General features: G+C 38.1%; 1 protein-coding gene across 1 annotated transcript; it reads right to left on the reverse strand.

Annotated features, from left to right (window-relative positions):
- Positions 1-11,337: 11,337 nt before the first annotated feature.
- On the reverse strand, positions 11,338-46,261 carry slc25a37 (solute carrier family 25 member 37). The gene is made up of 4 exons (XM_066714555.1): positions 45,953-46,261; positions 25,839-26,067; positions 18,028-18,084; positions 11,338-17,438 (listed from the first exon to the last, which is right to left on the reverse strand). Exons 1-4 carry the CDS (start codon positions 46,145-46,147, stop codon positions 16,906-16,908), a joined length of 1,014 nt encoding a protein of 337 aa, XP_066570652.1. The 5' UTR covers positions 46,148-46,261; the 3' UTR covers positions 11,338-16,905.
- Positions 46,262-60,948: the final 14,687 nt, after the last annotated feature.

Consider the following 60,948-nt stretch of genomic DNA (forward strand, 5'->3'; position numbering starts at 1 on the left):
TATGATTTTCACATATCACTAATTTAACACAAATTTCTATATAATTGTTCTAATTACTTTTGAATTGTAAATATTGATTTGTCTCTTATTTTCGCACAGGTGCAGCTGTACTGCAAGTTAAAGCTAGGGTATGCAATCCTGAGAAGCCAGCAGTTAGCAAGCTTCTTTTGAAAGCATAGAGCCTGCCCTCGCTTCAGAGGCGTCTCCAAAGCCACGCCCCCTCTATCACACATGCGCGCACACACACACAGAGCAGAGTCTCAGCGCCAGGAGAGACGTGTGGTTGGAATCGATCGCAACAGTTTCAGAACCGCATGTCTCATTCATAGGTTAGACATTACAATAATAATGAACGTAAACATCTTATTTACGGTTATTATGTTTTTAAAAATAGTAGCTGTGGCTCGCCTTCCATTCTCGCGCTCGCTCTGCACAGCATCAAGGTTCCCGCGCTGATTACGTGTGATTGTCTGCGCGAACAAGTTGCGCGGCGGTATGCAAATATAGATTGACAGACAGGAAGTACATCCTATCATTACATTCGGACCGAATGCAATGATTGGTCGATCCTTTTTTAGTCCTGTCCCTTCCGCAGAAGATATATATATTTACATTTAGACCACTTAAATTATTGATTTCTATCAGGATGTGAAGAGACTTTCAACCAGTATCACAAAAAATTTAATTGTTTTTATTTGTAAAATGTAAAATACTCTAAACAATAAAACAGTATCACAAAAAATGTTTCTGGAAAAGATTGCATACCCTATCTTTAATGCTGGTTTATACTTCTGCGTCTGCGTCTCTGCGTACATGCGCGGGCATCGTACGCAGACGTTCGCACAGCTCTCTGCCAACATACTCGCACGTAAGAGTGACGCGTCCATAGGGGGCAGTGTCGCGTTAACACATCGCAATCTATAGAATCACACCTACGATTGTATGGATGTAAATGAACACATACTGTTAATAACATGTTATTTTATTATAACTACATGCACACACACATACAAATTGCATCCTGTATGTGCAGATCTCTATTGTCTTGCTATAGTTGGCTAGAGACTTAACACTAAAACATACATACACACGTCTCTGCATATGTCAATTTCTCCTGCATATCCGTTCTTATGTGTTACTAAATATTTGAATTAGATACATATATGGCGTTTCAGCTGTTAAACTCCTCAAAATTAATGAGCTATAAATACATTCTTCTCCAACCGCCAGACGCGCAGTTCATGTGATAGGCTATAGCCCACTGAATATAATAAATATAGCCGACAAAATGGGCTTTGTAAACATATTAGTAATTGTGAAAGATTTATAATCATGCCGATTGGTGAAACACGCTATTTGCTACACATCACATATTCATTATTAGCATGATTTATTGTATTCGATTTGCACTTGATATAGCGCTCATCTGATCGGCTCAGCAAGTTTCTAACTTTCCTTTGCAGTTCAAACCTGATCACGTTGTAAACCCGGGTCTCTGGATCAATGTCTTGATCAGTCACTGTTTGATCATGGATGCTAATTGTTCATTCCGTCCACGGAAAGCAAAGTACATTTTACCTTTCGTCCAAAATTGCCAAGCACGAAATATGTGGTATTTCATTGGATAAAATGTGAATTATATCCACGAAATGTGAATTATATTAACGAAATGTGCAGTTCGAGGGACGAAATACTAATTATGTGGACAAATTTGTTTTGTGGATGCATTTTTAATATTTTCGTATGTCACCACATAGTTTCTCTGCGGCGGCGCTACACACAGACACATCGTACACCAGTCACCCAGCACTGAGCGATTGGCCGCGGATCTCAGAATATCCTGCTCAGCCAATCAGCGCTGGCCTGACGCAGAGACACAGAGACGCGCTGCTGAGATTTTGGAGGAGTGCGCATCTGCGCGTCTGCGGGCCTCTGCGGGCTACGCTTACCCTAAACCCGTTGTCTGCGTCGCTACGCAGAGACGCACCAGAGACGCGGACCTACGCAGAAGTATAAATCGGCCTTTACCGGAGGGGAGTCAGCAAACACGGCAGGAGGCCATTCAACCCATCATGCTCATTTGGTGTCCATTAATAACTAAGCGATCCAAGGATCCTATCCAGTCTATTTTTATATGTTCCCACATTTTCAGCTTCAACCACATCACTGGGGAGTTTGTTCCAGATTGTGACAACTCTCTGTGTGAAGAAGTGTCTCCTGTTTTCCATCTTGAATGCCTTGAAGCCCAATTTCCATTTGTGTCCCCAGGTCTGTGTGTCCCTGCTGATCTGGAAAAGCTCCTCTGCTTTGATATGATCGATGCCTTTCATGATTTTGAAGACTTGAATCTAGTCCACACACAGTCTCCTCTGTTCCAGGGTGAAAAGGTTCAGTTCTCTCAGTCTCTAAGAGCAGGACATTCCCTTTAAACCTGGAATAAGTCTGGTTGCTCGCCTCTGAACTGCCTCTAGAGCAGTGATATCTTTCTTGAAGTGTGATGCCCAGAACTGTACACATTATGCCAGATGAGGTCAAACTAGTGCATTGTACAGTCTCAACATTTCTTCCCTTGTTCTAAATTCTACACTTTTTACAATATACGCTAACATTGTTTGCCTTTTGTATTGCTTCCCCACATTGTTTGGATGGGGAGAGTGAGGAGTCCATATAGACTAGACTAGTTCTATTCCTCCCATAGTGTAATTATAGTGGACATTATTGTTACCTGCATGTATTACCTTGCACTTGTCTACGTTGAATTTCATCTGCCAGGTGTTGTCCCACAACTGAGTATTATCTAAGTCCCTTTGAATAGCCTGTGCTGCCGGGATTGTATATGCTGAGCCACCTATTTTAGTATCATCTGCAAATTCCAGATCATTAATGTAGATTAGAAAAAGCAAAGGCCCTAGTACTGATCCGTGTGGAACTCCACTAACAACCTTACTCCAGTAAGAAACGACTCCTCTAATCGAAACCCTCTGTCTCCTTTACAACAACCAGTTCATAATCCATCTACTTACATTACCCTGAATACCTACAGCTTCCAATTTGAGGATCAGTCTTTGGTGTGGAACCTTATCATAAGCTGAATGATATATACATACTGTATGATAGTTTATATATATATATATATATATATATATATATATATATATATATATATATATATATATATATATATATATATATATATATATACACTCACCTAAAGGATTATTAGGAACACCATACTAATACTGTGTTTGACCCCCTTTCGCCTTCAGAACTGCCTTAATTCTACGTGGCATTGATTCAACAAGGTGCTGAAAGCATTCTTTAGAAATGTTGGCCCATATTGATAGGATAGCATCTTGCAGTTGATGGAGATTTGTGGGATGCACATCCAGGGCACGAAGCTCCCGTTCCACCACATCCCAAAGATGCTCTATTGGGTTGAGATCTGGTGACTGTGGGGGCCAGTTTAGTACAGTGAACTCATTTTCATGTTCAAGAAACCAATTTGAAATGATTGGACCTTTGTGACATGGTGCATTATCCTGCTGGAAGTAGCCATCAGAGGATGGGTACATGGTGGTCATAAAGGGATGGACATGGTCAGAAACAATGCTCAGGTAGGCCGTGGCATTTAAACGATGCCCAATTGGCACTAAGGGGCCTAAAGTGTGCCAAGAAAACATCCCCCACACCATTACACCACCACCACCAGCCTGCACAGTGGTAACAAGGCATGATGGATCCATGTTCTCATTCTGTTTACGCCAAATTCTGACTCTACCATCTGAATGTCTCAACAGAAATCGAGACTCATCAGACCAGGCAACATTTTTCCAGTCTTCAACTGTCCAATTTTGGTGAGCTTGTGCAAATTGTAGCCTCTTTTTCCTATTTGTAGTGGAGATGAGTGGTACCCGGTGGGGTCTTCTGCTGTTGTAGCCCATCCGCCTCAAGGTTGTACGTGTTGTGGCTTCACAAATGCTTGGCTGCATACCTCGGTTGTAACGAGTGGTTATTTCAGTCAAAGTTGCTCTTCTATCAGCTTGAATCAGTCGGCCCATTCTCCTCTGACCTCTAGCATCAACAAGGCATTTTCGCCCACAGGACTGCCGCATACTGGATGTTTTTCCCTTTTCACACCATTCTTTGTAAACCCTAGAAATGGTTGTGCGTGAAAATCCCAGTAACTGAGCAGATTGTGAAATACTCAGACCGGCCCGTCTGGCACCAACAACCATGCCACGCTCAAAATTGCTTAAATCACCTTTCTTTCCCATTCAGACATTCAGTTTGGAGTTCAGGAGATTGTCTTGACCAGGACCACACCCCTAAATGCATTGAAGCAACTGCCATGTGATTGGTTGGTTAGATAATTACATTAATGAGAAATTGAACAGGTGTTCCTAATAATCCTTTAGGTGAGTGTATATATATATATATATATATAACAATAGTAAAATAGTAAGTCCCTCTGAATAGCCTGTGCTGCCAAGATTGTATCTGCTGAGCCACCAATTTTAGTATCATCTGCAAATGTGACAAGTTTGCTAACTATCCCAGAGTCCAGATCATTAATATAGATTAGGAAAAACAAAGGCCCTAGTACTGATCCCTGTGGAACTCCACTAACAACCTCACTCCAGTTAGAAACAACTCCTCTTATCAACACCCTCCGTTTCCTATACATCAACCAGTTCATAATCCATCTACTTACATTACCCAGAATGCCTACAGCTTCCAATTTGAAGATCAGTCTTTGGTGTGGAACCTTATCAAAAAAATTTAAGTATATCATAGCTTTCAAGTGATCTACAGCTGTAGTTGCATGTTCAAAGAACTCTAATAGATTAGTAAGACATGATCTGCCTTGTCTAAACCCATGTTGACTATCTCCAAGAATATGGTTTTCATTAAGATGCTCCTCTATCTTCTGTATAACTGTCAACAAAGCACTTCCCAAAGTTACAGCTATATTCAACAAAAAGGAGGGTCCTACAGCACTAACTACTTCTGACAGAAATCTAATTTTAACATGCAAAAATAAACACATTACCATGACTGTAATTTACTTTGGTAATCCCATCCCTGAATGTCACATCACCTCACGAGACACACGATATCACATTATATAACAAAATGTCAATCATATTCAATAGAGTTAATTTCTTTCACAAATGGGGATGCTAGTTAGAGTCCAGGGCAGCTTCTGATTTGATGTAACATTGCATGATCTCACCGGGGAAAGATGAATGGGGATTATGTGAACAAGGTGGGGGAAATATGATGATGACGATAAGCCAAGGGGCTGAGGTTACAGGATCAGAGTTTGGTGTGGACAAACTGGCCCTGTTGCAGTCTCACATACAGGCCAAACCTAGCCTAAAAGTCCTTCTGCATCAAGTACAGAAATTACCATCAAAAACAAAACAAGACTATACAAAGAAAGCAAAAATTTCCCCCATCAGTATATACATACAACTACAAACAATGCTTTCCAATACAGTTAATACCCTCAAAATAATACATAGTCTGGTACTTACTTTTGTTGAGCATAAAACAGATGTTTCTCAACTTTAGGACTTCTGATGGCACAGGATTACAACCAGAGCATTCACATTTCCCTCCTTTGCCATTTCCTCTGCTATACTGTATGATTAAGACACTACATACTACATAATCTCCTCTGCCTGCAGAGGCCGGGAGGAAGAATTGCATATTAGCCAGCATTGAAAAAAGGTTTGTGACTGTTACATTGTCTAATCATTTTTTCTAATCAAGTAATGCAAGTGAGACTGATTGGTCTGTAATTTCCTGGCTCAGTTTTGTTCTCTTTCTTGTGGATTGGTATGACATTTGCCATCTTCCAGTCATTTGGCACATCCCCTGTTCTAAGTGTCATTTGGAATATTTGAGTTAGCGACCTATAAATAATTTCCCTCATTTCTTTAAGTACTGTTGGAAATATACCATCTGGCACAGGTGATTTGTTTGTTTTTAATTCTGCTAGTCCCTTTAATACCTCCTCCTCATTTATCCTGATGTCTCTTAGGGTTTGACTGGGCTGATTGTTAACCTGTGGCATGTTATCAGTTTTTTCTCTTGTAAAAACCTCCGTGAAATACTAATTTATAACATTTGCTATATCTCGTTTGATTTCCAAGATACTTCCATTTTTGCCCTTCATCTGTTTCACTTCCTCCTTTATTGACCTCTTGCTGTTGTAGTATTGAAAAAAAGCTCTGGGACCCGAAGCCGGAGCGGACCTGGACAGTTTTTGTTAGTTGTGCTCTGGAGCCAGAGCGGAGCTGGAGCTGGCAGTGCTAGAGCCGGAGCAGAGCTCATCGGAGCGCTCTGGAGCCTGGAGCTGGAGCTGAGGTCATGGAGCTGATCCACTCATTCCCACCTCCATTAAACTCACCCAGATATTAAGTCTAGTTTTCTTAAATTAACAAAATATTTAACTTCATAGGTATTGTTGTGTGTTGGAGGTTATGAAATAAGATCAGTTGTCACTCCAGCTATTAGTACATAATACATTATTTTTTATTAATTGTAATTATATGACACCTTCACTTTCCCACTCAGTTCAAGAAGTAATTCTATAATCTCAGGGCATCTCTCATAAACCACTTGCAAAATAAGTAAAATCCATTTTAACTCTAAAGTTTTAAGTATTTCCAAATGATTTTATTCCAATTAAATTCTTTCCAATCTGCCTAATTAAACGCTTTTTATATCCATCTGTTATCTGAAATGTTCTGACTAGTTTTTCCAAAAGTTGGTTGCCAGGGAGTTAAGGTCACATGCTGGAGTTACCCCTGCACCTTGTTTGCCACTTTTGAGATACAAAAATACCGGACCCTGGTGGGTGGGGGTTTGTGAAATGTCAACCTAGAGGGGGTGCTGGCAATTAGATGATGATGGAGGTGGGGGGTGAGGCAAATTGTACACTGATAACATTTTAATGACATATTCAATAGATTACAGTAGTTAAAATAACTGGACATCTTCCAAAAATACTGGACAGGGGGTCAAAGCACATACACTACTCGGTCAAAAGTATGTGGACACCTGCTCGTCAAACATCTCATTCCAAAATCATGGGTATTAAGATTAAATTGGAGTTGGTCCCCCATTAATGCAAAAACAGCCTCCAATATTCTGGGAAGGCTTTCCTCTAGATGTTGGAACATTGTTGATGGGATTTCAGCCACAAGAACAATAGTGAGGTCAGTCACTGATGTTGGGCGATCAGGCCTGGCTCACAGTCGGCTTTTCCATTCATCCCAAAGGTGGGATGGGGTTGAGGTCAGGGTAGTCTGGGACTCAGAAGTGATTGTTGCAACCAATGAAAGACTATTTTTATGCGCTACGTACTTCAGCACTCAACAGTCCTGTTCTGTGAGCTTGTGTGGCCGACCCATTTGTGGCTGAGCTGTTGGTGATTTTACACATTTCCTCTTAACAATAACAGCACTTACAGCTCACCAGGGCAGCTCTAGCAGGGCAGAAATTGACAAACTGACTTGTTGGAAAGGTGGCATCCTATGACGGTGCCATCATTGAGCTCTCAGTAAAGTTCATTCTACTGGAGGAGATTGCTGTGTGGGTGGCTCTCAAAAGTATTCACCCCTTGGACTTTTCCACATGTCATTGTGTTACAACATGAAATCAGAATGGATTTAATCAGTTTTTGCCACTGATCAACACAGAAAATGTCCATACTGTCAAAAGTGAAAGTGAAAAATATGATCAGCATTTTTTTCTAAATTAATTAGAAATACAAAACAGAAAATAATTGAATGCATAAGTAATCACCCCTTATGTCAATATGTTGTAGAGGCACCTTTGGCAGCAATTACAGCCATGAGTCTACGTGTATAAGTCTCTACCAGCATTGCACATCTGGACACAGCAGTGTTTGCCCATTTGTCCTTACAAAATTGCTCAAGCTCCATCAAGTTGGATGGGGACTTTTGGTGAACAGCAATGTTCAACTCTTTCCACATACAGCTCTGAAAAAAAATAAGAGATTAACATTGATTTCTGAACTTGGAGTGGTCTCTTCATTTTTTCCAGAGCTGTATTCTCAATTGGATTGAGGTCCGGGCTTTGAATGGGCCACTCCAGGACATATTTATTTTTAAGCCACTCCAGTGTGGCTTTGACTGTGTGTTTGGGGTTATTGCCCTGCTGGAAGATTAATCTTCTCCCAAGTCCCAGGACTGTTCACATACATTTCTGATGGCTCCAGCAGGGGGCACTGAAGTATGCTCTGGAAAAGTATATTAAGACATGACTGTTATGTTGGTGTCTGTGTCAATTTTTAACTTAACTGGTCTGTATTTTCCCTACACATTACTTAGCCCAAAAAGAATGTCCCTTCATCTTGCACTCTTTCACATGCATATGCCCCCCCAGATAGTAGTTTCACTAAAATGTTGAATACCACATATCAAAAAGTGGTGCATGTGTCTTTAAATAAATGTCCGTAACTGCTGCCACTTAATTAATGCATCAATGTTGATACTTGGACTAATTGACATGATTAAAGGTATTAGATCATAGATCAATTGATCAATGCAAGTAGTAATATTTTGAGGAGGACTTTGAACCATCTCCTACTGAGACTTACTACATCCCCTTGATGATGTAATTGCGTATATGTTGTCGGTAGAATGCTCTATCAATGCTATCAAATGTAGAATGTGTGGTCTTGTCCCTCAAACTAATAATAACAATGAAATATATAAAAGGGACATTTCAGCATTTGAGGATAACCACACAAAAGAATGTGGCTTTGTACGTGCAATTATGTGTCCATAAGAGCAACCGAGAGGACTGATACCTTTGTATTATAACTCAGAAAAAATGTATCACCGGGAATAAATTCTTAGTCAGCACAGTATTGTTCTTGTTCTTTTGACAGCAAAACACTTCTCAAAGATCAATACTGCATTTATGTTGGTTAACATCTAATTGTGGTATTTTTTGTTTGACAACAGTGCCCTCTATTGGGATAATATTCAGAACAATGTTATACCTTACAGTAGGGATGGGACAGGTATACAATTTCCATGGTACAAGCTTAAGCAAAAATACAGCAGCAACCTTAATTCTCTATGTCTAGGTCTTGTTTGATATACTATGGAGCTTATTTTACTTCTACAGCTTTAAAGGCAGAGAGTAACAGCAGAAATAAAAATAGGAAAGGAGAGAAATCATTATTATTAACCCTTTTCTGAAAAGAATGCTGTACTGCAGATTAATTTGTCATGCTGCAGATAAACCTAACATACAAATACAAATGTATGAATAATTATATTATGTGCAGGACATTTGCTGATAGACAGAAATAGGAAATAATCAGTCATAAAGCATAAAACACAAACATGAACTAAAGACTAGACAATAGTTATCTTTCAAGTTGGATGCACTGCCCAAGGGGGAGGGGTTTATGCGCACTGCTGTAGGAACCTGATCGAAACGTCACTCTATCAAAGCTACCATTGGCCCCTGCGCGCGTCACTCAGAACTCAGAATTAATCTGCTCAGTTACTGGCATTTTCACGCACAACCATTTCTAGGGTTTACAAAGAATGGTGTGAAAAGGGAAAAACATCCAGTATGCGACAGTCCTGTGGGCGAAAATGCCTTGTTGATGCTAGAGGTCAGAGGAGAATGGGCCGACTGATTCAAGCTGATAGAAGAGCAACTTTGACTGAAATAACCACTCGTTACAACCGAGGTATGCAGCAAAGCAAAATTGGACAGTTGAAGACTGGAAAAATGTTACCTGGTCTGATGAGTCTCGATTTCAGTTGAGACATTCAGATGGTAGAGTCAGAATTTGGCGTAAACAGAATGAGAACATGGATCCATCATGCCTTGTTACCACTGTGCAGGCTGGTGGTGGTGGTGTAATGGTGTGGGGGATGTTTTCTTGGCACACTTTAGGCCCCTTAGTGCCAATTGGGCATCGTTTAAATGCCACAGCCTACCTGAGCATTGTTTCTGACCATGTCCATCCCTTTATGACCACCATGTACCCATCCTCTGATGGCTACTTCCAGCAGGATAATGCACCATGTCACAAAGGTCGAATCATTTCAAATTGGTTTCTTGAACATGACAATGAGTTCACTGTACTAAACTGGCCCCCACAGTCACCAGATCTCAACCCAATAGAGCATCTTTGGGATGTGGTGGAACGGGAGCTTCGTGCCCTGGATGTGCATCCCACAAATCTCCATCAACTGCAAGATGCTATCCTATCAATATGGGCCAACATTTCTAAAGAATGCTTTCAGCACCTTGTTGAATCAATGCCACGTAGAATTAAGGCAGTTCTGAGGGCGAAAGGGGGTCAAACACAGTATTAGTATGGTGTTCCTAATAATCCTTTAGGTGAGTGTATATGATCATATACATATGTTATCAAGCCAGTTATATTTCTAAATCAATTAAAGTAGGGCTCATGTTACAGGAAGGGCATATATCATGTATACCGTAATGTATCTAAACCTCGGTAAACCATAAAACTGGTAAACTGCCCATCCCTAGTATCATTACTGGGGAATCTAAATAGCAAATTGCAGGATTATTGTTCAGACTTGATTGCATTGTGCAGAGGTTGGTGACTGTGTGTGCTAGAGCCTTTGTGCATTTTTTTGTTTTTGTTTTTTTGTGAGCCACTATGAATGTAGGGAGTTGGAGGTTTGGGGATTGTTTTGAAGGGCACGTGGCAGTTCTGACAGCAATGGACAGGTCCCCACTGTCTTTTTATCTAAACTCCAGCTGAAATCTGTTACTTAACTGAACTATTTGCCCAATTATATTTAAATATTAATGTTCTGCTTTAAAACAGTTTGCAAAAGCCAGTGACCTATGGAATTTCATGCCAAACTTAAAATTATTATAATGATAGAATAAGAAACATATTAGTTCAAATACGGATTGAATTAAGTAAACAAGCTCAGCAGGAAGAAAAACAGAAGACAACGTGGATGTGGTCTATAGGAATGATCCTTACTATTTATGGCCCAAACCTGAAGCACCTGTTTTGCACAAATCTGGTTATATGTGGCCTCATGGTTAAGGGTTTGTTTGATAGATTACTGCCATTGCTACTTGGAGCAAATAGGAGAATATCCCAATATCCCAGAATTGGAAGGAAGCCAGGAATCTGAGTGACATGAAAATCTGACGGGGTTTAACTGAAATGAATAAAGGATTGCAATTAACATGGTCTTGATTAGACACATTCAATATGGACTTCAAATTCAATAATGGTGTTAAGAAAGAATGAAATGAAGAAAAAATAAACAGACAACAGAGTAATGTGTTTCATTGTCTTTAAAGCTTCAGTGTGACAACTGTAGCAGCAAACCACAATCAAAAAACATATGCATCTTAATGTTATTTTTATAGACAATTACAAATCTGTAGACTCTAGATGGCACTACATGTTTTAAAAAAAACATCCTATTCCCTTGTGCGTTTGTGCATGTATGAGATGTATTTATGTGAGTTACAGAGAGAGATGCATGGAGGGAGTTACAGAAAACAAACACAAAATCTAAATCTGTACAAGCTGAACGTAAAATGTTAACATGTTCATGAATTAGACAGCAGTCAAGAAAACAAAAAGGACAATTCAGTACTGACAAATAGCTTACTTAATACCATAACTGGAAATGAAATGCATTACAAAGTCAAGTTAAGCTCTCTTTGCATTACTGCTAGGTCCTCAGCAAGGCGAGGACACACAGCATTTAATCCAGTGTGATCTCCAAACACTTATACTAGAGAGCCCCATTCTAGAAGTTTTAATACATGTATTCAATCAGTGGTTAAAAATCATGGTTCAGTTATATAATTGAGATTGGTAGGAATGAAAACCAGAGGAACCAGGAGCTCTCCAGAACCAGGTTTGGAAACCACAGCCGTTACTTGAATACCTAAATCTTTTAAGAGGATACAGGAATACATCTAAGCAGTGAGTTATACAATATTTATTGCCCATTTGTCTTATTTAGAACAATTCACCTTGTGGTTCACACAATATCAGTTAAAATTATCCCAGTTATCTCTCACATGCTCTAAAAGTAAAAAGAAAACCAATTTGTCTGATAAACCACAATCTCAAAATCTTGGATGTCTTTTAAAAAAGTTTTTAGTAAGTACCCTAAATAATAATAATAAAAAAACAAAGCAAGTCGATTTAAGAGAAAATTAATCAAGGAAAAAAAGAATGTATAAACCTTCCATGTCAAGTAATTTTAAGTACAAAGTGTTTGCCCAATTTGTGAAATGTATATTGAATAGTTTGAGGGAAGTAGACCATTTAAAATGTAGTTCTGCTTGTTAAAGTTCTTAGGATGCAAGAAAGTACAAAAATACAAACTCTCTTAATTAGTTCCCAGCATGTTCCAATATTTTAAAGGGACAGTACATCACACTGAAGTTGCAACACTCATTCAGTGTGATGGATGTGGATGCATTTACAAAGATTTATGAGATTTCAGGACAATGTATAACTGATTTTTGACATGGATGAAAATTTTAAATCTTTTTTCCCCATACATAAAGTTTATTTATTTTGTAATGCAGCTTTAAATAAAGGAATGACAAGCATGGAATTTAACTGAATCCATCTTTTTTAAATTGCTTTTTTTTTTTAAAAAAAACCCACATGGTTCATCTAATACTTGGTGGAGAAATTTCTGAGAATCTTGTTTGTTGGGGCATTAGTGAAGAACATGTAAAAACAGTTTATTTGCACATTGTTTATGATATTGGAATTTAGAGTTTAAAAAGCTAAAAATAAAGCAGTTTCAAAAATAATGGTATTTGTTTTCTTCAGTGATTAAATAGTTCATTATCCTTAATTCCTGCAGAGTTCCCCCCACCCCATTCTGTTAGAAAATACAAAACAGTGTTGGACACAGTCCATAAAATATGCTTGTTTAATAAAGCCAACCCCATACATCTGAAATAAAAAACATTTGAACTGAATGTCTATTATCACATTAATTATGACTGCTAACCTTGTAAATCCTACATTTGGAGACATTTCATTAATTCTAATTGGACACTACAGCTATGAACATGTAAAACAATGAAAAAGTAGCCAAATTGTGTTTCTGCATAGTGTTTATCAATTAGCAACAAAAAAAGCACCTGACCTAAGCATTCCAGCATCAGGATGCTTTATCATGTGCCCATTGCTGTTTCAATCACCAACGATTCTCATGGTGAGCACAACATTTCTAGAAAAGCTTAGATCAGTGACGACTAAAGTGAGAGGTTTTAATAAAAGGAGAAGCTAACTGAGTATCCACTAGATAAATGTACTCAAAGTGCATGATGGGTGATGGAGGAGTAAGTGCATCCTTTCCAGAAGATTACATTTCATGTTTAGAATCAACAGGAAGACTACAATTAGCCAGAAGATTCCTAAGGGCAAGAGGGTAACAGATCTAAAAGCTTGTGCTCAGATCTGTCAGACTTTTCTGGCTTTCATTATACCTGGGCTGCTTAAATTGTTTTAATTATCTTGTTAACAGATAATTAATATGATTTTATAAAAAGACACACAATTAAATTTTTCAGCGATTTCAAACAAACATACTAGAACACATAATACTGATTCATTGATGTTAAAAAGTCCTGTACTTAAACAAGTTAAAAGATATAATTGATCACCTCGATGCATCTAATAACTGGAATCCTGTCACTGGAACATTCAATGGTACTGAGGTCATTTAACACATTGGGCCATATACATAAAACATTTACTGACATTTTCACCTTTTCTTAAGTTATCACCTGCTTTTCCTAACAATAGAAAAAGATAAACACAAAAAAGTGAGGAACTGTCACATATAAGTATCAGAGTGTAACAAAAGTAAATTAAATGCTTTTTTGGCAGCATTGGACATTTGTTTTTCATCTTTTACTATAAGGGCAGTGAATGACATTTATGAAAACACAGCAACTGCTTTTAAAACTTTTTCCAATCAACTTTTCTTTCCCAAGATTAACTGTAAAGCATTTTTGTTTCTTCTGAAGTGTTATAAAATGATTCTCCAGTAAGTACACAAGAGATTACAAAAAGGTTATGAATGTATTCAAGAATACCATGATTGCAAAAAAGCAGTTGTATATTAGTTAGTCGCTTGCTGCTGAACATGGCATGTAAAATAAATACATAGCTTCAACAAACTAAGCTCTCAACTAATGAAATTGTGTCTACAATAAATGAAGATGTACCCTTTCCAATTGTAATTAGCTACTACGAAGAAAACAAAAGCACATGCATTAAAAAAAACAATATTAATAAAATATTAATTATAAAGACGAACATGATTTTTCAAAGTTAGGACAAGGAGGTGATTTAGAACTTTGTAATGCAAGACTTCACAGGGCCATGTAATGACCCTAAACATTTGACTGCACTACGAGTTAAGGCATTTTTTATAATTGTGCGTTTATAACCAAAAACCAAAAATTTAATTATAAAATGCACTCATAAGAAACCCTTTTTTGACAAATAAAATAATGTAAAATAAAAACATACAACAACATTCAACTTGGTACTACACCTGTTTGTGGTCCTTAGTGCATAACAAAAATACAACAAGAAAATAAGGCGATAAAACATAAAATAAAACATTTATCCTTTCAAGCAATTGCAAAATGTTCAACATAATTCCTATGTATGAATTGTTTATACTGGATTAAAAGGGAAATTTTAAAAATAGCCAAGCTGATTCGACTCCCAGAGACATCTAGTTAAGAATGCATCAGTGAAGCCAGTGACACTGGTCTTGGATAGCTGGTAATTATTGACTTAATTAAGGTAAATTACTGTTTTTGTGTTTTTTTTCCCACTCATTAATTTATTTTTCCTATAAACCATGAAGGGCCATAGCTCTCCAGGACCAGAAGTGATTTTCACAGGTTCGAGTCTCATTTAGCTAGGCACACAAGGATATTGCTGCTGTGTATTCTCAAAGCCCCAAAAAACGTATATCCTGCTTAACTACCCAGGAGGATATCTGCATATGTGTGTGAAGGACACAACAGACCTGGAAAGACCAGAATGAAACCAGTATATCTTAACATATACTGAACATGATCTGATCCAGTGCACCTCTCCTACACTACCTGCCACGCCTTTCATCCATTGTCTAGTGTCACATGCCAATAGTATACATAGTACATCACATAATACATAGTATCAATTCTGGGCAACAGCTATGATTCTCTGCTCATTTGATCACAAATGATATCTGTAAAGCTGCCAAAAAGAGATCACAAATTCCAGTGCACTTTTGTGCCCACGTGGAATGGCATGAAAGCTAGGTGTGGAAGTAGAGTTTTGAAAAGTCCCATACATTTCAATGTTTGTGGCTGTGTTCCTTTTCTCACATTATTTTAATTTAACTGAACATATATTGAGGGGATCCTGACAATCCAAGCTTTGCAACTAAGATATTAGACAAATATCAAAGAGCAGATCCAAGCCAAAAGATTTCAGTGAGAGACAAAATGTTGATTTAAATGTGGAATTATCAATTGAGTTTCCTTTTTTACCCTACATGAGTCGCTGTCGTTCAGCAAGACATAGAAGCCTCTGGACAACTTGTAGCTCTAGGACAATCAAATGCAAGCCTGTATGAAATCACAATCAAAACTGGCTTCATAACACCACAGCAATGTCTGGACTATAGTGCTTAACCTGTATTTCAAGCAGAGGCTTTAAATGTTTGAGCCATCCTGGACCAAATATTTAGAGATCTGAACTTGCTGTTGGATTAATTCCTAGTTAAACAAGCAAGGATGATTAGCACACAAAAACATACCACTTCATAAAGGTTATTACAATTACAAAATATTGACAGAATCAGTGTAATAAACCAGCCAGTATATAAAAAAAAACCACATTTATATTCAGCTCTTCTTACTTGTTTTACAGATACCACCCAACCCAAGTTAAATATAAATAATACATAAGATCATTGCAACTATGATTCAGTTTTAGCAAGTTGTTTTGGCAAGTTTCTTTGGAAATTGTGCGTACAGCTTTCTCTTATGAGGTGGACCATACAAGCTTTGCCTTAAAATGCATTTAATGAAATCGTTATATGTGCGGTCACTGGACACTTCAGTAAAAAAATGGGAAACTGAGGCAGTTTGTAGATTTCTAGGCACTTTCTTCAAAATTCTAATAATTATTCATAATTTATTATGCAGCAAGGATCAGCAATATTCATGTAGAAAAAATATATACAGCTTAGAGTCTCATTCTATGTGATGAAAAACAAAAGAGAAATAGGATTTCTTTCATTTTAAATCAAATTAGCAAATTAATAATAATGATAAAAAAACATTACTTATGGTTGTTAATATATAAAAGATTCCAACTTAAAATCCAATGCTGAAATAGGGTACCAGAAAAAATGTGTATGTGTGTGGTTGTGTTTGTATCAACAGCTTTTGCTGTCAAATTATTTATATTCTTTTTTTCTGCGGTTTATACAGTCGTAAGTCGTACTTTAATTATTTTCCAGACTCTCTCAACGCTGCAAACCCAGAAAAAAAAACTAAAATATACAAAAAGTTAAAGGGAAAGGAGGGAGGGGGTTAATTAGCTCAACTCAACATAGGAGGCAGTTCTTACAACAAAAAAGCAGATCACACTACTAGACTCCCATGGTTGAATTCTTCACAGCTTTTCCTAATTTAAACTTTCTGGCTTTACTGCAATTTGTAAATCCCCATGGATCTGGTTAAAACCAAAAAAGCAACATTTTTGAGCCAAAAATACAAAAAACCTCTTGCATAATTTCCGTTGTGACGGTGTAGGGCAATGTGTAGGGCATCTGACAGCTCTGGCCCACCTCAAGTGGCTGCCGCTCCTGCCAAGCTCCTCTCTTGCTGGTGCTTTGTCAGGAAGTACTTGAAGAACTCATAGACGGACCAGGCGATGGCGGTGGAGGGCATCTGGTAGATGACTCTGGCCTGCACGCCTTTGAAGAAGGCGGGCACACCCCCCAGCTGGTACACCGTCCTGAAGGCATTGGCCATGCCCGAGAGGTGTCCACTGATGTTGACGGAGGTCAGTGCCACGTTCTCCTGGGTGTTCAGCAGGGTCTTGCACACATCCAGCGGCGTGGTGATGGCCGCTGACACTGCACCGGCCACGGCCCCAGACACTATGTGGGTGTGCGGCTGGTACTGTCTGCATGGGTTGAGGCGCTCTTGCATCAGCTCGTAGGTCATGAAGTGCACAGCTTGGAAGGGGATGTTCATGGTGAGCTGTGTGGAGTAGCTACGGTAGAACGCCATTAGCCCCTCCGTCTGCCGCACTGTCCGCACACAGTCCAACAGACCCCGGTACGGAGACTGGTACATCTGCATCCTCTGCTTCACCACTGGAGAGGAGAGAGGGAGAAATGCGCACACAAGGCATCAAGTCAAGCAAGAAGTGTAACTAAGTACTGTCCTAAAAGTCTGATTTCATATTGATATCAGAAACATTTGGATCCCAATAGTTCACAATGCAATATGTTACTCAAGAGACAGGTGGTTTATTATTTACAGCATCTGCTACAGACATATCTATTCAGACTGTACCTGCAATATAGCAGCCTGATCTCCTGGACAGTTCATCTCCAATTAAGTAACTGAGAGGTGGACTGAAATAAAACCCAGAAGATAGTACAGGACTCCAGGAATTTAGTTAGACTGATCCTGCCCTAAATCCAGTCTCTCCATGACTAGGGCTGCAGTCAGCTTCTCTACAGTGTGTGCTCCACTCTGAATGTCTCTTATTCCACATGATTTTCATGACTGAGATATGGCACAGGAAAAAACAGGAGACCACTCCAAGTTCAGAAATCAATGTTAAGTGGTCTCTTAATTTTATCCAGAGCTGTATACCACCTTCACCATCCCCTAACAAGAGGCTGGGATATCAACTGAAAGCAGCTTGCCTCCCTCTGCATCCTTCCTCTCTATTACCTTCAGCTGGGTTCATCACAGCATCATGAAGCACAGTGGCTACACTGCCAGCAATTCCTGTTGGGAAGCAAACAACATAAACATTAATTTTTTGTAGTGATATTGTATCACCTTATAATGCTCTGTATATGGTGTACATTGTATTCTACTACTACTACTACTACTACTACTACTACTACTACTACTACTACTACTACTACTTATACTACAAAGTTAAATTATGTTTCGTAAGGGGAAACCCTGGTCCTTGAGAGCACCTATCCAGCAGATTTTAGAGGTCACCCTTGGATCACCAATTTATAAACACCTGGATGTAGGCTATTTCATTCTGATCAATGAAGCAAGTGGTGTGGTAAATTCAGTCTTTCAGAAACTACTGGAGCAATTATTTGAATACCTGCAGCCTCCTCATGGAAAAATTCCCTTGGCTGACTTGCTTAATTGGATGAATAACTCACATCTGTTCCTAGTATTTAGAAATTGGTGATTTAGGGTGACCTATAAGATTAAGTGGATTGGGGCTCTCCAGGACCAGGGTTGGACACCCCTGCTCTACACAAATAAAAGGAGTAGTTCAGAGAGCTGTAGAGAACACAAATGAATGAGAGGAGAGCTGTGGAACAGAATAATTTAATGTGCATTAAATAATGAAATTGCATAATGATTTTGCTCAGTCATGAGCCATGATTCTGTGCAGAGAAGCAGAGAGGATGGTATACCTGGCAATTCTTCATTCATAAAAATGCTGTGCCGATAGACGATATTATTAAATCAATATTACTGTTAAACAACAGTTTACTATTGTGCATGTGCACAGCATTCAAACTGAACATTCAAGACTTCTGAAACACTTATAGGGAATTTTACTCATGTGGAAACCTTGCAAACATTTTGTAGAAACTTTAAAGTGAAAATGAAAGTAAATAAAATTACAAACACAAACAAAATAATTTTAAATTGGATGTATCAAGATTATTACATACGGAAGCGTATTGCTGCCATACGAAAAAATAAAATAAAATACAGGTTTACCACAGAAAAAAAAAAGCAGGCAATTTTTTTTTTTTTTTTTCCATATTTTGGGGGCATGTTGTTGCTGCCAGGGTTTTTTTTTTTTTTTTTAGGAATTTTTTGCTGCCAGGGAAAAAACAAAATAGTTCAAGAACATTTGTAGTTCTTATGGGTAACCTCGCAATACGACAGAACTGGATAGAAAGGATAGAAACTTAATAAACTTACTAAGATACTTGTGTGAGATATTACACGACTCCTTCAGGATCCAGTGTGTGTAAAAGGCGTCTGGTGGCTTGAGTTTCCACAAAGCCCTATTGAATGCATTTAAGGTCCATCACTTTATACCCATGTAGCTTCCCGTGTTTACCTATTTCTGCCCTCACAAACAATGCTACTTCAAGTAAAGCGGACATGGTTTTCTATTAAAAACCTTCTGAATGTTATCATACTGAGCACAGTTCCGTTTACGTGGCTCAAACACTGTAATATATCTTTATGCTTAAGACCGAGGTTCAAGTAAAAGTGGACAATGTCTGAAACACTTGCAATTCCTGTTTAGCTAGTGAAACGGGGATCATATGGTATATGAGCACGTTACAAATTACTTAAACACTCTTCGAAAAAGTCAGTAGAGTGTTAATTAATGTTGTGAAAGCAGGTTTTTAGGTATAGTGGGCTTAACACTGTACTGTGCTGAAATGGCAGCGGCTCCTGTGGTTGACGGTTCGAATCCCGAGCAGGGATCTCCGGCTACACTTGCTATTAGCAGTTTGTCTGGTACAAGATTCTAATTTGTATATTTTGTGGCAGCATTTTATTTTTGTTTAATGACAACACAACACAAATAAATATATCAGGCTTTTAACTAAAGAGATGCATTTCTAGAACGATTCGCAGTAGTAACATAGTTTCAGTTCCAATCCAGTTCTGTATAATGAGGTTACCCACAAGAACTACAAATGGTCTTGGACTACATTTTTTTTGTAAAAAAAAAAAAAAAAAAGGGGGGTTAATTTCCAGATATCTGTTTACTTTTCTTTTTTGAGCAACGTGTTTACAAAAATGACAAATGTGTACAGTTTCTCCCTCATGATCCGATTACATTGACAATAAGTATCCCAGATATTTTCCATTATTATTTATCTTAAAAGTGCCCATTTTAATTAAGTAAAATTAAATTAAATACTTAATTGAATTAAGTATTTAACCGCCCCCTGGCCCTCTGCATCAGCAGTTGGCGCCAGCAGCCTTCAGTGCCCCCCTTCAGAAGGGCCCCATCTCCAAAGGGCAGGGACTCTAGCTGCGGGACTCTAGCTGCGGGACTCCAGCGAGGAGAAGACTGTGAGGAGGAGATGCTGCACAACAACACAAGAAGCCATGACGATCTCTCCAATTCCCGTCCTACTCTCTCCGTCTTCTCGGTGTGCACCTGCATGCCATTGCTTCCCTAATCCCTCTAACCTGATCTCTCTGCATCTCACCTCCTCCTCCCTCTCCACTACTCCACTCTCTGTAGGTCTGTGGAACTGCCAACAAGGCCAACTTCATCTCCGCCTTCACCTCCCACCACTCCCTGGATTTCCTTGCTCTCACCGAGACATGGATCTCCCCGGACAACTCTACCACCCCTGCTGCCTTATTCTCTCTGTTCATCCTGTCCCCCTCCCCTCGTCTTACCGGGCGGGGAGGAGGAACAGGGCTCCTGCTCTCCCCTTCTCTCCTCTTCTCTGTCCCCCCCTTTCTCTCCTCTATCACGACCCACAGCTTTGAATTTCATGCAGTGGAACTCACCTCTCCCTCTCACCTCTTTCCTGGATGAAATTGAATTTCTTCTCTCCTCCCTCCCCTCGCTGTCCTCACCTACCATCCTCCTGGGAGACTTCAACATCTACCTCTCCAACCCTTCCCACTGTGCCGGACTTCTTCCTCTCCTTCACTCCTTTAACTTCTCTCTCTCCCCGTCTCCCCCCACTCACAGAGCAGGCAGCCAGCTAGACCTCATCTTCTCTAGAGGCTGCTCCCCTTCAACACTCTCTGTGACACCCATGGACATCTCAGACCACCACTTCATCTCATTCTCCCCTTCCCTCCCCCGCACTCCACCCACTCCCTCTATCATCTTCCGCCGTAATCTCCGCTCTGTCTCCCCCTCCACCCTTGCTTCCACTGCTCTCTTACCTTCCATTGACTGTTTTTCCCATCTATCTGTGCTACCTCCTCCCTCACCTCCTCCCTTGACTCTGTATGTCCTCTCGCTTCTCGTCCTGCCCGTCCCTCCCCTCCTCAGCATTGGATCTCTGCTGTTCTCCGCTCAACCCGAACTACTCTGCGTGCCGCCGAACAGAAGTGGAAATGGACCAAACTCCCAGCTGCCCTCGAACTCTACCGCTCTCTACTGTCTACATTCTCTTCCTCACTCACCTCAGCCAAGAAATCTTACTTCCAATCACTCTTTGAATCCACTGTCAACAACCCCTGCAAACTCTACTTCACCTTCTCCTCCCTCTTTGCCCCCCTCCCCCTCCCTCATCTCTCACTGCTGATGATTTCGCCTCCTTCTTCTCCTCCAAGATTGCAGACATCCGCAAGCTCTTCAACAGTCCCCCCTCCACTCCCATCACACCCAAACCTCCCACCAACCAAGCCTCCTTTTCTTCATTCTCACCTCTCTCAGATGCTGAAGTTTCCGCTCTCCTCCTATGTCACAACCTACAACATGTGCCCTGGACCCTCTCACTTCTTGCCTCCTCCAAGCAACCGCTCCTGATCTATTCCCTCCTCAACTCCTCACTCCTCTCTGGCCGTTTCCCCTCTGCATTTAAGAAAGCTGCTGTAATCCCACTTCTCAAGAAACCAACCCTTGATGCCACCTCTCCTCAGAGCTACTGCCCTGTCTCCCTAACTCCCCTTCCTCTCAAAGACTCTCAAGCGGGGGTCCACCGTCAGCTCTCGGACCTTGTCCCAACACTCACTCCTTGATCCTCTGCAATCCGGCTTCCACACAGCTCACTCCACTGAGACTGCTCTCCTGGCAGTCACTGACTCGCTCAGCTGTGCTCGGACGGCCTCCCTCTCCGCAGCATTTGACACCATCGATCACTCCATCCTCCTCTCCTGCCTTGCTGACCTTGGAATCTCTGGGACTGCTCTCACCTGGTTCTCCTCCTACCTACATGGCGAGGTTCCTCATCCACCCCCCAACCTCTCCTCACTGGCGTACCCCAAAGCTCTGTCCTGGGCCCCCTCCTGTTCTCTCTCTACACTCGCTCCTTGGGCCCCCTCATCACATCCCATGGTTTTTCCTACCACTTCTATGCTGATGATGCCCAGATCTTCCTGTCTTTTCCCTCTTCTGACCCTCTCATCCCCTCTTGTATCTCTTCCTGTTTATCTGCTATCTCCGCCTGGATGCACTCGCACCACCTCAAGCTCAACCTCTTCAAATCGGATATCCTGTTCTTCCCCCACTCTTCCTCACCTTCTGCTGATCTCTCCATCTCGATCCCCTTGGAATCCACCACACTCTCTCCATCTTCTTCCGCTAAAAGTGCTATGTTTAATGTAAATTTTAATGTGTAATGATGCCTTGTACTTAACTGTATTCTTGCACTACGAGTATGAAATATACAGTCGAAGCCTATAGGCTATGTTGCTAACTGGTTGTAACTAACATGGCAGAACTTATTCTTAATGACAGTTAAAACAATTACATACAATTATAAATGCGCCTGCAACACTCTGGGATCCATAACTTACTCAAACTGTTTTTCACAAATTCAGTGTCAGCATTTTTCCCTGGATAATCTCCACATAAACTTAATCAATTACAATAGGCCCTAAGTGACTACTAAATAAAATAATCACACTGTAACATACTCAAAAAAATAAAAAATAAATAAAATAAACTTGTCCTGACATTGTTGTCAATGGATCAGGTAGTGGTTGTATTAACCGCAACTATTTCAAGGTAGTGATTTATTTCTGCAGGGTAAATCTAAGAAACATGTGCCTGTCATTTGCCAAATTCACGTTGGAATCACAGGCAGCCAGATGTCTTTGGGCTGGGGCACACAACCCTGACGGGGACTGGGTAAAACCCAGAACCGTGGAACAGTGGAAAGAGTTACAAAAACATCCAAATCAGAAAAATCAGCAAACTTCTTTTAATTGAAAATATTATTATTATTAATAATAATAATAATAATCATTATTATTATTATTAGTATTATGTATACACATTTTTGTATACACATTTTCAACAATTTGTTAAACTGTTACAATAGATTCATGCTGGGCAACTATTTTTGGAACTGGGAATAGACACCCAAACTGTTGTCCATATTATTTCTTATTTCTTATTCTTATTTGAATCCTATTAATGGGAGATATTAGCCTTCCAAGGCTTGCTTGATGATGTTTGAAAGAAAGAAAGAAAGAAAGAAAGAAAGAAAGAAAAAGAAAGAAAGAAAGAAATAATCATTTTAGGTCGTTTGATAGTACAAAGGGTCCCCTTTTACAGTACCGTTTTTTATTCTGGGGACCAATTTGTGGAACTCGGAATAGACACCCAAACTGGTGAATCCTATGCAACAATATTGTATTTTTAATTGCATTTTGAGCATTCCGAGGCTTGCTTTCTCTTACACAAACCAAACTGGTGTCCCACATGCCCCAAGTTGGTGTCTTTGGTTAGGTTGTTAGCATTCTAATATTTAAAAGAAAGTCCCCAAATCATTCCTACTCCCTTTGATAGGAGAAAGAGTCCCCTTTAAGTCTACAGTAGTTTTATGCTGGGGAGCTATTGGTGGGACTGTGCTAACTCATGTCCCCCATGCCAAAAGTCTGTGTCTTATTGGGTTGTTAGCTTTCCAAGGCTATGGTTTTGGGGACTTTATTTTAGATAATAGCAAGCCAGCCTCAGAATACTGTAAAAATACAGAATTGTGCATGGGGATCACCAGTTTGGGTATCTATTCCCAGTCCCACAAATAGTTCCCCAGCATGACTCTATTGTACAATAAAAATGGACCCTTTCTACTATCAATAGGACCTAAATGGTTTTGTGGACTTCCTTTTCAATATTTTAAAACAAGCCTCGGAACACTCACAATACAATTTAAGACAAAAAATGATGGCATTGGGGACACCAGTCTGGGTGTCTATTCCCAGTTCCCACAAATTGCTCCCCAGCACAACACTGTCGTACCATAAAAGGGGACCCATTCTACTATCAAGGACATCAAATTATTCTGGGGACTTTCTTTCAAACCTCATCAAGCAAGCCTTGGAAACCTATTATCTATCATTAATAGAGCACATGGAAATGGAGCATGAAAAGTTGTAGCACTATTATTAATGCTACTTTACTTTTACAAATTCTGTTCATTTTAACAAATTGTAGAAAATATGTACACATTATTATTGTTAATAATAATAACAGTTAATTATTCATATTATTTACAACATGTATAACAATATTTTCAGTATTTTTCTGTTTTGGATGCCTTTGTAAATCTTTACACCGTTCTGGTGTTCCGGGTTTTACCCAGTCCCACTCTGACACGTGTTCTCAAGTGCCTTGTGTTTACGTTGTCATTCAAAAAAACTATTACCATATTACATGTAGTTACCATTAATGAGGGTTTGCCAATATAATTCAAATGTTATCGATCACATAAAACATGCCTTGTCTATTTTAAAAGGTTTTAAGAGTTTTAAGTGAGTCTAAACAAGGGAAAGCTTGTACATGTAAATGATTTTGAGAGAATTGTTGGAACACCAGGACATTTCATTAAAAACCCGGGACTGTCCAGGTAACGTATGGTCACTCTACCACTGAGGAAGTCAAATGAGCTATTAACTTGTCAAAAGACATGGCAAAATGTTTGGTTTGAGAGCCCTGCACATGCATAGTTTTTATCATTAGCATTTTTACAAGATTGGCATTGACTTAAGAGAGGAAAAAGAAAAAGAAAAAAGCATTATGCATCGGCATTGTGCATGAGCATTCACATGTCACCGGCATTGCATAGCTGGATGCATGCGCTGTTAAATCCTCATTGATTGTTCAACAGTCCTCAATCTTGACCTGTGATCTGAAAGTCATTTTACGCTCTATCCAACTCACAAATATGCAACAAATATTTCAGATTTGTACCTGCATTTACAAGTACAAATTCTTTTTACACATATTAATATTTTTGATTGTGACCTCTCTCCATACACTATTCGTTTAAAAAAACAAAACGTTGGAGCACAATACTTTAACAAACCTAAAATAGCCTACATTGGTAAAAATAAGATGACTATGATAGGACAAAAATGCCCAAATGTATTTTCCTGTTTAATAGGCTACGAGGAGTCAAACTTTGAATGACACTTTATTCTTGCAGCACTTTCTCATGGATTACCATAATTAGTGTATTTGACAGAAAAAGCTTTACCCATATACATTTTATATATTTTTCAATATGAGTAAAAAGAAGTAGGCCTAAGTAGTTTTTTTTTACTGTCCACAGGTGATACTCTTGATTGAGCTTCGTTCAGAGACAGTTGCTATGGCAATGTGTTGACACTATAGCTGTGAACAACCTGGCGGACACCCAGTCCAATGTCTCACACTACAAACTGTTTTAGTTTCTACTGCAGCTACGGGGTATTAAGCACAGCTTTATATTTCAGAAAAAAAAGATTTTCTCGCTGCACAAAAATAAATATAAAACATGTAGTGTCATTAAAAGATACAAATAATAGTCATATAAAACACGTTATGACAAAAGCAGGTTTTGTCAAGGTACCATTGGCGACGTGGCTGTTCCGGCCGTTGTGGAGGACGTCGCTCAGTGTGTGCTTGACTCTCTCGTAGCAGGCGAAGTAGAGGGCGTGGGCCGGCCCAGCGCCCAGCATGGTGACATTGAGTCCTCGCAGGGGCCGCAGCAAGCCTTCAGTACGCACAATCCTGCGCAGAGCCTCATACACACCGCGGTACTGAGCCTGAGGATCTGGCTGTAAGCTCTGCATCCGTGTCTACAAAGAGAGGAAGGAGAGAGGGGGATCAGGAACCACTGGGAAAGAGTGACAGGGAGGGAGAAAGAGAAAAGCGTGGCAATACACAAGTAACAGGCTGTTGTAATACTTCTAGCATGTGGCACGATTTCAAAATGCAAACTACACTTTTCAGCGCTTTCCGCCATTGTAGAGGAACCTCAGGAATTGAATGAGGGGAGGATTAGTACAACAGCAACACCTTGCCTAAGGGAAAAGTTTCAGCACAAAAATATTGATTTAAATTTGGGAATTAATAACACCATGGCGGAAATATATTGTTTCCACATTGATGAAATAATGAATAAAAGCCTGATAGATCCAAAAATCTATTACTTCAGTTATACTAAAGTATTTTATTAATATGCATATTTTGTACATTTTCTGCACTGCAACTAATAATAGCTTAGCTGGATAGCTGGCATAAGGGTTATGAGAATAAGAATGACCTGTTTCTCATAAACTAGAAATATCTATCTCATAAACTAGAAAATGTTCTCTTTATTTTGTGTTTGGTAAGTTATCGTGTGACAATAAAAGGAAGGAAATGTACAAAAAAAGAACATGGCGATAATGTTTTATTATGAAAAAGGAAGGAAACATAAGTGTAAGCATGACAAGATACAAACAAGCATACAATTTGTGTATGGTCAAAAAAGAATATAGTGAAGAAGACTATATACCACAAAATCTTAAAAAGCAAGATCTAAAGTCTGTGAAACTGGATATTCTCAAAGTGTTTAGCAACTGTTTAAGTTTACCAATGACTTGATTATACCAGACATCAACAGGTAAAAGGGAAAAGGAATATATATATATATATATATATATATGCAGCCCTTGAAAAAATAATATTTGGATATGTGGTCTAATACATTTGCACAATATGTGCCATTCACATCACTGTCTGAACTTGTGTGATAAGACAGACCAAGCCCAGCCCTCAATTAATTGTATTCCAGTCAATGATTAGCCTGGTTTCTGCTGACACTAAGCCCACCAGACTGGACAAAACCAGTATCTATAATATCTAGATTTCACTGAAGCAAGAATGATACTGGAATGTTACACAGTCTTGAAATAAAGACGATCAAAGCAATGCGATGCTCCAGTAAAATTTTTGCATATGAGTAAAAGCGGAGTTCGGCCTTAGCACATGGGGTCTGCTGGCCCTTCTCTAGATAAGTCAGTGGCCACTCCCTAGTGTTTCAGTTGTCCAAATGTTTAGGAGTCCTTAAGAAGCCCATCTGCACATCAGTTTAGTCGAGTTTGGAGACTGGTTTAGTGAGGTCTCGGTATGGTTAGGCAGGAGTAATCCTGGTTGTGGACAGTGGGGTAAGCATCATAATAATCTGTTACTGTAATCAGAAATGGGATCACATGCATATGCATTTAAACATTAAACTTTGACTACTTTAATTTTATTTGCATTTCACTTCATTTGCATATTTTCTTAATGACAAATATTTAAATTTGTATTTTCCATCTGATAGCGTCAAATATATTCAAATACCCTGTAAATACTGTATAAGTTGCATTCACTTATGTGTAAGCCCTATTTATCAATACGAGACCTGTAAATTACTAATACTTTACCAATTGCCATGCATTAAACTCAGTCCATCTTGCCTGTTGATGATGTTCTCAATCTTTGAAGTATGACTATTATTAACAACATGATTACCGTGTTCATGTTGCTATTGAAAAACCTGTATTCCTTATGTATGTCACCTTTGATAAAGTCACCTTGTTCTAATAGCACCTTGTCAAGACATCCATCCCAGTTTTTATAGCCCCAGTCTTAGACCACAGTGTTATGTTACTATATTGCTCTGTATATTCTGTTCTAAGTTTCGAACAACCCCTTGCAAAAGAGGGAGTGCAGTTTACAAGAAAATTATATATTGTAATGTTTGGGTAAAGACTGATAATTAAATTATGGTCTGTTGTATAGAAGAATATGTTGAGCTGCAAAGAGATCTTAAGAAAGGGATCAGGAAAGCAAGGAGGGAAATAGAATCAGCTCTTGGAACTAAAGCTAACACAAAGAGCTTTTGCCAATACTACAACAGCAAGAGGTCAATAATGGAGGAAGTGAAACAGATAAAGGGCAAAAATGGAAGCATCTTGGAAAACAAGATGTGGCAAATGTTCTAAATTAGTATTTCACAGAGATTTTTACATAAAAAAAAATGGATAACATGCCACAGGTTAACAATCAGTCCAGTCAAACCAGAGATCAGGATAAATGAGGAGGAGCTACTATAGGGACTAGCAGAATTAAAAACAAACAAATCACCTGGGCCAGATGGTGTATTCCCTACAGTACTTAAAGAAATGAGGGAAATTATGTATAGGCTGCTAACTCAAATATTCCAAAAGACACTTAGAACAGGGGATGTGCCAACTGACTGGAAGACCGCAAATGTCATTTTTCTGGTCTATATTAATGATCTGGACTCTGGGATAGTTAGCAAACTTGTCAAATTTGCAGATGATACTAAAATAGGTGGCTCAGCAGATACAATCTCGGCAGCACAGGCTATTCAAAGGGACTTTCAGTTAATAATATTGAGTTGTGGGCGGACACCTGGCAGATGAAATTCAGTGTGGACAAGTTAATACATGCAGGTAACAAAAATGTCCACTATAATTACACTATGGGAGGAATAGAACTAGATGAAGTAATGCATGAGAAAGACCAAGGGGTCTACGTGGACTCCTCACTTTCTCCATCCAAACAATGTGGGGAAGCAATAAAAAGGCAAACAGAATATTAGGGTATATTGTCAAAAGTGTAGAATTCAAAACAAGGGAAGTAATGTTAAGACTGTACAATGCACTAGTTAGACCTCATCTGGAATACTGTGTACAGTTCTGGGCACCACACTTCAAGAAAGATATCGCTGCTCTAGAGGCAGTTCAGAGGAGGCCAAGCAGACTTATTCCAGGTCAGAAGGGAATGTCAGGAGACAGGAAAACAGGAGACACTTATTCACACAGAGAGTAGTCACAATCTGGAACAAACTCCCCAGCGAAGTGGTAGAAGCTGAACATTTGGGAACATTTAAAAATAGACTGGATAGGATCCTTGGATCACTTAGTTATGGACACCAAACAAGCACAATGGGTCGAATGGCCTCCTCTTGTTTGTAAACTTTCTTATGTTCTTATGTTCTAAGAGTATATGAAAAGCATTTGGTAGAAGATGGCACATATTTGCTATATTGTAGTTTTAGTTGTGAAAGTATTTGGTGTAATAAGTCACATATGCATTTTCAATTTCACCAAGTCAACAACAAACTAATAACATTTGCATTTTAATTACTTTAATCCCATCCCTGACCATGATCAAGACCCATTTCTGATCCCCACTGTGATGCCAGTAAAAGAACCATTCAGCTATAATAAGCTGTGCTGCTGGCTAGGTCAGGCCTTGTATTTAAAATATTGCTTTGAGATTACATCCTAAAACAACAACAACAGTGAAACCAAAATAATATATTATGATCACTTTTTTCCTTTTTTTTTTTTTTTTTTCTCATTGTTTTCTTTAGATGGCAGCACAATCTTGACATACAAACGGGTGACAAATTAAAGGAAAAAACAACATAAAGTGTCTCAGTAAGGTGTTGGGTCACCAAGAGCAACCAGAACAGCTTCAGTGGGCCTTGGCATAGATTCTACGAGTATCTGGAACTCTACTCAGGGTTTTTCCTGCATAGAGGCATTTGTGGCGTCCCCCAAAGAGGTTTTAGTGAGTGCCAAAGGAAAATCACCAGCGCCAAAATTATAAGAATTGAAAAAAAAAAATGCATTTCAAATCCTCTCCGAATGCGTTTAATACCAATTTATCAAACAACTGTTGAACAAGCAGAACATAAACTTAAATACGACGTCTTTGACTTTCAGCAGTCAACTCCCCTCCCATTCACAGCCGCTATATCTTACACACGCAGCTGGCACTGGATTTATAAGCCAGCTGCTGCGTTGGTTTGACTGCGCCTGAACGCTCCATTACGAAGCTATCGCTATTGGGAGAGAGGACTTCCTGTGATTTCTCACAAAATAAAAGCTATTTTATTTCTGGTGAAAATCTTAAAAATACTGTATTACAACCACAGCATACTTTTTCCGTCATGTCCTGCCTCCTGCACCCCTCGCCTAAACCAAACAGAGTATTTCCAGTAGGTGAGAAAGTATCTGACACAACAATCTCCTGTTGTGTGCTACATATGTGAAAGGACAACTGGTATCTGTCTAGACCCGATTCTCCAGACATAAATGGCTAGACAGCTAGCAGAGCCTTCAAACTGGATCACCTGTGAGGTAACTTTCCAATGAAATCCATCTTATTTTCTATGTATTAATATGAGTATATTTATACATGTATTTCTTACTGGCCACCGTCAGTGCATCAATCGGCAATTGCCGTGGTTGGGTAACGAGAGTGGTTAGCACTACTAAATAGAGAAATAGAGAATTATAATTCTCTATTTGAATAAATGTCAGTGTAACGGTCATTAAAATGCTTCCACTTGTACCATCCAAATTCAAGAAATGTTGTTTAAATAACTTACACTGTTTGGCCCATTTTTGTCTTTTCTTTCAAACCCAGTAAAATATTCTGGTTGGACAGTGATGTGCTGTACAATCACTTATGTTAGATTGTACCACTTCAGAAAAATGGGAGGAGTTAATATACATGGTAATATGCATTAAAGCATTAAAAATGCTTAAGTAATTAATTGGTAGATAAATACCAATTGTAATAGATATACATTCTGCATGTTTACAAATTGTCATTTTATTTTATTTTATTGGGTATATGTTTCCCGCAACTCCGCAGACTGGTAAATAAAGTTAACATGATATGTAATCTGCAATATACAGTATATGCCTAACCCCAAAATGTTAAAGGATTGTTAATATTATTTGTTGATAGTACAATCATTGCATTCTCCACTCAATTTTCAACAGGTGAAAACACCATTGAGGAACCGGCTCAAGAATGACCACCTTGACGTGTGCTGCAGATGAGGGTGAAATGCTCTGAAGCAGGATGTGACCTCTGCAACTGACTGACTCCCCTCTCCCAACCCCACACCCCTCTCCCTCAAACTCACTCCCCTCCCCTCCTTCGAATGTTGCAATAAAATTATTATTTTTTAAACAGTTTTGTTAATGGGGTTTTATTTATTCAAGCATGATAGACATTTTCGTTTATCAAATGGTCAGAAATAACAAGAAAATGCATAGATTTCTGTCATAAGGTAACTCATTGCCTTTACTGTACGCAGACCGATCATGCTTACTGTCGTGCGTAATCACCCCCCAAAGGGCCATTCTGAGCCAGGAAAAACCCTGCTACTGGAGAGATGGAACACCATTCTTCCAAAAGATATTCCTTCATTTGGTGTTCTGATGATGGTATTGGAGAGCGCTGTCTAACACGTCAGTCCAAAATCTCCCATAGGTGTTCAATTGGGTTGAGATCTGGTGACTGTGAAGGCCATAGCATATGATTCACATCATTATCATACTCATCAAACCATTCGGTGACCTCTCGTGCCCTGTGGATGGGGGCATTGTCATCCTGGAAGAGACCACTCACATCAGGATAGAAATGTTTCACCATAGATAAAGGGGATCACTCAGAATAATGATTTGCAGTGACCCCCCGGCATAACAGTCAGGCCTGTACCGTTCTCTTGGTGTCATCACACATGCACTCACCCACTTGTCGAGAATATGGTGAAGGATGACTCAACTGACCATATCACTTTTTTCCACATCTCTGTAGACCAGTACCTATGGCACCCCAATAATGACCCGTCTTTCAAAGTCACTTCGATCCTTTCCTTTTGCCATCTTGATGCAAAATGGAGGTCAACTCAGCATTTATATACATGCCAAAGAGCATGATAGGATGTTAATTGCTTAATTGTATCATGCAGTATCTGCATTCGTTATGTTCCTCCACTAATTTATTCAGGTTTTTCCTTTATTTGTCACCCGTCTGTATGTCGTACATGAAGTACAGGAGCTAAGGCCTACCACTTGCTTTTTCCAGGTTTAGAAGGCTTGTGAGAATCTAGGTCAATAGTTCAGCATCTGTTGCTGAAAAGTGATCTCTCTATGAATTGGCAGTGTTTTCTTAATGGAAACTCTTGGGAAGTTTATTTATTAGGTTTCATTGTGGAAAACATAACATAAAATAAACTAGCAGAAAACATTTCAATGTGAAAAAATGCAATGCCCGCCATAATGCTTTAATACCACTAAGCAAGGTAAGCTTTCTGAAAGCTTTGCAGGATCCTTATCCCCCTAATTCCAGTTACTTAGAAGATCTGTTCTAGATAAAGAGCAGGGGCAGAAAAAAAAATATGTATGGGCTTATCAGAGTTGATACAGGTAATTAGACAAGCATTGTGGTGAATCTTTAAGAATAAAAACAAATGTTCAAATAACACTCCAGATTTTGTTTGTAAATGCCATTCAATAAAGGGAGATTAGGCATTTCAAACACTGTAGGGAAAACAGTATAAATTTGAAACACTAGGAAAAAAATTATGAATATTCCAATATGCTTTTACCAAAAGCAACTTAGAGAAAGCATAACATATTATCCATAAAACCTTTACTAGTGTGATTTTGTAGCTGTTTTTTAAGAAACAAATATCACAGATCTTTAAGAATAAGCACAAGCAAATTATTGTTTGATTATTTTAATAAACAAATAATTAAAATTAATATGTAAGATATTTACAGAGTATTTCATCTTGGGGGAAAACAAATGGTAATTTTAACATGACATTACAAGTTTAATGAATACAGCCCTATATATGTTTCTGTATAACTTGCTCTTTTAGAATAATTAATCGTTACAATCCCCCCATGTAGATGCTGCGCTTCACTTAAAAAACTCTATACAATGGTGATTAGACAGAGCCCTTCAACTCAGATTTGCATTACATGCATTACATCTACATGACTCAAGATTTCTGACTGATTTTATACACTAAACACGTTTGAAGAAAGTATACCATACTCCACATACGATCATATTGTTTCCCTAATATAACAAGACTTAATCACAATCTGCCATTCTCTGCAAAGAGTTAAAAAGGGGCTATACTGTGGGGGGGGAACACCAGAAAATGTGTGTGTGTGGGGATACACCCCAAACAGGGGAATCCATTATGTGATTAATAAACTGTGCCTCTGCACAAGAAAGCTATAGACAGGAGTCAAATGAATGAACATACATGTAGAACAATTAATGGAAAGGGATCTGGTTTTGGATTTCAGCACAACTGAAGGCAAGTGACAACAATAACCTGTAGACATGCATACTTTTTCAGCTGAAGACTGAATCTGTGTTAAGAGAGAAGCCCTCATTTATTTCTGAATAAGAGAGACAGCAGCTGCAACTGGTGGTCTTCAGCCTGAAACTCCTCCTGTTATGTTGCCTTTTCCCCCCACAAAAAAAAAAAGTTACTCCAAACATCGTGGGGCCTTTCACACATACAGTTTGATGTGGATTGAAGTGCGGTTAGGTATGTTTGGAGCTATATGTGAAATCTTTCAACTAACATAACTTCTAGTTCCTCAACCTGTGTATTTTCAAAACATATCTGGTTTCCTAGATTTTTGCAGTCACCAACGATAGATTTTCTGAAAACATAGTTTTAGGCCATCTGTTTTTAATGCCATTGTTCTAAGTAAATCTCAAGACACCCAGACCTGAATGTACCAGACAGATGTTTTTGCTGATTTGTATGCAATTTGTGTATGCACCATAGCACATTTGATTTGCATGAGCAGAGACAAAACAATTAAATTAAACCAGTTGAGTCGAACATAATTGTGGCAACAGTATTAGTTTTAAATGACTACCAAATGCTGCTTAACTGTCTCTCCTTCACATGCAGGTAAATTAAAGATAAATGTAACTATCAGAGAAAGAGCACTACCAGCATGGTGACTACAGCACTGATATTTGTGGCACTGCCTTTCCTGTACTTTGTTTGTTGAAAGAGATTAAATAATTAAATTTTTATTCTTATTCTTTTATTCTTTCAAGATTAAAAACAGTTTATTTTATTTTATTATTGTGTCACACTTCCTAATTCCTGAAGAATAAACTTAAATAAATAAAAAAAAAAAAAAAAAAAGTAGGAAATGTATTCTGCCGAGTCATGCACAAAGAGCTATTTGTGTGTGTTGTTTTATTGGCACAAGGTTTAGTTCACTACCAGGAAATGAATTCCTGACAGGCTTAAGATGTAACAGAAGCCACACTGGATGCAGAAGTTACAAAACGCTTGTATGTAAATATTTTAAGATGCATAAACGTGGTGGGAAAAATATTGCTTAATAAACAAGCTTAACATGCCTTTTCAAAGAAGAAAAAAGTAATCCTGGGAGAAAACGGAAGCAAAACATATTTGTACCAGAAAACACGTCCAAACACTATACCTACACTATACTATTCAGTGCACAAAAAACACTTAAAACTGAAGAAACCAAGACAAGCTTGCAGTCACTAAGAATGCACATTTAGAGTGAAGGATGTCCTTTCATGCATTTACCTTTTTCACCTTCCTGGTGAGGACTAGGCCTACACTGGATAATTTATCCACATGAATGCTACTAAATGGGTCAAACAAGCTCTTTGGACCCTTCTGTGTGGTCCAAGCCATAGCTGAACACAATCCAAACTAAGCAGTCTTTACAGAAGCAATTATTGGAGCCTATGAAACTATGAAAGTCTAAGGCCTAAGGATGACACTGTTCAGAATAAAAACTTGAATGAGGACAGTATTACACAAAGCTATCAGAAGCTATTTTTTGGACACCAAAAGACATTCTTAAAAACATTCCAGCCTAAAAGTAAATATACTCTTTGTTTAGATCAGCTGAAATCTTAGGCTTAGTTGTTGTTGTTGTTATTTTTAATTTCAATCATGACAAATAGGATTTGATCTCTGTGCTAAATAAGTCACACATTTGACGTGTATTTTCTTCTCTTCCTTTTGACATCAGCAACTCATTGTTTAATCAATTACTTCCACAAAATCAGTTTAACAGTGGAATTTCAAGAAAGCTTAAAATGTTCTTGCTGAAGAAATGAATGTCCTTCCACTACATTTGCAGGTAAAAACCAATGATAACCACAATTTGTTCCTTCAAAATTCTGATTCCTGATCATTCCCTAGATGTGGGTAAGTAATGGCTGTAACAGAAGTGGGGGCTTGCCATGTTAAGGAACCACACCAATTAAAGTGGCAGATGATCAGGCACCCATTTCAAAGACAGATGGAAAGGGCTATTGCTTTCAGATTAAACTGACACCTATGTACCAACTGGTACCATTGTCACCAAAGACTTGTCTAGATACTTAGATTTAGGCTGGGATTAAATCAAAACTTTGACCCACCCACTAAACGAAAACTACAAAACTGAACTCAGTTGTGGTTTCATTTTTAGTAAGATGACACTTTCTTTTAATTGTAAATGTAACCGCTATGATGTACAGGTTTGTAGTTTGTTATTAGTGGGTAGGTCAAAGTTTTGATTTATCCTTTTTTAAGGAAAGCAAAGAAGTCTTACAGCAGCTTAAGACTACAACAGTAATCAGAGGCTTAAGTCAGAAAGCAGATTGATGGGGCTGGGAGCTGACGGCAGTGGCCTACAGTGCAGGGCCAGAGTGGCAAGTGGTAGCGCCACACAGACAGTTTGCTAATCAGCTCCATAGGAGTGTTAAAGGCAACCCACCCAGTGTCTGCAGAGGACTGATTCCAAACTGCAAAATGCAGAGCAGGGTGGGACACAAATAGCACATATCTCAAGTGGCAGCACACATACACACACACCCACACACACACACAAATAACCCACTAAAGTAAATACATACCGTTAGATCTCTCAATCAGTAGTTTTAACCTGAGTTCTTATCAAAATATCCAGCTTAGTCATTGTCTTGATTTTACACATCTCTGGTTTCACATTGTTGTTTTTCGTTTGACATTGCAATGGCCTGTGGCATTTACATTGGAAAGAAAGGCTGAAACATATTTTAACACAAACACAAAGTATTTGCTGCTTTTAAGTGGTTATGTGAATGTGGTTTTGCCATATTTAAAGCACTATAGGCCTATATAATAAATAAATACAGACTTGTGTTGAAGCACAGCACCTCAAAACAGCTTCCTCTGATCTCTAGGGTAACTTTGAATAATGTGCAAAAAATAATATCATTTTCAATGCAAAACATATTTGTATACAAGGTGGTCAACTCTGATCTAGTGGAGTAAACTGTTAGCATTTAAAACTGTTGTCTGATGTGTAGGCTATTTTGTGTGTTTGAGACAGACAAATGCACAACCATAAATATAAATCTTATAACACACACTACATTTACATATCTGGTATACAAAATATTTACTCTGTATTAAACATTTTAACTTCAGACAGAAAGCTTTACAGTTTGCAAATGTTTGGTAGGAAAAACTAACTTTCAGAAAGAGCAATTAGCTCATTATGTTATTACATTTTTCCACATAATGCAAATTGACCTAAATGGATTGAGGGACTTCACCTGTTTAGAGGATATTCAGTTGCAGCGCAGGTGCACCTGCAGTTGCCTTGCATTTCACACTTTGAAATTCTAATTTAATCAACAATGTTGTTAAAATGTAACATTGTTAAGGGTAGTACTTATTTTCTATAATGTCAATATGTTCTGCTTTGCAGTTTATTACTACATTTAAATCACCTTTTTCATAAATTAAAATGTGTTTATTTAAGTAAACTGCAGTTCTTTCTTTTTGTTGCTTATTGTACTGTAAGGTTATATGTGGGTTTCTGTGGGCCAGATGTGTGCATAGACAGCTTAAATATGTATTATTATTATTATTATTTTTATTATTATTATTATTATTATTATTATTATTATTTCCAATACAATTAATAACAATTACTGTTCTATATAATGTATAAACTGCACATGGATGTTTTATTTCATTTCTACAAATTACCTGTAAAATATTCAGATTTTGAATGCTAGTAACGAACCGGTGTTCTGAACCTTCGACAGCCACAATTTAACCCTTCTTACAGCCTTAAAATGTTATATAAAGTTTCCTAATAATTAGTTCACTCAGTGCAATCTTACATGGTCAGCTACCTTCAGAGAGATGCTTTGTTAAATTAAATGATTCCTGCTTATTTAATGTACGTATGATTCTCAGTTGATTATTGTATGGCCTAGCTATATAACAACTGTTAAGTAATTATTATTTGAATATTATCTGGAAAGAAAAATGCACTGCATGTCCCATATACAAACATTTGTCATCTAAGACAGTAGATTGCATTGTAGCAACATCCACATATCAAAACATTTAAAAAATAACTGACTAAAGTTGTGCAGTGTCACATCAAAGTCTGTCTGAAACAAAGCCAGCTGCTGAAAGTTCATGGTATTGAAATTGTTTCATTCAGGTTTTTCTGTAAATGCTTAACAGCATTCATCCTGTAAAATTGAGTCACTGATTCAAAAGTTGTAGAGGAATCTAAGGAAACTTTTAATAAAAGAAAACCTAATTTCCCCATGCTTGCTGCATATAGTTTAATTACAATTATAATATGCAAGCATACCAGAGAGACAGCGAGAGGAAAGCGATTTTTCAGGACCCTGTTTAATAGGGCAAATATGATAAGGGATTTCAAAAAAGCAATGGCTTTTAAATCAGTCACACCTTTTCCACCAGAGTCCCTGCATATAACGTGCTTTGTTGCAGTAAAAAATAGCTAATGTTTATGCAGTGATATTTTTGTGTAATGAGTCAACGATATCAGTGCTAATGCAACTAGACAGCTTACGTTCGTAGTATGGTAACAAATACTATATAACAGATTACTCGCCCGTATGAGTGTTTTTAACGTTTTACATGATGGTAGCTAGGAGCTAGCTAACGTTAGGAGGTTTAGCAATGGTAACGCAGCAAACATTTTGTCAGGGTTCGCATTGCAAAAAGTCAAGTCACCTCCATTTGCAATGTATTTTCAAGAGATTCGGCGATTGCGCGAGGCATTAAAATACCTTTTTCCGACCCAAAACAAGCATCTAAAATACGTTTTTTGTATCGGCCCTGAAAAAACCATATCGGTCAATCCGTAGTCTAGGCCAGGGATGGCGAACCTTTCTTGAATGCATTGCCCAAAGTCTGGTTTGTATACTTTGCTAAGGGGGCCAATGATATAAAAGTTTACAAAGGGGATAAACGGCAATTTGTTTAACCAATATGTATTGTTTTTTGCTGTAATTAAGTTATTAAGCAAACATGCCAACAAAACAAAATGGCAATACAGAAATTTAAAACTATGATCAGATAGAACCATTCCACCTACCCGCAACCTGTATCCACTGGCAACTTCCCCCAAACTTGAACCCACCCCCTTATCCCTCTAGTCTGGTGAGCAAGTGCAGCTCCAGTCTGCTAATGGGAGTCTGCTGCAGAGTATGAAGCAAGGCACATATTCTTCCAAACAAATATTATAAATATGCAGGTTCCATTTTTGCTCACAGATTATTGTCAATTTACAAATATAAAAAATCAATAGTAATAGTACTTCACTAGCTCGATCATTTTTGGAATATGTCCCTTTTTATTTTAGACAATGAGAATCTTTAATCCTTATTCAAATTAAATCAATCAATCTTAATTGTATATAGTGGAATACCATGCTAAAGTATGTCACAACAATAAAGAATACATCATTTAAATGTTGCACTATTGCTACAGTGCAGTGAAATGCATTAATCACATTTCAAAACACATTAAGTTTGAGGATTATAATGCTAAAGTACACTTAAAACCCTCATTAAAATCACAATCTTTCCCCAAAACAAAGACCTACAGATTCTCCCATTGCAAGAAGAAGAAGTTTGTTCATTTGGCTACATTAGTAACCCTTCCATATTGTTTTGTGTTCCGTTTGCACTTGCACTCAATCATTACCAATGCACCTTTGTTTTTTTCAACGTATAATTACTTACTTGCTTTTACATTTTGTAAAATAACTAACACTGGTAGATTAATATACATTATGTGGCACTTATGTTTTAAGACAAAAATAATGCAGTGTTATCAATCTACCGTGAGTACAAATGTGCACAAATGTACTCTACAAATCGAAGGCATCATTTGTTTATTTTTCATAATTTAACAAAATGCTTTCCCCCAACGTGTTCAACAAACCCGTCCACTGCTGACCACAATGAATCACAACAGGACAAACTTACACTTGTTATCTTGCTCCTGCTCCCAGAGTGCCACACTGCAGCATAAACAGTCATCATAACATTAACATCTCATTCATCAAGTGCAGATTTTCGCAGTTCTGCACAGATCTGCGCAGCTCCACAAACGGGAGTGGAGGATTCTGCAGTTCTGCGCATAACTGCGAAAATTAGCGCACAAGACAGAACTAAAACATGAATATTCTGAATATAATGTGAGTGCTAATCAATTACTTGGGGCTGGTGCCATCACTGCCAAATATACTGACTGGTTTTCTAAAGTGCCAATCAGTTTAGACAATTGAAGAGCAGGCTGGAAAAACAAAAAAATAAAACAGTCGCTCACTTGGCGTGCAAACCTATATGGCTATGCCTGACACTCTATACAATATAGGTAGTATGGTCCAGTTAAAGAGCAATACAGATGTTTTAACTGATAGTGTAGACCTTCCTATAATTTCTTTGTATATTTTGCGGATTGTAGTAGATGTCAACTTAATATGCTGCAAATTAAAAAAAGAAAAGCAATTGATAAACAATATACTGTATATATCATCATCATCATCATGAGCCTATCAATGCACTGCTGGCTACAGGCCTCTCTGAAATGCACAACATCTCTCTTCCAGGTCACACCACCAAATAATCTTATTTCATCTTCCCATCTTTTATGTGCTCTTCTTCTAACAACCGAGTGTGCCACATATACACACACATCTATATACATGTTCGTGTGTGTGGTCCTTGCTTACCCAACTGACAAGTGTGGTGAATTATTACTTATTTATTTTATTTATGGGGAGGGCTGATTGATGCATGGATGGAAGGATGGATGGATATGTACTCCATTGTTTCATTCCTTTGTTGTAAACTCTGATTGTGATATGCTATTAGGACTAGATACCTTGACTACTTCACAACACTTTAAAAGAAAACAGGATCACTGTAATAATTGCATAGCTTGTTCTTGTAGGAAATTTCCAACCTTGTCTTTATAGTTGAGTCCTGGTCTCTCTTATCAAAATTGCATATAGTAGAGCAGGGGTAGTCAATTATTTTTTGCCAGGGTCCACATTTTTTTGGTCAAGGTATAGTCAAGGTGCAGACTCCAAAGAGGGAAAAAAAATGACACCTCCAAATGCCCCTTTCCAACACACACACACTGCTGTGAAATTGTAATATATGCCGTTGCTTATATATTTAGTACATTAATTTGACTAAGTACAAAACTAAAATGTTAAATACATATAAATATTAGTATTAAAATACTTTCAGACTTAAATGCTTTTAAATATTTTAATTAGTTAAATATTATTGCAGGCATATATAAACATAATTAGAAACTTTCAAGCATTCCGTGTCTTATTAGATTCAAGTAATTACCATTTCCCTGGATCACTGTTCAATGTACAAAATGTATGTTGAAAAATGAAGCCTACATTGGAAAATCTAAAACACAATGGAAATGCAATAAGTATGGTTGCTAATGCCAGTATTTTTTCTATGTATAATATAAATAAATAAAACGGTGAATTTTACTTGTATTTCATGATGAAGATCTTCCAGCTGAATGCCTGCTTGCACACCGATTCCAGATTCCAGTACTGTATTACTTTCTCCCATTTTTTTCCTTTAACATAATTCTAATCTTTCAAAACTAAGGTAGTGTCATACATGTCCCACCTCTTAAAGGCAATTAACAAATCAAATGCATCATATAGCTCTGCCCACGGAGCAGTTCTGTCCTAATAGAGTTGGTTTCCAAAACCTTGCTTCAATGATTGGTTCATTTACTTCTGCTTGAAGGCGGGACTAAGAGTGACAGTCCAGAGGACAATTGACAGGTTAGGATATTTTAAAGAAAAAGCCGGGAGGAAGTAATACTGCAGTTTTGAAAAGTAGTGGAAGCAGCGATCGGCTGAAAGATCTTAATCTTGAAACCGTGTAATATGTCGAATTTACTGTTATTTATATATACATATTGCAATGAATAAATAGTGGGATTAACAACATTACTTATTGCATTTCCATTGTGTTTTCATTGTTCCAATGAGTAAAACAAGATAACGATCACAACAGAAAACACTGAAATGTATAGTAATAAGCGACAGTTCAATCTTCTTTAGATTAATGATTTTCGGTGTCAACATCTTTTTTTGCATCTTTTTTTAATTAATTGTTATATTATTAGAAGAAACTGACGATACCTTAAAGTAACAGTAATCAGCATCATGCGTCTTGTGTATGCACTTTTATATTTTGGAGGCGAGGTCCACAAGACAAACGATCCACAGATTAATGATTTATTTATAGAAATCAGGAAAACAAACTGAATACCTGTTTTTTCCAGGCCAGAATGTGTATAGAGATGTCCGCACTGGGAACCTGCGAGCAATCAACTAACTAACAGGTGATTAAAATTTTCTCTACAGGACATCCCATATAACAGCAATTACGTAACATACTATTGGCTAATAACAGGAAGGGCTGATACTAGTTTCCACACAGTAACAAGCACTGAGTGCAACAAACCACAGTAAGAATACTTTTAACTATTCTTTTTGCAGTCCATTCAAAACTGATTTGGCCTGCAGTCCGACTATCCCTGCAGTAGAGTATCCATATAGGGCAGGACACTTAGATGAAGGCTGTTCTGTTTTTTTGTTTTTTTTCCATACTAGCTCGCAGTAGAGTCAGCGGGTCTGATTTGCTGGTTAACTGGAGGAATTCAATACTTCTCTGCAGGGTGCAAATGTTACAGGTAGTGTACCATGAATTAACTAGGTTTTGAGTGAGTTTGAGACTCCTGATAAATTAAATAAGATTATACCTGGGAGTAGATAAAAAATAAAATATTTACACACCCAACAGCAAAAAAAAAAAATCTGTACACGATAGGGGTTATATTTCTAAGTAGGAAGCATCTGACAAAGTAATAATGCTGCCACCGAGTACAGATTTGCAGTTTACTATTAGCAGGTGGGTCTAACTTTTGTTTTAAACTTCTCCCTATTTTGTAATTAAATTAATTTAATTAAAGGAATTAAATCGATATGCAATGGGAGTCTGGATGTCTTTCCCTTACAGCACAGGTTGAACGGCTTATGACCTCAGTGGAATTTCAGTACTTTCTGTGGCTTCAGCTAATAAATGTTTAATAGAGGATGTTTTTCTGCAGTTTCTTCTCACATCCAGGTATCACCGAGATTCTACCATAGGCAGCATAGTACATCAGAACCTTCAAAAATGGCTTTCACAGATGAATAACAGGAAATGACACACTGGGGCAATTAAGTGTAGGCTATTAGTTTTACAAACCGTGCTTAATCAATGGATGTTCAATTTAAAAAATGGTACAATAAGAATTTGTGATCCCCTGGATGTTACAATCCATACAGTACAAAAGTAAGAAATAATAAAACAGGAAAATCATGTCTCGGAAATAATAAGTTAAAACAATATTGATATAACTTCTAGTTAATGGAATTCCAGAAGGCTGTTTTCACCACAAATTTGTCTCTATATTCCACTATTTTGAATACAATGCCAAAATGCATGCAACATATTTTTTGAACTTTCAAAATTCCCTTTCGCACAATTACCAGATGTGGTAGTTATAAATATAAATGTGTTTACATTTGCATAATAATTTAATAATTATTTTCTAAATAAGTCTTAAGGTTTCATTTTGGGAAATATAATATGCCCAAGTTTAAATTTATTATCTTCAAATATTCAAAAGGAGGGTAAAATTCAGCCTTCACACAATGGGAACATTTACAGTTAGGAGTTAGGTCTAACATATGTAGGAGCAATGCTAATGCTCTGTTGTTTATGAAAAATAATTGCTTCGCTCAAATGTAGGGGCATTACATTAATTACAAAATATACAGTACTGTGCAAAAGTTTTAGGCAGGTGTGAAAAACTGCTGAAAGCATTCTTAAATTTACAAAAATAGACATGTTAATAGATTATATTCATCAATTAAATAAATGCAAAGTGAGTGAACATGAGAAAAATCTACATCAAATCAATATTTGGTGTGACCACCCTTTGCCTTCAAAACAGCATCAATTCTTCTACGTACACCTGTACACTTTTTGAAGGAACTCTGCAGGTAGGTTGGCCCAAACATCTTGGAGAACTAACCACAGTTCTTCGGTGAATTTTGGCAGCCTCAGTTGCTTCTCTCTCTTCATGTAATCCCAGACGATGATGTTGAGATCAGGGCTCTGTGGGGGCCATACCACATTTCCAGGACTCCTTATTCTTCTTTATGGCGAAGATAGTTCTTAATGACTTTCGCTGTATGTTTGGAGTCGTTGTTATGCAGAATACATTTGGGGCCAATCAGATGCCTCCCTGGTGGTATTGCATGATGGATAAGTATCTGCCTGTACTTCTCAGCATTGAGGAGACCATTCATTGTGACCAAATCCCCAACTCCATTTGCAGAAATGCAGCCCCAAACTTGCAAGGAACCTCCACCATGCTTCACTGTTGCCTGCAGACACTAATTTGTGTATCACTCTCCAGCCCTTCAGCAAACAAACTGCATTCTGCTACAGCCAAATATTTCAAATTTTGAATCATCAGTCCAGAGCACCTGCTGCCATTTTTCTGCACCCCAGTTCCTGTGTTTTCGTGCATAGTTGAGTCACTTGGCCTTGTTTCCACATCGGAGGTATGGCTTTTTGACTGCAAGTCTTCCATGAAGGCCACTTCTGACCAGACTTCTCCGGACAGTAGATGGGTGTACCAGGGTCCCACTATTTTTTGCCAATTCTGAGCTGATGGCACTGCTGGACATCTTCCAATTGCGAAGAAAGTAAGCATGATGTGTCTTTCATCTGCCGCAGAAAGTTTCCTTGGCCGACCACTGCGTCTGCGGTCCTCAACATTGCCCATTTCTTTGTGCTTCTTCAAAAGAGCTTGGACAGCACATCTGGAGACCCCTGTCTGCTTTGAAATCTCTGCCTGGGAGAGACCTTGTTGATACAGTATAACTACCTTGTGTCTTGTTGCTGTGGTCAGTCATGCCATGGTTTATGACTTTTGACAGTAAACTGTCTTCAGCAACCTCACCTTGTTAGCTGAGTTTGGCTGTTCCTCACCCACTTTTATTCCTGCTACACAGCTGTTTCTGTTTCAGTTAATGATTGTGTTGCAACCTACATATTGAATTGATGAACATTAGCACCTGTTTGGTATAATTGTTTAATCATACACCTGACTATATGGCTACAAAATCCCTGAGTTACCTAGAAGAATTGATGCTGTTTTGAATGCAAAGGGTGGTCACACCAAATATGGATTTCATGTAGATTTTTCTTCTGTTCAGTCACTTTGCATTTAGTTAATTGATAAATATATTCTATTAACATGTCTATATTTGAAAGCATTCTTACTTTACAGCATTTTTTCACACATGCCTAAAACTTTTGCATAGTACTGTATATACATTTGTTTGCTCAATAAAGTAATTGAAAACATACAAGTTCGATTTGTATATCCACAATTATCACTGGACTTAAAAATATAGGCCTAGGTTGTGGGTTTGGATCCACATAGCCAATATATGAATGTAACTGATTATCTTAAAAATGTAAGATTATGTTTGCATTACAAAATTACAGGCACTATATATAAAACTGAATATTTGAAATAGTAAACTCCAGCTGGTATAAAGCAGTCCTTTAACCTTGTATAACTTATTATTTTCCACATTTGATTTGCACACCCATTATTAGGCTGTGTCACATTGCGATTTGATGTATTTGTAGTGTCTTTTGTCATGCCCCTCTTCAAAACTGCCTTACTCTATGAAAAGGACTTTTTAAGACCATTTTGTTTTTCAATAGAGAACATTAATGTGGCTTAGACAAGCATGGATACACTCCAAATTATTATACTGGTTCCCTGATTACGATGACTCTTTTCAAACAATACTTTTTTTTTATTTTCCACTCTGTTCAAATCACAGTAAATTATGTAGATGGTCATTTTGCCAACAGAGGAAAAACTATGTGTGCCCATTAATGTAAAGTGTTACTGTGGACTGTAGATCATAAAAATATTTCTGAAAGAATGTTTCGTGTTTAACTCAGAAGTGTTTTAGGCAAATGTCGGCAATGTGTAAAGGTAAATTACTGAACTTTCATTTACTTTAAGGATATTTTACTTCCTTCCGTTTTACTGGCACAACGTTGCAACCTGTCATGACTAAAGCAAGTCTACTGCCTTACCTGACGTAACAGTGTGCATCACACTGAGTGTTGCGTCAAACGTGTACCATTACAAAACTAAACACCAGATTAACACGCCACGTACTTCACAAATGAAGTACTACATTTGAAGATGGAGCCTAAATAAGTTTGGTTTAAAACAAAAATAAAAAGTTAGGAACTTGACAGATCAATATATAGCCACAAGCGCACCATAACAAACTTGTGTTTAACTTGTGTTCTGTTCTTTAGGGGCTTGGGTGGTCGGAAAGGTCAAGCTGGGCTATACTATCACGTGTGTCTGTCACTCTCACTGAGCCCACGCTTCCCTACCTTGACGGAGTCCACGGGGTACATCACTGTGTGCTCCAGGATCCCTGCCACGGCTCCGGCTGTCATGTGCGTCGCCAGGGAGGCGGTGGGCGGCAAGCTCTCGTAGTCATCGCCCTCGGAGGTCTCCACGTCTCGGCTTTCGCTGCTCTCCGACATCTCCAAGGCGGCTGCGACAGGGTCGGTGCGCAACTCCATGCGTGAGAAGCAGCTTAAGTTATTGACACTAGTGGAGTCGCATCGCAGACAGCCACCCCATTGCTGCTGCCTTTCAGCGGCACCGTGACGTCATTCCACCTAGTGACAGAGCCATCCTATAGACCAATGAAATTAAAGATTACGATGTGCAACGCAAACGAAGGCGGGATGTTTGCCAGAAGGGGGCGGAGTAGACAGGAGAAGTGCCAATGAGAAAAAAAAACGGGGCGGCCACTGTCCAGCCATGAACTGCGCTCCTCAGCCACCAACGAGCCTGGAATGATTTTGACTGACGGGCTTCCGCACCAATCGAGAAGTCCGACACCACAGAGCCGGTAATACGGCAGTCGATTTGGGCAGGGGCACTTCTCTGGGTTATTTGAAGGATGTTTTGAGGAGTATTGGAGTATATTCACGTATTTTCAAAAAGGGAAAAAGGCCAATAATGCTTGATAGAGAGAAGTAGGCATTAATTTTGCTAAGACTCTCAAAATTGTTGTTTTATTAAGAATTAATACCATGCCAAATACGTTTATACTTTTAAACAGCTGTGTGCATTTCACACTGTGTGACTAGTCTTTTTGTCCAACCATGCCAGACAAATGAGCACACTGAAAAACATTGTTTCCAAAGCTGTCGTAGTCTTTTTTTTAATTTCTCAACACAAAACTTTTTAATCCAATGATATTTTAGAAAACGTTTTTTTTTTTTTAATACGCACAACATAAATCGTGCAATCTGCGCAAACTGCAATAAGGTTCAAATATAATGTAATTACGTTTTACACAATTTCTGTTAGGCTAGCTAGTATATTCATTAGAAAATAGGCTAATGTACATTCATACATTACATAAGGTGTATTATTGCATTATAATTATTGCAAGTTGCATTAGAGACCCTTTTGTTGTTGTTTGTGGATTTGTTTGTTTGTTTTTTCAAATGTAATGCAGCCAGTGTTAATATGTCTCCGTTAATCAAATCTTAAGATTGCCGGTATGACACAGCACGATTTCTGCCGTCCTTGACTTTAACTATGTTAAATGTTTGATAAACGCAAGGGTGAAATTCCATTGATAAATACAAAGACAACATAACATTAATAGAAATCGAATATATATGCCTATACCTGAGAGAAGTGTGCCACTAACTGGCTTCTGCAGCCACCACCACCTGAATATTGATAACCAATGTCATCATCACTGACATTCAGAGCATTGCGCTCCCAACACCAACATCGTCAATATTATCAGAGGCTACTTCTACAAATGCACAACATGCTCAGAAACCTAAAATAAATATGTACCAAGTATAACAACATAACGGCAAGAAAAACATTACATAACGAAATATCAGGAAAATGTAGGCATAAACAAACCATTTTACTTGGATACATGTCTTTTAAAGTTACTTTCTTTCATAACAAAGAAACGTTTGGCCTGGGTGTGCTTTTATTTTGGGAGAGTTTGTAGTCAAAACACATTCTTGACTGCACCATGTGGGAATAGTTTTTCATTTGCATACTGTATATAGCCTGTAAAAGTATTTTTTTTTTCTTTCTTTTTTTGACAGAAAGGTTGCACACCACATAAGCAAGTCCTGTTCGGGAATACAGAGTTAGAATTCCTGTCCACCACTAATACAAATTGAAACAAGAAAAATTATAAATGGTGGTAAGTGTAAATGGGTGTACATATATATATATATATATATATATATATATATATATATATATATATATATATATATATATATATATAAGGTGGTGTGTGAGTGGTGCCGTTTGGTTCTTCAATAATGCAGCTATGTGTTCCAGTCAAACCTATCTCACAGCCCTTATGCAGGTTAAAACTTGTGGATTTATGATAGGATTTGTGAACTTTTAAGATGTTCTTACTGTGTTTTTATCATAGTTTAGCTGTGGTATCCTATGAGTTCAACATGCCTTTATGGTGCTTTAGTACAGTGGACCATGGTAATATTTCTAAGGCATGTTTAGTACGGTAGATCATGGTTTATTCACTGTAAAGTGTAAGCCTAGTACATAGGAAGTCACTGTAGAACTATGTTACGACCATAGTAAAACCAGGGCGCAAAACTCTTATGGTAAATGGGCCAGGGTAAACTTGCATTAATTAATTATTATTACATTTTACTGCTGCACTTTGTTTTCATGTGGTATGTTTGAGTAAAACATTTTACAGAATTTGTTTTTAAAAGTACCTGTCTGGTTAACTGGATTCTGGGCAGAATCACTGCTGAGAGACGCTACACTCAAAAGTGTCGAAGGTCCATATAAAATATGTGGTGATAACACTGACACTATTTTTTAGCTTTTAACATGGTCAGTATAAGTGTATATAAGTCAGTACACTGTTTACTGTATACATATTATAACACAGTGCCAGTGTTTCTTGGAATATTCCATAGCCTTAGTTTATAAAATAACAGCATATGTTATTTTCTAACACATTTGTTTAAGTAGTGTAGCCTATCTGTAAATGCTGGCTAACTATTACTAGTGCTCTGCCACAAACAATGCAGACCAGAGCAATTTGTAGCATTACAGTGGCTTTAGCCTCATCCTTCATGCTTGACCAGCGGCAAACCATGGGCAAGAGGGAGGGCAGTTGCCACTCCCCCACGATGGGACAACCAGGACACAGGTGGAGGGGGAGTCAAATTCAAACAGTGGGTGCTGTTTTGAGGGTGAGTTTCCTGCCTGACCCATCACTTAATATTAGAAATATAATTTCTTATATTCTTCAAGATATGTAAGAATATCTAGTTATAGATCATAATTCTGTATCACACATTTAAGGCTTTTATTTATTTTTTATAATACAAATCATAATAATGAAAACACAAAAACATCTTCAAAATGACACATCTCATGTTTGTGTTTTTCACCCCCCTTCCTTTTAACAAAATGTAATATTTATTTGTGTTTTAAACAATTTTGGCAAGTGTTGTTATAGTCTACTAATACACACTTAAAAAGATGACAAGGATGTTTGGATTGGCTGTATGACAGGGAGTTTGAAGGCCAAAAGCATTTTCGTTAAAAAAATATTTTTGGGAAGGGGAATTACATGAAAAAACCTCAAAGAAATTAAACATCTATTCAATTCTGTATCATTTTAATTTATTTTGATTTTCTTGGCTCTTTTCTTCTTTCAAACAGGAAAAAAAGGAGTTTGAATTAAAACCTCTAAACAGATCTGAATTTAGGAAAATCAGACAATTGCAGAGAGGTGCTTTGAATTTCTATTGAGGTTTTCACAGCTGTGTTTACCTAGTTTATCTAGTTTAAACTAATTCTTCATTATGTTTTTAATATGAATCACCATTGTGTCCTCAGTGTGGCATAGAATGATTTTTCTTGAAAATTTGTCAGTAGTCCATATTATGCAACTAAAACATTGAATTTATAGCATTGTTTTGGAGTACAACACTTGGCTAATAATTATATTATCATTATTGATTCAGTTTAATCCAACATTATTGTTTGTATCCATAAAAATGCAATTATGAAATGTTGTAAATATAGTATCATAAAATGATGATATTGTATTCTTGTTTAATATGTAAGTCGACTTGGATAAAGGCATCTGTCAAATTAACAATAGTAAAATATATATAAAACATTTTAAAAATATTTGGTATGATCAGGATAAATTAGAATGCATATCACATAAGACTATAGGTATAGTAAACTTCAAAAGCAATGCTGAATCATCAGTTAATTAACATTAATAGATGCCTGCTGATATGTGTGCTGATGGAATGCCTTTTTTGTGGATGTCACATTTGTTTCGTGCTGAGGAATGAAAGCCAGCAATCTGGGTGTAACCAAAATTCACATTTGGAGTGTAGTTGTACGCATGGGGTGGGTTTTTCAGATTAGCAGGGCTGAGAGGTGTGTCCCTATCACAGAACATCTGTTCCAAGCAAGGAAAAGGGAGACCTCTGAGAATGAAACAGGAGGAGACAGATAATGCTGAGTCAATCTGCAAACTCACCCTTCTTTTCACTATCTCTGCTCATCTTAATAGAGAAATAAAGGGTGCTCCCATTGCCAATTCATTTGATACCAAGAGTGTAGAGTAAATTGTTTTACATGTATATTTATGTCTGTCTCTCACTGTCTGTCTCTATCTCTCGCTGTATATATATATATATATATATATATATATATATATATATATATAGAGAGAGAGAGAGAGAAATATAGATAGATAGATAGATGGATAGATAGATAGATATACAGATATATAATAAAATATAACAAATATTACAAATGTAATTTCTAACAGAGAACCTGATTCTGAATTGCTCTAAAATTGTGAATCATCATCTTTCTCTGTCTTGTATGACTAGTCCAGTTACCATGCCTGGAGCTACAAAACTGCATTCTGCATCAGATGGAATATAACCATTATTTAAGAGGCGAAGAGAGGGCTGTCATTACAACCATTACAAAAAAAGGGGGAAACAGACCATAAAAATTCCCAATTATAAAGTGATGGCATGCAAAAATTCCATCCCAAATACCCCTGAAATCTGAAGCAGGACCTTACGTGCCTTCAGATACACAGCACAAACACTGAGCAGTATGGTTTTTTGCAAGGATTTTGGCAGTAAAATATGGTTTAACTTTGGATTTTTCATAGTTTGGTTGTGCTTACCTGTGGATTCGACATCCAATTTCTGTGCGTCACTACACTGGATCATGAGTAAACCATGGGTTACTATAATAAACATAACTTAACATCTGTCATGGCATATCATGGTATTCCCATGGTGCAGCGTAATAGAGCACAGCAAAGGCATATTTAACCTACAGGACTAACCACTGTTTTAACAATTTTAGTTTTGTATTTACTATTTTAAAACCCTATTTAAAAAAAAAGCAAAAGTCCTAGTTTACTAATGGAAACTTGCATAAGGGAACAGACATTCATTCTGAAGACAAAATGCTTTAGCTCAGCATCCAGGCTCATGTGTGCAGCAGTCACACACTTCACAGCCTGCAGGCAATCTGGGCTCTGAACACTCCTGGCCTAGCCTCTCCACTATGCTGCTTCCAGTCATCTGCACCATGTGTGAGAGAAAGTTGAGGGGGTCGTACCTCTGTGGAGAAATAAAGTACTGTGATATCTTATCACAGTATTTAGATGGATGCTATTGTTATATCCATTCAGAGAAAATTATGCTACACTCTAACTAACACCTTTATCATGAAAACTGTTTGTACACATTCAAAGCAGACTCTGTGGGAAATTATAACTAAAGGCTATGACAATATACACCAGCTTAGTGCAACTTCCATGTGTGCATTCTGGCTTGGATGCATTTCTCAAGCACCCTAAAGAATGTGTCCATTCAGTGACAACACCCATGACTCCATAAGGGCTTTATGCCTTAAGTTATTCATATTATATATTATTGTAAGCAAATGCCATACATGCAGAATTAACAAGAAATTATTAATTACACATTTTCATTAAAAGGAGAACATTACATTACAATGGATAGCTGTAATGGGTTCATTTTAGAGATTATTTTGTGAGCCAAGAACTGCAACACTACTGAGTTTCTCACACTCAGCAGATTCCCATGTGTATCTGTCATGTCTGTGCCTCATACTGCCTCTGTCCATCTCCAGAGATCAGTCTCCTGAGTTTTAGTTTAGTTTTCCCTTGATTGTCAGTCCATCTCCACTTAGTTAAGTTAATTGATCCTTGTTTTCTAATTAAGTCCACTCACCTGCTCCTCATTGCCCTAGCTCATCAGTGTGACCTATATATTCTCCTATGTTTGCTGGGTGCTTTGTTAAGTATTGTATTCTCCCTGAGTTGCATTTCTAAGCCATCTATTTCTATTTCGGTGTACCTGTATTTTGACCCTTGCTTCCTTTTTGACTACTGATTCTTGGATCTACTTCTTTGCGGTGTTTGCTAGTTTTTGACCCCCTGCTTGTTTACCTGACCACGTTTTTGGATTCCCTATACACTCACCTAAAGGATTATTAGGAACACCATACTAATACTGTGTTTGACCCCCTTTCGCCTTCAGAACTGCCTTAATTCTACATGGCATTGATTCAACAAGGTGCTGAAAGCATTCTTTAGAAATGTTGGCCCATATTGATAGGATAGCATCTTGCAGTTGATGGAGATTTGTGGGATGCACATCCAGGGCACGAAGCTCCCGTTCCACCACATCCCAAAGATGCTCTATTGGGTTGAGATCTGGTGACTGTGGGGGCCAGTTTAGTACAGTGAACTCATTGTCATGTTCAAGAAACCAATTTGAAATGATTTGACCTTTGTGACATGGTGCATTATCCTGCTGGAAGTAGCCATCAGAGGATGGGTACATGGTGGTCATAAAGGGATGGACATGGTCAGAAACAATGCTCAGGTAGGCCGTGGTATGTAAACGATGCCCAATTGGCACTAAGGGGCCTAAAGTGTGCCAAGAAAACATCCCCCACACCATTACACCACCACCACCACCAGCCTGCACAGTGGTAACAAGGCATGATGGATCCATGTTCTCATTCTGTTTACGCCAAATTCTGACTCTACCATCTGAATGTCTCAACAGAAATCGAGACTCATCAGACCAGGCAACATTTTTCCAGTCTTCAACTGTCCAATTTTGGTCAGCTTGTGCAAATTGTAGCCTCTTTTTCCTATTTGTAGTGGAGATGAGTGGTACCCGGTGGGGTCTTCTGCTGTTGTAGCCCATCCGCCTCAAGGTTGTACGTGTTGTGGCTTCACAAATGCTTTGCTGCATACCTCGGTTGTAACGAGTGGTTATTTCAGTCAAAGTTGCTCTTCTATCAGCTTGAATCAGTCGGCCCATTCTCCTCTGACCTCTAGCATCAACAAGGCATTTTCACCCACAAGACTGCCACATACTGGATGCTTTTCCCTTTTCACACCATTCTTTGTAAACCCTAGAAATGGTTGTGCGTGAAAATCCCAGTAACTGAGCAGATTGTGAAATACTCAGACCGGCCCGTCTGGCTCCAACAACCATGCCACGCTCAAAATTGCTTAAATCACCTTTCTTTCCCATTCAGACTTTCAGTTTGGAGTTCAGGAGATTGTCTTGACCAGGACCACACCCCTAAATGCATTGAAGCAACTGCCATGTGATTGGTTGGTTAGATAATTGCATTAATGAGAAATTGAACAGGTGTTCCTAATAATCCTTTAGGTGAGTGTATATACCTGTTTGCCGGCTCTGACCCCTCACCTGATTTTGACTTTGTCTTAGCTCACCCGCACCTGGGTCCTACACTCCTGTCCCTAAGTCTATGTAACAGTATCATGATTACCTGCATCCATCCTGCCACATGTCAACATGTTGTAAGCTGGTGGTGGGATGGTTTGGGCTGTGTTTTCATGGCACACATTTTAGCCAACTGATAAAGGTGGAGCAATGTTTCTATGTCACAGAATATCTGAACATCATTGCCAATCCCTTCATGTATCCATCTGCTAATGCATGTTTTGAGCAGGATAATGCCGCATGCCACATGGCTAGGATTGTCCAGGAGTAGTTCCATGAACATGACAATGAATTCAACTTACTGCAGTGACCTGCCCAGTCTACAGATCTTGAGCATCTGTGGGATGAGATGGGACAAGCTATTCAGAGTTGAGATCCACTACCATCCAACTTGAAAACTGTGGGAAGCACTGCAGTCAACATAAAACTTACTTTAAAACAGCATTTGGTGCCTTGGCTTCAGGGATTTTAATAGTTATCTAGTTACCTGATTTTAAAACTGAACTGGATTGTGAGCATTCCCTTTCTGATATCAAAGCTTGTATTAATAAGTAAAGGAGTAGAAACATTTTAAGTGTCTTTGCTTAGATACAATCTGTATTGCCCTCTGTGTGATAAATGATTTTTAATAAAATATGTGTAGGTTTCTATTTGTTATACTGATGGCTAGTGAAATGTCCTGATGCATTAAAAAAAGGCATTATTAGCAATTTCATCACTGGCCACTGACACTTGTTGCGTTAGTAGTTTACTTTATACTATTTAGTCATATTTATTTTATTTCTTCAAATACTTTTAGTTGATTTGTTTTTTTCTAATATTTTCAAATAATTGTTACTTTTACATACTATTAAATTACATTGTCCATCTCCACTTAGTTAAGTTAATTGATCATTGTTTTCTAATTAAGTCCACTCACCTGCTCCTCATTGCCCTAGCTCATCAGTGTGACCTATATATTCTCCTTTGTTTGCTGGGTGCTTTGTTAAGTATTGTATTCTCCCTGAGTTGCATTTCTAAGCCATCTATTTCTATTTCGGTGTACCTGTATTTTGACCCTTGCTTCCTTTTTGACTACCGATTCTTGGATCTACTTCTTTGCGGTGTTTGCTAGTTTTTGACCCCCTGCTTGTTTACCTGACCACGTTTCCCTATATATACCTGTTTGCCGGCTCTGACCCCTCACCTGATTTTGACTTTGTCTTAGCTCACCCGCACCTGGGTCCTACACTCCTGTCCCTAAGTCCCTATTTTATTCAGCGTCCACTAGACCAGCTAACACACAACGTTGCCACAATGTTGAATTACGTTGCTACAATGTTGTGACAACATTGTGTGTTAACTGGGTTATGTGTAGTGGTGCAGATTAAAAACAAACTGACGCACCATCTTAAAATCTCATAGTGGTTACATTTATCATCGAAAGAAACTAGCAACTAAAAATAAGCCGCAACTGTTCATTGGAAATCAGCTGTTTCCACCGCTATGTTGGAGTTTCTCTGTGAATGCAAGTCTCCTATTGTGACACCCGAATTCATCAATAACATACATTAGTGTGAGTCCTTATGTACAGGTGCGCTGCCCATAAAGACTTTCTTCTGTCATAGTGGAGTGCAAATTTGTTTTAAGTATAGTTTTAGCTCACTGAACATAGCACATTACAAGTGACATAACCTTCCGAATTAATAAGTACAGTGTTAAGCCACCCACTTTAACATATCTGCCTGATTGGCCTAGCGGGTGTAACACAGTATCGGGAGCTCTGAGTGCCTGAGCTGCGAGTTTATTGTTTTCAAAATTACCAGGGCACGTGCCTCCCCACTAAACACGCCACTGCTGCACACGGTGTTGTGATATAAACGCCTATTACATTTTTTATTATCATCACTTGAAAATGAACAGTGGTGTGTACATCAGTACAAAGTACATCAATGTAATATCATTCGATGCCATCTACTGTAAAAAGCAATAAATACAAACTTTACGCTCGGTGTCTCAAGGTGCAGTACTGAGTAGACCCTGCGGTGCAGCGCACCTGCGCACTCGCCATATCTCTCCAAAGAATGTGTGCACTGTGGCCACACTGACAAAATATGTAATGAAGAAACCAGTAAACCAGTGTTCAATGTTTACACATACACGTTAAGTATATGATCGTGTTACACAGTTATATTTACACTTGTACCATTGTCTAAATTGCATTTCCATACATAAATACTCTTTACAACTTTATTATACCTTTGTAATATGTCCGTCTGTGTGTGTGTGTGCGATACGACCGCACCGAACTGGCTTCGTGTACTGTGTGTCAATGTAACGTATAGTTATCACTTGTACTTCGTATAATGTGCCTGGGATAAAGGCAAAACTGACTGGAAGACAGCAAATGGAAATTGGGATACAAGGCATTCAAAATGGAAAACAGGAGATGCTTCTTTACACAGAGAGTAGGTACAATCTGGAACAAACTCCCCAGCAATGTGGTAGATGCTGAAAATTTGGGAACATTTAAAAATAGACTGGATAGGATCCTTGGATCACTCAGGTATTAATGGACACCAAACGAGCACGATGGGTCGAATGGCCTCCTCTCGTTTGTAAACTCTCTTATGTTCTTATGTTCTAAAACGTTGACCATCCCCTAGAACACTGATTCCCAACCTGTGGGCCGCGGAGGTACTGCAGGTGGGCCGCAAAAATATATTTTTAAATGCTTTTAAAATAGGAATACATTTTTTGTTTAAAACATTATAATAATTAGGCCTGTCTTGGGAGGTTCAAAGGTTCGTTCAGTCTCCAGACCTTCGGAGGTTTTGAAGGTTTGTCAGGTGACAATCACATAATTTGTTTTCCTCTTGTTGACAGAAATTGGCTGTATTCGAAACTGCATACTACCCATACTACACGTACTACAAACCAACATTTCAACATTACTGAAATGCTGGTATGTAGTACGTATAGTATGGGTAGTATGCGGTTTCAAATACAGCCATTGACTTCAGATGTCACTCGTAGTCTATCTACATTAAAATATTTGATTTGTATAATGCCCATTACTTAAATAAAAGTTGTGGAATATAACAAAGTTAAAAACCGTTGTGTCAGCAGGTATTGGACCAGATTAAATTTAAACAATGTATTTTGAAAATGTACGATTACACTGATAATTTAACTATTTGTTTCTTCTGAAAGAGTACTATGTGGACCACTCTGTTATTCTGCATTATTGTTTCTTTATCTGCCATCGTGCAAAGTGATGTGCAATATAATGCACACGTAAAAAAACTAAACAAATGTCTCGAAAAAATATACTGTTTGGGATTTTTTGCTAAATGTACAGAAGACACCAAAAAAGCTGAATGTAAGCTGTACAACTGAAAAGTGGTAAATCACGGAGGAACTACCAATCTCCGGGATCATTTAATCAATGTAAATTTAAATTAGTATGTATAATTTATTAGGATTAATGGGTCAATTGCAACGAACTGAAAGCAGCGCAGTAACTGAAGATGATCCCGTTGTAAAATAAAAATAAAAAAGGATTTCATTCAATTCTGTACACTTACTAGCTAATGTGACGTCATTGACAAATTATGAAAATGTATTTAATGATTTTGTGGGTAGTGGGCCTCAGAGATTTATGATATTGATCAAGTAGGCCTTGGAATGGAAAAGGTTGGGAAGGGGAAGCCCTGTTTTAAACAAAAAATGTATTCCTGTTTTAAAAGAATTTAAAAATATATTTTTGCGACCCACCTGCAGTACCTCTATGGCCCACAGGTTGGGAATCACTGTTCTAGGGGATGGTCAACGTTTTGCCTTTATCCCAGGCACATTATACGAAGTGGAAGTGATAACTATACATGTTACATTGACACACAGTACACGAAGCCAGTTCGGTGCGGTCGTATCGCACACACACACACAGACGGACATATTACAAAGGTGTAATAAAGTTGTAAAGAGTATTTATGTATGGAAATGCAATTTAGACAATGGTACAAGTGTAAATATATCTGTGTAACACGATCATATACTTAACGTGTATGTGTAAACATTGCACACTGGTTTACTGGTTTCTTCATTACATATTTTGTCAGTGCACACATTCTTTGGAGAGATATGGCGAGTGCGCAGGTGCGCTGCACCGCAGGGTCTACTCAGTACTGCACCTTGAGACACCGATCGTGAAGTTTATTCTTTGTTGCCCGCACGTATACCTGTATTGGAGTTACTGTAGCAATGAGCAGTCATTTCCCCTGAACACACAGAGCAACGGAGGCTGTGAATAAACGCGCAGCAGCGCCTGCGCAGACCTGTGCCAGACAGGCTTTCTTTCCACTTTGCCTTAACCAAGAGAAGCTTTAGACAACTCCGAAGTTGTCTAAAACTAGAGGACCTGCGAGAGCATTTTCAGGTTGTTTTCTCGCAAATATTTTCTTGTTTTAATACAGCGAAAATGTAACCACTCCCCAGTTGGGACTACAGAAGCAAAAATAGAAATGGTTGAGATGGTAAATGTGAGCTTTCTAACTCATTTTGTCAGGGTACCAACCAGGGAGAGCGCATGCATTGACCAAGATATAGTCAGAGGGACACTAGTTAGAGAACTAATGGCAAACTGTGATCACAATATGGTTAGCTTTGAGGCATTCTTTCAAAAAACAAGGACCAAGTCTAAAACAATGGTCTACAATTTTAGAAAAGCAAACATTGAAGGTATGAGGCGGCACTTAGACTGGAGCACACTGGATACAGATTCAGTAGAAAATGGATGGTTATATATTAAGAATATACTACTTGAGGCTCAGGAGAAATTTGTACCAAAATGTAGCAAATAGAGGACCAAAAAACATTGGCCAAAATGGTTTAATGGAAGTATGCAAAAAAATATCAAGAGAAAGAAAATGTTGTATATCGCATACAAAAGGGATTGGGACAAAACAAAATACAAAGAATATGTTGAGGTCAATAAAGGAGGAAGTGAAACAGAAAAAGGGCAAAAATGAAGTATCTTGGAAAACGAACAAGATGTGGCAAATGTTCTAAATGAGTATTTCACAGAGGTTTTTACAAAAGAAAAAACAGATAACATGCCACAGGTTAACAATCAGTCCAGTCAAACCCTAAGAAAGATCAGGATAAATTAGGAGGGGGTACTACAGGGACTAGCATAATTAAAAACAAACAAATCACCTGGGCCAGATGGTATATTTCCAACAGCACTTAAAGAAATTAGGGAAATTATTTATAGGCCGCTAACTAAACTATTCCAGATGACACTTAGAACAGGGGATGTGCCAACTGACTGGAAGACAGCAAATTTCATACCAATCCACAAGAAATGGGACAAAACTGAGCCAGGAAATTACAGACCAATCAGTCTCACTTTTGCATCACCTGTAAAATTTTGGAAAAAATGATTAGACAGTAAATAGAAGAGCATCTTAATGAAAACCATATTCTTGGAGATAGTCAACACGGGTTTAGACAAGGCAGATCATGTCTTACTAATCTATTTGAATTTTTTGAACTGGAGCTGTAGATCACGTGAAAGCATATGATATGATTTACTTAGATTTTCATAAAGCTTTTGATAAGGTTCCACACCAAAGACTGATCCTCAAATTGGAAGCTGTAGGCAACAGAATGTTAGGGTATATTGTCAAAAGTGTAGAATTTAAAACAAGGGAAGTAATGTTAAGACTGTACAATGCACTAGTTAGACTCATCACGATGGGTCGAATGACCTCCTGTCATTTGTAAACTTTCTTATGTTCTTATGCACTGTATTGTTGGGTGGGATTAACTACAAATTTAACCAGCCGCTAATAGCAAACTACACAACTGTACATCATGGGATTTACATTAAGAATGAGAAGAGAGTAGCATCTAACTAAACATGAAAGCGCGACTGAGTACAGTTGTGTAGTTTTCTAGTAGTGGCTGTGTGAATGTTGTGTTTTATTCTCTTGCACAGTGCAAGAAAGGAGCTGTGAGAAGGTGGTTTTGCGGAGGCAAATCAGGTTAGATTTAATACCACGATAGTTTAGCAGCGCGATTTCCATTCGCAAACATGCCGCTAATGCTTCTGCGAGCATCTCGTAGCACAAACATTTTTGATTTAATCCTGCCCTTAGTTTAGAAGCAGAGCATAACAGAAAAATATGGTTGTCTTGCTTTTGAGGGTTAAGTTAGATGCCTTTCCAGTAGACCTAGGACATAATAAATTAACTATTTTAAAATATTTTCTAAATATGTCACTGTAGTAAACAATTATTGATTAGCGGATATTGAATATGGATGGTTGGAGGGATTAATGGAATATATCAATACTTAAACTATTTGATTCACAAATTGAATGTAAAAAAAACTATGTTTGTCCATTTACACCAGCTAATTTGTGCTTTGTGATCAAGATCAAGGAACACCAGAACATGGCCTGAGTAATAATAACATTTGACCTAAAAACTGAGAACAGACCTCTCTTTCAGTCAGAGCTGTGGAACCTATGTGATCGTTATACAATAACTGCTTTCTGTACAGGATTCTACAATGAGGTTTGGCAAACTGTTACAAGCAGTCACCAGTGTTTGTGTGAAAACAGTTTCACATGAGGGAGAGAAAGAGGGATATAGTAGTGAAGCTAAGTCACATTCTTCATAAATTAATATATTTAAAAGAAACAACCAATTTATGTCTTGATTCCTCTCAAAAACAAGCTTCAGTTTAAAACTATACATTCAAATACTTTAAAAAAATGGTTAGGTCTTTGTTAGTCTCCTTAGTCAATCTTATATGCCCAAGTAAGCAATCCAAGCAGATTCATTCCTGAATGATCTTGTTTATTTATTGAGTATGCTCTATACTGCCCTTACAATTTAATTATACAGGAGAACAGATAGTCCAGTGCAGAATTGTATAAAAATACAAAATACAGAACTGTCTTCCGTTTTTTTAGGATTCTCTTATGTCTTAGAGAATACTTAATCTAAAATGTTAGAGTGTTAGATTGCAGGGTCAAAGGTCAGTGTCAATTACATGTTAAAGCTGTCTGCCTTTATTTACCAAATAATTTGCAAGAGGTGAAGGGGCACATTCACATGCAAACATTGTGCTTTCATCACTTCCCAGTAACCTGAATTTAAACCCATCAGAAATATAATTTATTCTCACTGTACAGTTCAGCAACGTCTTACACTCCAGGATCGTTGAGTCCTCTATTGTTATATAGGCTGCGTCCCAAATCACACACTTGCTCCCTACACCCTTCGACATGTGTACACTTTGCGTGACGTGCTGACGTCACAGAGTGTGCACTTGAGTGAGGAGGGTGTAGGGTGTAGGGTGAAGCTAAAAGCGCTCAATGGGACATACTTCAGCGCCAGCATTCAGCGCCTTTGCCTTTGACCGAAAAAGTACCTACGCAGTCTTTTCTTGTCATCTGTCTCTGTATTTAATTATAGTAATAATAATAATAATAATAATAATAATTTTGA

Source organism: Amia ocellicauda, chromosome 9 (genome assembly GCF_036373705.1).
Source record: "Amia ocellicauda isolate fAmiCal2 chromosome 9, fAmiCal2.hap1, whole genome shotgun sequence".
Classification (NCBI taxonomy): Eukaryota; Metazoa; Chordata; class Actinopteri; order Amiiformes; family Amiidae; genus Amia; species Amia ocellicauda.

Coding starts and splice junctions, on each gene's coding strand:
- slc25a37 (XM_066714555.1), bottom strand. CDS start 46,147: ATGGAGTTGCGCACCGACCCTGTCGCAGCCGCCTTGGAGATGTCGGAG. Junction 18,085..25,838: donor GAACAGCCACGTCGCCAATG/GTACCTTGACAA, acceptor GCTTCCCAACAG/GAATTGCTGGCAGTGTAGCC. Junction 17,439..18,027: donor TGTGATGAACCCAGCTGAAG/GTAATAGAGAGG, acceptor TCTCCTCTCCAG/TGGTGAAGCAGAGGATGCAG.